Here is a 72,089-nt window from a genome sequence, read left to right on the forward strand (position 1 = left end):
AGGAAAGAGATTGCAATTCTAGGAACATATTTTGGTAGGATACAAGCTCCTCTCACCAGAACTGAGCCTGGATCAATCATTCCTTCCCCTCTCTCTCAGCCTTCATCGGGGATGTTGCACAAACCAAGTTCCAGGTAGGAGCAAGTCATTAATGTCAGCGAGACCTTGCAGTTTGTGTTGCTGAAGAAAGTTCCCAGAACGCCAGCACTGACCTGCAGAGACTTTGTTCATTCCTAAAGACTCTAAAAACAGCATGAAAACACCTGAGCCTGCACCTGTAATGCCCCTGCTTTCAACAGAGCTGGAATCACCAGTGAGGAACAATTTGGTTTCCAGCTGCTTTGTAGGGCTCTCCAGATCCACAGAGTATTTTAGATGCATCTCTAAAACACAGTTTAGCATGCCTGTTATCACAGGCACTGCTACTGCAAGAGGTTACACGATATAGGAGTTAAAATACCTGGCAAATTAGTGACAAATATGAGAACAGTCCCTGTGGCAGCTCAGCCACTTAGACTGGAACATGGCACACTTCAGTGCACAGGCAAGAAAAAAATTAGTATTTCTGAATTCTTTTTAGAGCCCCATAAAAATCCACTACTCTTTCAACAGCTACTCACCCCACCAGGGGTACAAAAAGTTCTGCCTGCCATTAGCCATTTAAGCCACCCAAATTAACAGTAATTGACTTAGAAAAGCCGATTTACATTTCCAATTGATCTAGGAAGCAAATTTACACCTTGGTCAGTACTTGAGTGATCCCATTTCCTCTGAAAATGTGCATTTCAGACACACTCCCCACTCCCTGCGCCCAGAGCAAAGGTGCTGTGAATGAAAGCACTCATTCCTAACCTTGTAGCCAGAGCTGTGCCTGAGCTCAGCGAGTTGAGGGACACTCCTTTAAAACCGCTTCTCTTGCCCTGAAACTTGAAAGATGTTCAGCAAACTATTGAATTAGAGGAGGATGAGACAGGCAATTATTCTGGGATAAAGCCCAGCCGCCCTAACTTTTGCTGACTTGCTGAGCTCCCGCTTGAGCCGAGGCTGATCTGATTGAACCCAGTGATGGATTCACACAGTCCCACCAGCCAGGGCAAGCTGCTCCTTCTGGAAAACCCAGCAAAGGGCACTGCACAAAATCTGCTTTCCCAGGTCACCCCCATGCCAACAAAAAAACAGCCAGCAAGTACAGGATTCAGGGGGTACAACAGTAAATGGCAATGCTGGGTGAATCCAGGGAGAAAAAACTCTCTGTGGAATGTGGGCAAGGCTCTGGGCTCCACCAGAGCTGCTGTATCTTTAATTATTCTCCCCCTATAAAAAGCAGCAAGATAAGTCATCAGTTAAACTGGCAGAGCTTATAAAAAGCAAAAGTACATTAAAATATAAATTATAAGGACAATGAAAATATACCGTGCATGGTACACGGAATCATTCAGCATCCTTAAAAAAATCATCTAAATAAGCATCAGGAACACTGAAGAGTTACAATTCAATGTAATCCATAAAGAGACATTAACTTAGTTGTGCTTACAGTCTGTGAAGAAAGCAGTTAAGATTCTCAGGCTCTCATCCAGCATAAACACTGCTGTCCCATAGACTTATTTTTGCCTGGGAAAAAAAATCCATACTTTCTTTCCTCACCAATAAAGGAAGCATAAAAGAAAATGGTCAAACAGTTAATCTATTAAAGAGGCATCTAAATACTTGAAAGAGGTAAATCTGACAAGTATGAGGGGTTTTTTAAATGGTTAGAGGGAAATAAGGCTCGGTTTGAGGAAAAAAGTCATTAGGAAGTGTTGATATTTTAAGACATTAGATTTATGCAAGCAAATTAAAAGAAAAACTGAAGGCTGCCTTAAAGCAACAAAGGAGGAAGTGTGCAGCAGGCTGTCACTGAGACTTTCTAGTCCCTTTTATCCCAGATGCAAGACTAACAGGGCCAAGCAGCTGCTGGCTGTGGGATAGGGGTGGAGGCATCACCCCCAGAAATGTGAAGGGCACAAACACAGAGCCATCAGCTGCAGGACAGCTACCCCACCCCATACTCTGCATTAATTATGTGGTTAATAAAGCTGATCTATCAATGATGCCAGGATACTGTGACCCAGTTCACACATACAGATACACATCTGTAAGATTCAGTGTGCAACTCCACATGCATTAGAGACAGAACAAAAACTTGTCGCAGCTCCTTGATGAAGGATATTGTGTCCACCACAGATGTGCTAATAGGGAATAGAGCTCTGTGCAAGCTGCCCATCAGTGCCCTGGCTTCAGGCTAAATTCCACTTGCAATGGCATTTGCAGTATTAAAGCACTAAATGATAGTTACATCTCCTGCTTTAATTTTTGCCTTGCCTTATTTCAGAAGGCACAGAGGAGAATAATCCAGCAGCACAGTGCAACCTGCATTAGTCAGGGTCTGGGCAATTAGCATCTTTAATAAAAACTGCCCAAGGATAAGGTATATTTGGAGGCAAAAAAAAAAAAAAATCTAATTTTGATATGCTTGGGATTCAAAGCAAAGCTTCCTGCTGTCTTCAAAGCATCACTGAATGTCAGTAAGAAAAGTATCACTCTGGCTCTTGCTAAAACATTCATTTATTACCAGCCATTCACTCATAAATGTCAATGTTGTTTCACTCTCCCATTCGTCCTCATCCCCTTTGCACCCCCACTCCAAAAAAATATTTATGGCCTCTCTTAATGAACCCGGTGTGATTTTTCTACTGCTGGAGACTTAAATAAGGCAGAGTCCTGTAGCATCCTGCAGTGCAAAGGAAAAACACACTCCAGTGTGCATGCATACATTATAGAAAACAGGCAATGTGTAACACAGAAATCTTTATTAGGGTTAGATTTATTCCAATTATGGCATAAAAACAAAAAATTGTATTGTGATTCTAACAGAGAGCACCACTTACACCTGGGAATGTAAATGCCACCACCATGGAATGAGAATTTCAGAGCTGCTCAGGCTTCCCCCAGCTGGCAGTGCCACAATGCCAGCACCAGAGTGTGGAATGCATTCTGAACTACAGGGCTTGGAAAATTTACTGAATCCATTCCACCTATTGAATTGTCCTGAAGAGCTCTGTCAGCCTGATGACACTCATCAGATCAGCCTGATTTGGCGAATTTATACTTTATCCTTTCCCTTGTCTTCTGCTAGCAGAGGAGCACAGGGAGGGATGGAGAGCAGACACACACAGGCACATTTACTCCTGAGCTCCTCTAATCCTACCCACAGCATCAAGAACAAGACAAACCCCAGTAAAAGGATTGTCAGAAATTTTATTTTGTTCCAGCAAAGCATCCCCAGATTCTGGTTGTGAACAATAATCCTGCTTTCTAGGAATGGGAGGAAGAAATAAGAATTATTATATATGGTGATGGGGCCAAGATCACACCTTGCTCATCCCTCCTGCTGTTTAGACAGGTTAATTTTGAAGGAATGGCCTGTTGATTAGCAGTGCTCTTTTGAAATTGTGACAAATGATGCTAAGATCATTTTTAATGGCCTAAGAAGTCAAATAATTTATCCACTGGCAAAGGGGAGCAACTGATGGCTTTTAAAGAGTACAAATCTACAAGTTTGGCTCGTGAGCACCATGAGTTCCACAGTAACACAGCCAAGCAGCACCATCCCTCATGCTGGGTACCAGTGAAACCCTAAATCCTCATCGCTGCTGAAGTCACAAGGGCCCCACTGAAGGATTAAAGGCCTCTCTGTGCCACTTCCTTCCCCAAAATGCTCAGCTCACTACAAGACAGAATAATTCCATGCAAAGCAAGCATGGGGGGAGGATCACAGGAGGCAAATGATGTTTTCCCAGCTCATCTTAAGTTTTCCTCATACATCAGAAAACTCTGCCAATGAAGTAGTAGCTGTATTTCAGCACCCAAGCTGTTCTTCAGCAGGAAAGAATGCCTTCAAAAACACTTGGCATATGCAAAACTCTGCATCAGGCATTTGCAAACAAGAAATATTTTGATTTTTAGACCAACTGCCTGGCTTTATAGATGCGCACTGACCATGGCTTGCCTGGACTGTGGGTGCCTGTAAACACCAAACCTTGCTCCATTTACAGCCAGTGTTTGAGATATGGAGACAGCAGACATCAGTGCTCAAACCTCTGGGACAAAACACCCATGTGCACACTCAGTTTGGCTGTAAGGATTTCACACAGAACAGAAAACCCAACCAAGGGAAGTTTTTCCAACAAACATTTCTGGTATTTGCGTACATGGCAGGAGAAGATAAGAAGGCAGCATGAAAGCTGCCTGCAGTTATCAGGGAGGATGGAACAGTTTGAAACGCTTCCAGTTATGGAAGTTCTCCTGTAACAACTTTGTCATTTCAATTTTTCTTGTACAGTTTATGGTGCTCTACATTTCTGTGAATTCTTATCTCTCCAGCCCAATGCCACAGGCTACAGGTCTGGCACACAGCCCAGCTCCCACTTCAGTCATCTCAGAAGGGAGGGAATGCATCTCGTGTCACAGCAGAGCTAAGCACTGCCACTGCCATCCCCAGAAGACTCTGCAGGATCTTCTGGCTCACCAAGCAAATGTGAATCTGAGGGGCATCTTCTTCCAGTGCTGCTGCCACTTCTTTCTCCATCATCGCTGCAGTTTAATTCGTCTGAGGAACAGGATAGTAGCACAGCAAGCTGCTGGCTGCCAACCAGAGAAAAACAGCCCTGCAGCTGACAAAGCCCAGGGTCTGTCTCTTGCTCCTCCAGAATAATCCACTCCTGGCTGGCTGACAACAATCTTCCACCACAAACCCACATCTCTCCATAGGATGCAGGTGGTAACTCCCACCAAGTTGGCTGCCCTCATGTTTGCTGCTTGGTCAGATGGACTCATTTTTAAAATAGCACCCTTGGTGGGGCTATGAGTTCAGCACTCGACAGGATCTCCTTGGCACCATTCCCTTTAAAGGCAGAATAACCCAGTGTCACACTGCTTTACAGGCTAAAAATTGTAACAGCTTCCTCTGGGGGCTTCAAGTCACTCCCCACACATTTGGTTTCCTGACTACAGGACCAGCTTGGATTCGCCACACACGGCCTCCCCAGGCAGCTGTTGTCTCTGTCACCAGTTTCTGTGCATGGAATAAGGATAATTTCTCCAATATTTGATAAAGCAGGACCAGCTTGGATTGGCCACACACTGCCTCCCCAGCAGCTGTCAGGCTGCTGTTGTCTCTGTCACCAGTTTCTGTGCATGGAATAAGGATAATTTCTCCAATATTTGATAAAGCTCTTCAGATCCAAGTGCTATTTTATTTGTGTAGACTTTCCATAAACCTAATGTGCACAAGCAAAGTTTTTCATCTCTTTGCAGAGTTTGCTGCTTGATGATTGCCATATTTAACTCGTACTACACACAATTCACCCTGGTCACCCTTTCAGGGGTGCAATCTGCAAGGAGCTAAAGCACCAACTTGAAATAAAAGTAGTGTGAAACAATATTGAGGAGAAAAAAAGCAAAGAACTGAACAAAGCAAGTGTCCTTGTAATGCCACAAAATTATAGTCTCACTCTTCAGTCTTTGTTTCCTTTTGTATCCCTGCTCCAGGGGAGAGTGGAGGGAAAGAAAATAATTGAATAAGTGTCCTTCCTAAGATGCTTGCAGCACAACAAAAAGCTGTGCTTTGATGGCTCTGCTCACCCACGTGCAGCCCAGCTCTTTCAGACCCTTCAATCTGTGCTGGCACTACACAGTCGTGACTCAGGCTCGCTCCTGGTGTAAAAGCCCCAGCTCGGGTTACAGATTCACGTGTACCTCGCTGCTCTGCAGCTCCTGGAAGGCACCACATGAACCCAAGGAGAGGATCCAGGCTCAGGCAGGTGAAGAACTCCCCTTTCAGTCAATGCAAAGCTAATAATTTCCCTAAGAAGCAAAGGCACTTGAAATGTTTCTTGACATTTTCATTTTCTAGTTATACACAGACAAAGCCACCTCTTAAGAGCTACACACAAAATGCATTCAGTACATCAGAGCCTATTTTATGCGTGGCATTTTGGCACTGCAGCAATCATTACACTTAAGGACATGCTGTAAAGCACCTTAATACCCCGTGTGTTATCCATCCCCCACTCCCCACAGCCTCCCAGTGCAGGACACAGCCAGTGTTTGCTGCCCTAATGGGTCCCTCTGGGATGCTTATGGATTTCTCCACAGCACAAAGTTTTTATTTCATCAGCGCAGTCCTCCCTTTCCCAGGGCTGGTGCTGTGCTGTGCCTGCCAGCTCCCTTTGCTGGGAGCCACCAAACCTCTGCCCTAATTGGAGGCCACTCTTTAATGCCTGCCCAGTTTTCTGCCACTTTGTCCAATTTGTTTCCTTGGGAGGGAAACTTCTGCCCTGTCCTCCGTGAGCAGCATTCCCTCAGTGGCCTGACACAAAGTCTATCACATGATGTATTGGCCTCCAGCTCTGCTCCTCTCTTTATATGCTTTAATAATTCTATATTAGGGAGAAGTGACAATATAATCCTCAGTCCAATTTTACCATGGCTATATTTGAAATTCAGTAAAGGTTTTTAAAGTGCTTGTCCAGCATTTTAAAGACCAAAACACAACACTTGCTCTTAATAGCAGCTGCACAATCTAATTTGTGGCTGATCGACACAGAACTAAATTACATAAAATCAGAATATGAAATGAGTTAGTTAGGTGTTAGTTAGCACGTCAGGAAGTTTCGTGGGGCTTTTGCTTTGTGATTTTTTAAAAAATTCTGACTTTCAGCTTACACAATACTTGCAAAAGGGAGACATTTCAGAAAACTGGTCCTACCTCCATGCAAAACATTGAGATTCTTGAATTATAACACTTTCCTGACCTTTTCTCAACCAGTTAAGCACACCATTATGGGCACCTCTGCAGCACAAGCAGCCAGACCTGCTGAGAATCTGGCTTCCAGCCTCCACAGCTTTCTAGTTCTTTAAACACAGCCACAGCAACATGCAATCCCACCTGCAGCCACAGACCCAGCAGCACCACATCCTTCAAGGTACCAAACAAGCATGCAGAGGAGCTAGAGCTTTTCTCCCAGTTCCTGGGATGTTCCACCCCACTCCCAGGACAAATACATTTATGCAATGTATATTCAGTCAACTTCAGAGACAATTCAAAAGCAGCACAGTTTTGAGTGCCAAAACTTAAGGTAGGCTTTTCCTTATGTGGATTATTCACCATCACTCCTTACACAGAGGCACAGCATTTCTCATCCCTAATGTATTAATCCAGGTAAATCATCAAGGTCTCTTCTATGATTTATGTCATTTCTGTCCTGGTCCCATTTGGGGTCAGTTTTCCATGAGGACATTTTCCACCAAAGAATAGATCCTTCTCCATTCTCCCCTCAAAGCAAGTATGCATCACAAACAGCCAGCAGTCCTTGGTGCTGCTTAGATCCCTTAAAAAAAGGTCATAAGCTTTTAAACCCAACCACCACCCCCAATTTAAACTCTGTTGTACACTAAATATGGATCAGCAAGAAAGAATTATCTATTGAATAAATTTAAGAAGGAAACACAAAACTAAAGAGCTACAAGAAAAAATAGAAGGCAGTATGGACAGAGCTGAGAAATAACTGGTCACACAAGTGCAAGGCTTAAATTGTCTCATTAGTGCTTTATAAAAAATAAATAAGGACAATCAGGACTCCCTTGGTGGCCTGAAGATGTGCACTTCAGAGTGCAGGGAACACAAGCATCTTAGCAGCAGCAGCTGCTGTAATCTGTGTTACACATCGAAACATGAACGCTGCTCCTGGGCTGCACTTCTCATCAACCTGCAATTTGGAGAGGTGGCCCAGATTTAATACAGGCCTGGGAGATTACTGAGCACATCCTGGCTCATCTGTAATGAAAGAAGCTGCTGCTATACTTGCTTCTCCCTGTAGTGATTATAAAACAGCACATAATCTCCAAGTGTTGGGGGGCAGGGATCTGCTCAGTTCTCAATTAGGGGATTTTGCTCAGATTTCTGTAGGGGAATGTGGCAACAACAGCAGGTTTGTACCATTCTTTCCTATTTAGGAGTGCTCAAGGGATGAGTTGAAAAAAAAACCAAAACACCAAAGCGTTTATATAAATTTAAGAAAAAAACTTTCCCCAAGGCAAAACATCCCATTTTGAGGTTCAGAATTCCTCCTACAGCTGAAATGATCTGCATGAAATGTTCATCCTGCAATACAAAAAGAGGGAAGCTGTACCAAGTGCATATTTTCCTGAAAAACAGATTAGACAACACTGTGTCTCCTCCTGTTCCTCCACACACCAACCGGTGCTCCTTAGTACAGAGAATCAGGGCTTGGATGTGCAGGACAGCAGCTCTGCATACAAACTTATGCAAGTGTTTTATAGTTCAGATCAGGGAAATTCCATCCAAATGTAATGCAACAATGAATGGCACAAAAAGGCCGGTCTTGGAGCAGGCTGTGGTGGGCAGCATTTAAAACCAATCCCTGGTATCAATAAGCACCATGGTATTCACTGCCAGAGCACAGGGGAGACTCTGCATCCGTGGGGAAATGCCACCTTAGAAACCTCCTCTCTAACTTCAGCTGACAAAAAACTCCACATTAATACACTGAGATTGCCCAAAAACTCAAGACAAAACAGCTGCCCTCACCAGCCAGAGGAGAACAGAATCACTGGGTTGGAAGAGACCTTCAAGATCATCAAGTCCAACCCAGCCCCAACACCTCAACTAAACCCTGGCACCCAGTGCCACATCCAGGCTTTGTTAAACACACCCAGGGATGGGGACTGCACCACCTCCCTGGGCAGCCATGCCACAACTTTAGCACTCTTTCCATGAAAGGCTTTTTCCCAATATCCAAGCTGTATTTCCCTTGGCACAGCTGGAGGCTGTGTGCTCTGGGTGTGTCAGTGCTGCTGCAGACAGAGCCCAGCCCCAGCTGAGCACAGGCACCTTTCAGGAGCTGTGCAGAGTGATGAGGGCAGCCCTGAGTCTCCTTTTCTCCAGGCTGAGCACCCCCAGCTCCCTCAGGGGTTCCTCACAGGGTTTGTGTTCCCAGCCCCTCAGAGGTGCTGGGGCCACAGCTCCTGTCACACCAGCTCACACCAACTGATTTATTTCCTGTCCCCCATGCCCACTTGTTTCCTTCCTCCCACTTCCACCTCATTTCACAACACAACATTGCAGCACCCTGCTCCCAGCCCCTGCTCTGAGGCCAGCTCCGTTCTCCCGCTGTCAGCACCAGGGCATATGTGCTCCTCAGCTTCCTCAAGTGCGCTATTCTGAGCCCTGCTAAGAAAAATCTATGGCTTTACACCCTGTCTGAACCTCAGCAGCAATCACTAACACTCTACATTTTCAAATTTAATCTCATTTCTGATTAAACTCTCCTCTCTACCATTTGTAATCTCACTTGGCGGTATGCTTTGTGCAGCTCAGTATAAATATGTGCTTTAGAATTAAACTGGTTCAGCAATTTTGACAATGATTTCTTGGAAATTAAGCTGGGACAATTTGTTTGGTTGAAGTGGAATCATTTGAAACATATGACAGAAAGGCTATAAAGTACTTTGTAGTGTAGCACACTCATAAATATCAGCAATTCACATCTCATTTATGCCTGGTTGTAGGGGTGTTAGGCAGAGGATTGTGACAATGTGGTAGCCTCTGACCAAATGCAGAAACAACATTTCTGCTTAAACTATAGACTGCAAAGCAAAAGACTACACAGAGGTGACAAATATCCCAAGGAATAACCTGATTAATAATAACAGCTTAAAACAGGGAAGGGCTCTAAAGGCAGGGTGAGTATCAAGGATGGTGACCCCAAGCTCAAGGTGTCCCATTACTCAACATGACCCATTGGACAACTACACTGGACCAGCTGAAAAATAACTTTTTACAGCAGGCTGAAAACTTCAGGAACTCTCCTCCAGCCACCTGGAGGTCCATGGCAGCAGGAGGAGACACAAACAGCCTCAGCCCCACAGCTCCTCCTGCCCCCAAGCAGCTCTGACACACATCAGGGCTCTGGGGAGCTCTGAGCCAGAGCTCTGCCTCATCCCTCACCAGGGACTACCATGCCAAAGTCCTCAAGGGACTCCTCAGCCCGGGAACATAAAGATTTCATCACTCCTGTGGGAAATATTACACACATGATTAAATTTAAGGAAAATTCTTGCCAAATAACATCTTCCCAAGTCCTCAAGCCCTCCATGGCTGTCTTTGTGTGATATTTGAGGCAACTACTTCCTCAGTTTCATGACTGCTTAGTTTTATAGCAGCTTCTTCAGTCACTCCACCTAATTTTAATTCTTAAGCAATTTAACAAATGTTATTTTTGCTCCAAAACACTTTCCTCCACTCTTCTTCCTCACACACTTTTCAACTCCCATTCTGTCTTCCCCCTTAAATTCTTCTGTTCCTTAGCCCTAAAGAACCTCCTTGTTCTGTTTCTTCTTCACAGCCTACTTTATTCCTACATGTTCTCAGTCACCCCCAGACATTTCTCCGGTGGCCTGACCCTATCACATCCTGACTCATCTCAGAATAAACAAACAATTCTCCCCACCTCAGCATTCACTCAGATACACCCTGCAAAGTTCATAGCACAACACCCTGGCAGACATCACTCCTCTGCAGCACTCCAGAGCCCAGCACAAAACATTTAATATCCACTTCCAATAACCATCACTCATTTGAGATTAATTTCCAATATGAATTAACACAGCAGGGGCAGAGCAATTATCTCAGGACCTGGGTGAATAGACACAGGGGTAGTGTGTGAGCATGGAAGTGGAAAAGGAGGAGAAGGATGATGGGCCAGAGGAGGTGCTCTCACTCTTCTGCAAGCTGCCAACAGCTTCACCTGGAAGGTTAAATGTCCAAAGCAATCTCAGCAAACACTCCCACTGCCTTTCCCAAGTGCTGACGTATGTGTGGCTCCCTGCTCTCCAAATGAATCAGCAGCACTCATGGGTAAAGGGAGGAAAAAATATAGGGCAAGAGCTGAGCATTCAGTGCAGCAGATGGAGGCAACAACGATCCATGCCCCGAAGCAGCTATCAGAAAACCAACATATTCCCTGGGTGCTGATCCCAAAGGTCCTCCTCCCCAGGCTCCTGGCAGCATCCCCAGTGAGCACACAGGGCAATATATGCAATATTCTCCCCAGGTCCCCCCAGGCATCCCCTCCCACTCATCTGCAGCACCGATGCCAAGCAAGGTGGTCTGCTCAGCAAAAACCAAGCGTGCACAGGAACCCTCAGCACTGTTTTCCAGGACTTCAAACAGGAGGAAATCCTCAGATCTACTGTAAATAGTTCCTTTAAAATGTTTCCAAAGTGCCACTGGCCTGTGGCACAGACTTTTAAACACACCAATCCATTAATGCCATTAGACCCAGGATCTTCTCCCTGTGTCATTGAGGCTGAGCTCTCATTCCTAAAGAGCCTCAGAAAACTAAAGAAAAGGTGCATCTCCAATGAATATTGAAACACTCCGAGTTGTACTCTCCACTTATCTCTGCTCTGGTGGTCTACTGATCCAGATATTTAATAATCTTTTCTAGCACAGCCAAATTGCAACTTTTCTTCCCATAATTAATCCATGGTGCTGCTGGACTAAGTAAAATAAAGGGACTAATTTAATCGTAGCTGAAATTCCTCCAAAATTAGTAATAGCATACTTAAAACAATATTGAACCATTATTATTATCACCTTTCCCCCCTTTTTTTTTTCAGAGCTACTGAAGGGCTTCTTCATTAGCTTTTAATGAGAAATATATACAGTAAACAAATCTTGGCTTTTTGCTGTGGTAACCATTTCCTTGGACAATGAGATAAAGTAAATTTAATTGAAATTATCTGCAGAAAACACCCATTCTGAGCTACCTGAGGTGGTATAAAGCCCAATTATAATCCCCACACACCTTCACACAGTTAAACCAGCCATCTTCCATAAAGACACCTCCAAATCCCCCCTGTTCAACCTCATACTCTGACTGCAGGCACGAGGAGATATTTTTCCAGCTCTGTGAAGCAGCAGGAGAGACCATGGCAGGGCCAACGTGCTAAGGAACGTGTGGGAGGCAGCAATAACAAACTGACACGAAGAAATAAGGCTGTAGCTGGAACAAATGGAGCTCTCTGGAGAAGTTTGGGGGGTTTCTCTCCGATCTAACGTGCCACCCCACCCACCACCAGACCCAGATATGTCTCCCATCTCTCTGGCATGACCAAGCCACCCTGTGCAAAGGGGGCTTGAATCTGGGTTAGCAGAGCTCTGCTGAAAAGTGCTTTTATTCTTCAGCAAGCATCAACAAGGCCTCATTTCCAGCTGGCAGAAATTATCCAGGATGAAGCTAGTTTCTGTATTGTTATTATCCAACAGTCTTTTCTCACCAGACATCCTGAATTTTCAAGTGGGGCAAAACATTTACTGGCGCCTGTGTGAATACACTAAATTATGGCTTACCTAACAGCACCACCTCCTTCTAGCTTTCCACCACCAGGCCAGATTTATGTAATTTAGCAACAACACCTCATCTGAGGCTTGAAAAGCCTTCAGCTGCCTGAGCAGAGGCAGCAAATAAAGAGCAGTAAGGCTGCAAACATAACCAAGCTGGGACTCCAGTCAGAAAGAAGGCTGGCTAGACTTTTGCTCTCCAAAACTCAGAGGTGCACACAGCAGACTTAAACAGGCTACGTTTTAATTTGCTTTTCTACATCCAATCTAGCAGCAGTGGGAATTCCCTTAACTCAGGCACTCATTAGTCCGTGTCTGCTTTAGTCACACAAAATATGTCACCCCTTTAGGAAATGGTCTGGCTGTCTTGTTCACTTGTTGTTATTGTAAGACAGATCAAATAATCTCAGTATCTCTCCGAGTCCCAAATCTACAGAGCACAATGAACAGAGCTGGGCTCTGAAAAGTGTGAGCTAGTTTAGTATCATCCAAACTTTGCCATGTTTCCCTTTCCCTGTGCAATGGGGTCTGAGGTTCATTTTCTTTTTGGGTTTTACTCAGTTTTTCACTGTATGCTGCTACATTGAAACACCAGCATCAGCTCAGGATTGGGAACACACTTAAGAATATGTCCCAGATTCTTATTTTGGTGCTCACATCCTGTACTTAGATGCAGTGTGGTACTGCCATGAGGACCAGCAGTGCTGCAGCTGTGCCACAGATCACACAGCAGCCAAAACTCCATTTCCAGCCTGACAACCAAACCCTGAGTGCATCTACATCCCACCCCAGAGACTGGAGCCCAAACACTTCCAGTTCCCCCATGTGAATCAAACCCCTCTCCCATTGTGTTTAATCAACGATGTTCTGACATGAAAGTGAGTTAAGTACCTTGGTTCCCCCACCTGACAAAAGCCCCTCTCTGTGTGCGTGCAGAACTCCTGTTTACCCATTGATTTTTAAATAACACTTCCCAACCTGGATGCACAGAATGGCTCCCAGTAAATCTCCCTGCTGATGCCTTCCTGAGGCAGCCAAGAGCCTGAACCAGCAGCACTACCAGGGGCTGTGACCTTCCCCATCCATCTTAATTAGGTATTAACTTCAAAAGGCTTTTTGCTACACAGCTCCTGCCAGCATCAAACAAAAAGACAAACACCAGCCTTGAGTCGTCAAAAATGTAATTACAGGGTCTCTTGGAGAGGTGGCTCTGCCTGCTTCTCTGGTTTTCACTCCAGAAATTTATAGCAGGGAAACAGCACTTTAGCAATACTTAGAAGAGCCCTACAATGAGAAAATGCACCAAGAGCTACTTGCACAAAGTACAGCTTTATCTATCTCAACAGCCCTACCAGAAGCACTCACATGGCTTATTTAGTGCTCCCCCACCTAGATTTTCTGATGTTTTCTACCTGTCCCATTTTTTCAGCACAGGTATGGACAGACCTACAGCCCAGTCTGTTGACACCCATCAATCCATTTAATTCCACAGCCTGGGGTGAAGCAAAGTATGCAGGAGGAAATGGGTTATCAGATAAAGTCAGAAGGCACTCCAGAGCACATGGCTGCATTTGCCACACGCATTTCTCATGCACTACCAACACAGATCCTCCAGCTCACACACCAGAAGGACAAAGTGGCAGCAGATGCCAAAATGTAGTGAGGAGCTCCTGCCAAACCTGTAGCTCCCAAGGTACCTTAATCCACATATGAAGTAACTCACCTACCTTGCATTCTGCCTTAGGGAAGCTGTGCTAATAAATAATCTTTTAAAATAACTAAGTTGAAAAAAATCCTAAGCATGCTCTGCAAATATGGTTTAGCTCACCCAAAAACTGCTGTGACAATATTAAAGTCCTACTTCTGCAGACTTAAAAAACCCAATAAAACAAACCATGTAAGGGTAACCTGAAAAATCAGGGAAGCTGCCTCCTAATACACCACACCTGATCCAGGAGCAGATCAAAGTGCAGCCACAGGGAGCCAGAGCAGAACCAACTACCCAGGAAAAATCTCAGCATTTATGGCTCTTCAGAGACAGCATTTTTACAAGGGAATGTTTGGAGATGGGAATAACCAGCTGAACATTGTTATTCCTGTGCTCCTTTTTGCCTTGATGGGGCATAAGAGGTGAACACACAACTCTTTTTCCAGCCCATCCAGCCCAACAGCTCACCAGGGGTTTCTCCCCAGCACTGATATTTTTCTGATGTATATTTCTGTCTGATGTAATAACTCCTGTTTCTCTTTGCACGAGCTCCTTGGATCTGAAGAGTGATTGAAGCACCAAGGACACTGGCATTAGCAATTTTCCTGTTGTTAGGACAAAGCTAAACAACCACATTTAGCATGAATTCTCTATTTGGATTGCATCTGCATCCCTCCACCTTTTACCCAGAGAAACTCAAGCATTCCTACAGCAGTGCTGAATAAAACAATTGTTTTCTGACAGAGCTGAGGCAGCTGCATGTGCTGAACACTGACATCCATGCTTAAAACTGAGAAACTGCTCTGCTCCACAGAGAAGCATTCAGGACTAAAACTTCCAAATTAAACATAGCCTTGCTTTAAATCTAATTCATTTTTTCTATGCTAATACATTGACCAAAGTTGTTTATACTGAGTGAAGAAGAGATTACAATGTGAGGCACAAGGAACCCTCATTTTTCTTTCACCTGATGACTTCAGGAAGCAAGCTGATGTCACATGAACAGCAATAAAAACATCAGAACCAGGCAATTCATCATTGCAGCAAAGTGTTAAGTAATAAGCTTCTCCCATACTTGTTTTCTGCTCTTTTAATTTAAAAAAAATTCTTGCTACTTTGAGTTATTTTGAAGTTGTGTCTGTTTATTCTTCTGCCAAGTTGTTGAAATACTTTTAGCAGACAACAAAAGGAAGCAAATTATTTCACAGAACACAGAATGAGAACATTTAACATTATAGTGAGAGCCAAATCAATGGTTCCTATAATAAATCTTTAATCCCCTGAAGATGTTCCCTTTCAATAGCAGCACATTGAAGCAACAGAGCTGGAGTCATTCACCTGACAGTGCAGCAGAAGAACCATTCATGTCTGACATAATGACTGCAACTCCTTGCTCCAAATGGGCAGGCATAAAATAAATGGGGTTGGAGTGGCAGGAACATCACCTGCAACCATCAGGTGCCACAAGGTTAAGAGCCCTCACTGTCCAAGGCTCCTGTGGAGCAGCACTGAGGGGATCACAGGCACTCCAAAGCCTTGGGGTGGGGAAGGGCAGGGTCCAAGGGCTGGGTGCTCTGCTCTGAGGAAGTGGCCCCAGCACAAAAGGCACAGCTGCCATCAACAAACAAAGTTATTGAAACCTTCCCCCCACCCCTCAGAGGCAAGAGTCCTCCAGTGTGAGCTCTTGCTCCTCTCAGTGCTTTGACCACCAGATGAAAATATTATTCTCCATTTTACCCTTGTCCTGCAGTGCCCTTCAGGAGCCAAGTGCTGCTTCAGCTCTCGCCTGGTGGTCTTGCAGACAAGACCCAGGTGCCTCCCCGTGCATCACCTGGAGCTGCCAGCCCTCCCTCCCTGGGTGCCACTGCCAGCTTCTCCTGGGGCTTACACACCCCAGAAGCTGGGTCCAAAAAGACTCTTGGTGTATCTCTGTCAGGAGGGTTTTATGTCCATGTTCCTGGGCAAGAAAATTTTGCCACACCTGTGTTTAAAATGCTTGTAGCCCTCAGAGGTGTCCAGAGACAGAATCACAGAACCATGGGATGGTTTGGGTGGAAGGAAACTTAAAGCCCATCCAGTGCCACCCCTGCCATGGCAGGGACACCTTCCACTGTCCCAGGCTGCTCCAGCCCTGTCCAGCCTGGCCTTGGGCACTGCCAGGGATCCAGGGGCAGCCACAGCTGCTCTGGGCACCTGTGCCAGGGCCTGCCCACCCTCACAGGGAGCAATTCACCTTCTGTATATCAAATCTAAATTTCAGCTCTTTCAGGCTAAACAGGGTTTCAGTTTCAGTTTGACTTCTTCAGGTTTTGAGGAATTTTTTCAAGTTGCCAAATTCAATTTAATAAACTGAAAGGCATTAATACAATTTTTCTGTCTGGTCAGCAATTCTTATTAAAATTCTGATTTCCAGTGATAACAGTAACCAACTTCACAGCTAAAATAAAAGTACAAGGGGTTGGTTGGGGACAAGTTATGTCTTTTTTGTGTCTTTCTTTGAGATTTTTTTTTTTTTTAAGGGGGAGGGTTTTTTGTTGTTGGTCTGAGGAGTTTTTTGGTAGAAGGAAAGAAAAATAAGTTCACAGCCATTAATATCTGGGACACTGAATTAAATTTGCCGGAAAAATGTCAATCACACCTGTAAGGGGTGGGATGAACAAAGAGTTAGATCACCTTATTTGTTGAACAGGAAGATTTCTGTTTGTTTTAAAGACCTTCAGAAACACAACTGCTATTTACTGAGGTCTTGCAACCAAACTGTTACAGCGGCTTTTAGTGCCAGCCTGAGCAGGATGTGCAAAGAAAAAAGCCCAGTGTGATCTAATCACCAAGAGCCTGGAAAAGATGGTTTTCAGACTGTACCAAACACTACTTGATTTTATTTGACCATTTTCCACAAACCAAATCAATACCTCAGAGCAGAGAAATCAATCAATGCACAAAACTTTTTCAGTCATTGTGCTAAGGGAATGCACAGGAAAAAATCCTTCTCCATATCAGACAAAGTGCTGGAGCACACAGCAAGGGCAAATCCATGTGTGGAGGGTTAGTGCCCTTCCCAAATATAACAAAATTCTCAGTACAACCCTCTTTCAAGGGATGGGGTGACAAAAAAACCTCAATGCCACCTCCTCCAAGTTATTTGTGGGAACTCTGTACCACATTAAAAATATTGAGACGTGCTAGGTTGGTTGTGTTCTTTGGTCAGGCACCTCCTCCTCTCAAACTTCCTCTCATTTATTTAATTTCACAGGCCATTTGATTCTTCCATTTTCATTTTTGTGTTAGTTTTCTTTTAATTAAAAAAGCTTTGTTTTTTCATGCATTTTAGGCTTTTTAAGAAATGAAGTTGTTGAAGCTGCTCTTTGTTATCTGCACAATTTCTGATAGAAGAATAAAAAGCTTTCCAGATGAGTATTACTGGCATATAAATTAAAACAAAAGAAAAAAGTGTTTATTGTGAGACCCAGGAGACACCCTGTTCCTCTGTGGGGGCTGACCTTGATGGATATGCAGAAAGTTGACTGTTTGCCAATATATTTTATTTTCTGGGAGAAAAAGGAGGCTGCTTCACCTGAGATCTTGGTTGGCATCATTTTGATGCCAACAAAGAACTGCCCCAACAGTTCCAGGGACCTTAAAAACTTCAGATTTCGGGCAAATCCTCTTTGCTCAACATGAGGCACCACCCATGCGGCAGTGGGTGATGAACCTGTTGAAAATGGAGCAGAAATCTGCAATAACAGCACAGCTGTGCCTGACAAACCTGCAGGACACTGGCACTCAGGGCAACACATCCACTACCCATCATTTTCTTACCAAACACATCCTTCCCCATCTCAAACATCTCACAGCTGTCTCCAGGAGGAAAAGAGGCAGCACAAACACACTTTGAAACACCTTTTCCAACACTGACAAGTGTTCAGGTTTATTTCCTTCAGTATGGAAAGCCTGCCAATCCTCACTACAAAAATGTGTCTTTCAACAAATTTTGCTCATCTCAGAAAAGTCCAGGCTTCCCCCAGGATAAGTCACCTTATTCATAGCATTTAACCTTGATTATCTCTGTCCTGCTGTTCACCTGACCATCAGATCCTTCCCCAGCCACACTCACTCACACTAATGCACAGCACAAACAGCAAGTCATGTCTGCACAGAGCAGAGGAACCACCTCAAATGAGAGGCAGCACAAACACACTTTGAAGCACCTTTCCCTACACTGACAAGTGTTCAGGTTTATTTCCTTCAGTATGGAAAGCCTGCCAATCCTCACTACAAAAATGTGTCTTTCAACAAATTTTGCTCATCTCAGAAAAGTCCAGGCTTCCCCCAGGATAAGTCACCTTATTCATAGCATTTAACCTTGATTATCTCTGTCCTGCTGTTCACCTGACCATCAGATCCTTCCCCCAGCCACACTCACACCAATGCACAGCACAAACAGCAAGTCATATCTGCACAGAGCAGAGGAACCACCTCAAATGAAGAATTCATTCATAGTTTTACCATCCCTGATAAAGACCTCGAGCCAGGTCTTATGAGCTGTCAGAGAACCTATCACACCTGAGATAGCCCAGCTACCCCAAATGGCACAAAGTTAGCAGGATTTCTTTTGAGGTACTGTTGCAAACAGAACAAGGTTTAATAAAAGGCAAAATAGCAAAGCTCTTACAGAGAAAAACAAGCCAGGGGCAAGAGGTTCTTGCTCCTGCTACAACACCCCACAAAAGCCATTATTTCCTTTGTTCTCTTATTTTTCTAATGAATTATTAAGGTGAGGCCTCTTGGCCTCTGCCAAGTCAGACAGCCCCAGGTCTGAGGTGAAGCCCGAAGGTCCTATGAGGTGTCTGCACCAAATTGAGGAGAGAAACTTCTGGGCTTTTTACCTTTTTAAGCAGACAAAATAATTTAATCCCTCCATCAACAGGGCACATTCCTACACATCCCTACATGCCAAGTCACATCTATCAATCATCCATCAGCAAATGATCCATCAATCATTCATTCAGCAAACTCTTCTGCTAAGACACTCAAGTGTCTGCTAAGACACTCAATTTGAGACATCCCGAACTCTCAGCATTCTCTGCAGATATGGAACAGTCCTCCTTTCTAGGATTTACCTTGAACCCCCCCCGTGTATCTTAGCCATTAAGTGGTGGCTAAATACAGCAAGTTTCCTTCATAAATGCCTGGCTGGAAGTGAAGGGTTCCTAAAGCCCTGGCATTTGGCTGCAACCTCTTTGTAAAGCTTTCCCCCAAAGTAGTTTTAGTTTCTTGTAACCAGACTTTGTCTTTGGCCCAGGACCATCAGACTCAGCAATTTGCTTCTTTTGTCATTGCTAAGTCCTCTCCACAGGGACCAGCTGTGGCTTATCCTCTGCTGGCACACACAGCCCTGCACTCACCAGGGTGTTGAGCTCTGCTCTGCAGCCCTGGAGAGTGCATTACCTCATTTCAACAAGGCAAGTCCCCGTATCAACACTTTATAACTCCCCCTTCACAGGAGTCCACCTTCTTCCAAGGCAAACCGCTTTGTTTTCTTTTCACTTCCAGCTTATTTACATTAATTTGAAAATGCAAAGTTTTGGCTTTTACAAGTGTCCAGTTTGGAGGTATTTATAGCACTGGGCCACTTGCAGCTTCACAGGTTGGTGGGAAATGATCACCAAAAATCTTATGACACTGTAAACTCCCCTTAGGAACTCAAGCACCTTTTAAGGGGCACTTTTAGCTTATTAAATTCTCTCTGTCTATTCATAAGCTTTTCTCAAGATTTTTTTTTTTTTGCTTCTGCTATGAATTTCAGCAGTTCTTGTGGCACAAAGTTGTTTTCTGCCAGCAATCACCTCTGAATTTTCATTATTAGTGCCACGGATGGGTCTATCCTGCAGCTCACCCCGTAATGAGATTTGTGCTGCTACTCTTTAAATAAACTCTTCTGCACACAGAGCCTCAGTCTCCCCTTGCCTGCTCACCTGAAACCAAACTTGAAACATCCCCCAGTGCAGCCTGCCAGTCAGGCACTGCTCTCAAGATCCTTCACAGGTTTGCACTTTCATCTCCTGATGTCTGGGGTTGCTGCACTTCTGAAGAGGGAACAGCTTTTATTGCCAGACATACTGAGGAAAAGTTCATTTCTGTTTGTCATTATTCCCTTCTCCAGCAACCTGAGACTAAAGCAGCAGGTGATTACCCACTCCTGGTAACCAACCCACACTAAGATCAGGATTTTCCCATGGCTGGGTTTTCCTCATTACCAGCAGCTTCATTGAGTTATTGATCAAACCACAAATGTAAAAAATATCATAATTCCCTTTCCTCTCCTCCCTACCCTTCCCAGACCATATGGCATCACTTCAGCATCCTTCTCACCCTGCCTATTCATCAGATCTCATCCATGCAGCCCTTCCACCACCACCCAAGCCATGGATTTGGGCTCAGAGCACTGCTTGGAGGTAGCTGCTCTGTTCCATCCATCAAGCTGGCAGCACTGCAGAGAGCACACACAAAGGCAGGGGCAGTGTGCCTCGTTAGCAGAGCACACACAGTTGCTGGGAGCATCTCAAAGATGAAAAGAACCATTTCAAGCATCACATCCCCTCAAAAATAAACAACAAAAAAGGCAGCAGTACAGCTTGTCAGATGAAGTTGATTACAAATCAAGCACATTCACAGACCCAGGTCACAACATTTGGGTTCATTAGTAAGAAAACATTAAACAAGCAGTGGCATTTGCTTTTTATGGCAGCAGAGTTGAAAAACAGCTTCTAAGGTTTTTTGCTTTGGTACAGATCCCTGATAAAAGGGGTTTATTCATGTTCTGTCTGCTTTCAAATGATACCAAAAAATATTTTGCCTTTTCTAAATCAGATTTCAAAATCTGATTATCTTAGTTTTAGCCACAGTATCAAAGCCAAGTAAATGTTCAAATAATGAACAAGAATTTACTTGGATAGCCAGCAGATTATTCTGTATTACACTCCAGCCCAGAATAGACTTCAAGCTCAAAATTACTAGCTTTTTTTTTTTTTTAAATCACCCTTGAATCACAGTACCAGCAAGCAGTTCATTTAAATGTAGTAATTCTGAGAATCACTTCAGCTTTGATTACCAGGAAGACAGAAATATGGAGAGAGGTGTCAGGATAGCAGCTCGAGGGCATGCAGGCTACAGAAACAAGAGAGAGTTCTCTAGGAAGACTTGCCATTATCCCTAAGAAAATACATTTCAACCTCCCTGGAGTCTTGTTCATCCTCCTCACATCTGTCTTAGAAGTCCAAGTTTAGAAGCAGTGCCACTGATAAATGAGATTTCCCCTATGCAGGTTCTGTTCCTCCCTGAGCAGTTATTTAAATCCAACAAAGGAGATGCTGCTCCCTGAGCCACCCCAAAGTTTTAGAGCTGGGGAAGGGGAGAACAAGAGATAGACAAAAGAGATGGAATTATTCAAGCTTACTGTGCTCACCCTAAACCATTGGGCTGTGTTACTTCTGGCAAAAATCTTCCCATTTAAGGGGCACTTTCCACTTTGTAACCATTTACAAAGCAATTCCTTGGCTCTCAAAAAAGTCTCAAAGGAAGGAGGAGACAATATGAAAAGCACAGAACACTATTTAATGAGGAAAAAACCTCAACTATTTTCCTCTTCCTCTTTTTTTTCCAAGTCTATTTCTAAGAAATTGAAAATTTGTTACATTTAAATTCCAGTTTGCTACTCACAATGCAGCATTTACCTTTCTACTGGAATACCTTTTTCTTCTATGCTTCCAAACCCAGGTAGGACCCCATGGCTGTATGTCTCCAGCCATTTCTGAAGGCCATTCTGGGGATCTGCTACCATTTTTTAATGGAAATGTTAGACCAACTCTAACAGCACCCAACTCCCTCTACAGCAAATAAAAGGGGGGATGAAGGAGAAGGGGGAAAAACCAGGAGTGGAACAGCACATCTTGCAGGATCAGCACAGGAGGTCCTGCCTGAGTTCAAAAACTTTTTTCAAGTTATAAATTAGTAACTCTTTACTTATTTATTTTTTGTATGTTGGAAATTCCTTCTCTATTGTATTTGCAGGGAATGCCTCAATGAAGGTAGGAATGATGAATCTGACTCCATGTTCTCAGAAGGCTAATTTATTACTTTATGATACTAGATTATATTAAAGAATACTACACTAAAGAATACATAAAGGATACTTACAGAATGCTAAAAAGATAATAATCAAAACTCATCACTCTCTCCCGAGTCCCAACACAGCTTGGCCCTGATTGGCCAAAGAGTGAAAACCACTCACAGCAGAACCCAATGAAACAATCACCTGTGGGTGAACAATCCCCAAACACATTCCACATGAGCACAACACAGGAGAAGCAAATGAGATAAGAATTGTTTTCCTTTTTCTCTGAGGCGTCTCAGCTTCCCAGGAGAAAAATCCTGGGCAAAAGGATTTTTTCAGAGAATGTGAATGCCACACTTCTCCAGCACCATTCAGGAGTAGTTTCCTTCCAAGGGGGATGTTCTCCATCATTTAGCTGTGTCCCCCACTCGAGAGAGAGAAGAAAAAAGGGCTCCCAGTGAAGGCACAAAGATAAAAACACATGCCCAGAACAAAAAACCTCTGTCTGCTGCAAACTGGACTGAGACACCAAACCTTTCACACAGGCCTTTGGGCAGCTGCCAAACTCAATCCTTCCACTGCTCTACCAGCCTTGGAGAAGCTCAGCTTGAGAACCCAGAGAGAGAAACTTTGACCAACAAATGAGACAAGACTGTCTCAAAAAACAAGAACTGCCAGTTGCTAATGAGCAGCTGTCCTGTTAAATTTTGAAAATCTACTCTATTCATAAAGAGCTTCCTTCCAGTACAACATTTGAGGATTTCTTTTAAAATTAAACACCAGAAAATTTTACATCACTTGTTAGCAAACACAAACAGGGATACATTTGATGATCCATGCCTTGGTAGGGAAGGAAAGGAGATTTCTTGCCCTCCATTCCCAGCCTTGAACTGCAATTGCCTACCTGGGAACTTTACACCTTTCCTGGAAGATGCCCTTTCAATAATCCTCAGTATAACAGAAGGGGCCCTCAGGTAATTAACTCAGACTTTTCACAGCCTGAAAGCTAGACAGGTTTGTCAAAATGATTTTTATTCTTATGGTTTATTATCTTGTTGTGAAGATTTTTATGAGAAAAAGATTAAATCACCACCCTGATGTGTGCATTTCATTAAGCCTCTAATCCTTAAAGAGTCACTAACGCAGCTCACCATTGAAAAGCACTAAATCATCATTCAGTCATATTGACCAAAATAATCTCCTAATTATTTCAGAGAGGAGCAGAGCACCAGAGATGTGCTGTAAATGACACCTCAAAATGTACAAAACCAAAGGGATAGAAAAGTAACTTTGATTACTTCTGGTCTGTATGAATAATGGAACATAAGAAATGTATCTCTGCTGAGCAACTTACTCAGGGTAGGTGGGATTTTAGGTGGTTCAGGATTTGGATGGGGTGTATAACAAGCTTCAGCTGCAGCAAATCACCCCCTGACACCACAGAATCAAGAAAATTACAATGAGCAATGAATTCCAGGTGAGGAACATTTAGCAAATTCAACCAGCTCCTGCAGAAAATGCCCCAAAAGCACAGCAGTTTGTAGTAACAATTTATTCTTACTACAAACTGCTGTGCATTAGTTGCAAGTGGGTTTAGTTTTTTCTCTGGTTTTGCTGCCATAACTGGGAGCACACGTGAAGGGCACCAATCAGAGGTTGGACTTTATGATCCTGGATGTCTTTTCCCAACCTTACTGATCTCTCAAGGTTGGAGCTCACTGCTGACTTCATCCTTTTCTTCTTCTCCCCCTTTGGATGGGCACAGAGGAGAGCTGCTGCCACCAGCAGAGCCCCAGACACACAAACATAATTTTTCTCTCTTCCTATATCAGGTGATGATTTCCATAGCATCCCAAAGGTTTTTCCTGCCAGGGTCATGCACTCACACATTTGCTGAGAACTCAAGAACAGGAGCAGCCATCACAACCAAAGCAAGGAGGAATCCAGTAAGGAAACTCACGACTGATACAGCTTTGTATTCCATGTTAAATTTATCACACCCTCTGTGACTGTAGCCATAAATCTTTCAAGAAGAGCTTGCTTCTAAAGCTTGATTTGGAGTATAATATTTGCAATTTAAACACCCAATGGACCAATGATAATTCACTGTCAACCTTTATAAACCCTTTTGAGTAACTTGCATTCTCATTACTAGAAAGATCATCAGAAATGAAGAAAAAAAACTGCAAGCAGGCTTAGAAGGAAGAAGAAATCCCTCAAGTCAAAACATGAGTTCAAAGGATAACTTCAATATTTTTGTAGGTTTTTTATGACTAACAAGGCTCAGAATCACCTTCCCAACAAAACAGACATGGTAGGATTTGTGGTGAGGCTCAGTTTTCAGGTAGATGCACCTAGATCCCCCTGAGAGGATTGAAGTTTAAAAGAAAAACAACACTTTTTCTTTGAGCAAACTCTACATAGACACAAATGTAAAAGAGAGGAAACAAAGACAGCAGAACTAAGAGGAGATTTTGAAAGAGGCCTCTTTCCTACCACTTTTTCACCCCTACACAAGGATTTGCATGTTTGCTTTTATCAGACAATCACGGAATAGTTTGGATGGGACCTTAAAGGTCAGCCAGTTCCAACCCCTTCCATTAAAAAAATCCAGGTTGAGAAGTTTCTGTGCTGCTGCCAACCCTACCCAGTCCCCACATTTGGAAAAGCCTTTTTGAGCCTCACCTCAGCACGTTTTGCTGCCAACCCTACCCAGTCCCCACATCTCCTGGAAAAGCCTTTTTGAGCCTCACCTCAGCACGTTCCCCAGCAGCCACTCTCCTCAGCCCACCCTGTGCAGAACATCACTCCCTTTGTCCAAGGGGCAGCCTCTGCCCTAAGAGCAACCCACAGGAAAAAACCCAAACCCCAGCCAAAAACCCAAACACCACCAAAACAGTCAGGGAAGCACCATCAGCCCCAGCAGCTTCAAAGCCTCCAAATCCCCCAAAAAGTGGTAGGATTTGTTTGGGGAGGTAGACAAAAAGATTTCACTTAAGAACAGGAACCTTATGATGATCAAGAGATGTTATTTTTAAATATGTTTCTTACCTTGTTCTCTGTGCTTCAGACCCCACTGGACTCTGCTGCAGGCTAGATTTTCTCTTTAATTAACCAAGCTGACCTGGAGCAAGTTAAATTATACTTAATTTCCTTCCAGCACTCATTCCTTTTGATAAAATTCAAAGTATAGAAGGGCAGATACCAGCAGGTACATGCCCACAAGCCTGCACCAAAGGTAGGGAGGGCTACACAGGATCAGGAATCCTCAGGGCTCTGAGCCAAACATCTCCCTTAGAGCAGGGCACCACAAAAAACTAAACCAGCCTTTGAGCTGAAAGAGTCAGGTTTCAGCAGCATGGAAGTCAGACTAATTAACTTTTCCACAGCAGCAAAGGCACAAAACATCAAACTAAACCCAGAATTTTAAAAACTTTCAGATATTTCCCAACCAGCTTCCCCTACCTAACCAGGTGAATCTTTCTCCCAGAACTCCTACAACACAACAAAATCCACACAGTCCCCACCCCTCCCTGGGAATTTATTATTTCCAAATCACAAACACCTGGCTCCCTGCTCGCACCTGAATTCAATTCCCTCTCTGCACCCTGCAAACTGCCTCCCCCAGCCCTGCCCAGCTGGTCCCTATAATCCCACCTGGGCACTCTTCAAAAACACAAGTAAGACAGCAAGAGGATTAGTGTCTTTTTTTTTTTTTCTTCTTCATAGCAATCAGAGAAACTTAGAAAAAACCTTACAAATTAGGAAAAAATATGAGCCTAATTTGTCTTTTATATAATCCAATATTTTTTCTAACCACAACTCAAAGCTTCTGAGTTTCTCTGCTCTGACTGGGAGCAATTAGAAGATTAACTGTAAACCACAAGAGAGATGTGCCATGACATTGCTGCAACCAGCCCTGCCTCAAACTGCTTTGTTTAACTGAGATTTCTAACAAAAAACATCCCAAATGCTGTGGGATAATGGACACCCTGTGAAAGGTCTGCATCCTGAAACATCATCTCACTCTAAAGGCCTCTGTGCTTAATTAACATCTCACCAGGCTTTTTTACACAACCACATTAATTGGGACATAAATGGATAATAGAGGCCTTTGCTTCTGTCTACAAAGCTTTGCCCTCGCTCACAGATTGTCCCTTTTTATTCACACAGACCTTTCAGAAGGCAACAAACCTGCAAGGTTTCCCCCTCCTTTCTCTGCTCTGGAGACTGACAAACCAGGTGTTTTCCAGTCCTCAGATGCCTCTTGGTTCATGGCACTGTGGGGATTTCCTGACTGTGCCTTTAATTGTATTTCAAACAGAGTGGAGAAACACATGATCATTTATAAATATTATATAATATTTCATTTAATAGTAACATTTTATAAATATAATATTTTATTTTATTGTCTATAATAATATTTTATAGTAATATATTTATATTATAATGTTTTATTTTATTCATACTTTATTTTTTAGTCATATTTTATTTTAGTAATATTTTATTTCATACTCATATTTTATTCTATCATATTTTTTGACCCTGCTCCCAGAATGCCCACACTTTGCCATCTAAATTTACTCCTTGAAGCCTTGCCCCCTGGGAGCAGGATACTGCAAATTCAGGGTCACTCCCCACTTCCAGGACCTGGGAGTTCCCATAGGACAGAGTGAGGTGGAGGTTCTGCAAGAGCTGGTGCAGATTTGCTCATTCTGCACTAAAACTCCCTCACTCCAACACCCACCTGCAGGCTGAGCAGGTTAAAAGCTTGGTCACCATTCATTTAGCTGGCTGGGAGCTCTTTTGGAAAATGTGAGTGATTAGAGGGTTGTGTGAGGTGTGATTTATTCTCCTCATGCCGGCCACAAAGAGAGCACAAAATGCCAGTGGACACAACTGTGGCACTGAAATAATTGAGTTTGCAGTGGGATACTTTCATGAAGCAGCTTTTCATATACCACAGATATATTAAAAAAGGTCAGTCAAAATACCCATTATTATTTCAAAGGCATTTCTCACCTGGTTTGGGGTGGGCTCTCAGAAATTCAGTTTTGCCTAAAAGATAGTAAGAATGTCACTTTTTCTTTGTCTCAATATCAAGCCTGGAGAAGAGAAGGAGTTGTGTGGAGGCCCCAGAGCAGCTTTCCAAGGAGGCTGGAGAGGGACCCTGAACCAGGAGCTGCTGGGACAGGACAGGGGAATGGGTTCAAACTGACAGAAGTGAAATTTAGGTTTGATTTACAGCAAGAGAAGGGTGGGCAGGCCCTGGCACAGGGTGCCCGGAGCAGCTGTGGCTGCCCCCAGATCCCTGGCAGTGCCCAAGGCCAGGCTGGACAGGTCTTGGAGCACCCTGGGACAGTGGAAGATCCTTGCCCATGGCAGAGGTGGAATGGGATGAGTTTTAATGCCCCTTCCAACCTACACAATCCTATGGTTCAATGTACCTCACAATACAGTGATTGGAGTCTCTCTCTCTGTTCCCACTGTCTGCTCAGTGCAAGAATGTGCCAGTGCAGTTATAAACCATCAGCTTTTTACTTCTTGAATATTTCCTTACACCCTTTATTTCTTCAGGCTTGCCCAATTATGATTTCTTTATTAAATTGTTTATTATTACAAGTTCTGCCCTTGAGCCTACTGGAAGTGATAAACCTCTCATTCACATCCACAAACCTTGAATCAAGGCTCTGTGTTGCAAGAATTTTCTTTTCCCCTCAGCCATTGTGGATACACCATTAGTAATTTTAACTCTGACCCACAGCACTTGCAACTGTCACATTTTTTCCAGAATTTTTTTTATTCAGCCACCCTGACACCAACACCCAGAGCAGCTGTGGCTGCCCCTAGATCCCTGGCAGTGCCCAAGACCAGGTTGGACAGGGCTTGGAGCAGCCTGGGATAGTGGAAGGTGTCCCTGCCCATGGCAGGGTTTGGACAAGGTCTTTTAAGGTTTTTTCCAGTGCAAATAATTCTGGGATTCTCTGGTTGCATCCACAAGTCAAGCAGCCAAGTACAGAGGTCTCCCCTCTCCTCTTTTTACACAGCACCAGCTCTGCAGTCTGGACTGGCCAAACGCTGCTTGTTGCCAGCCCAGGGTCTGGCAGGGCAAGTGTGGAGGCAGTGAATCACCTCCTCCCCATGCAAAGAGGAAAAAATGTTTTCTCATTTAGCCCAGATTCAATGTGCTTTTTGCCTCTTTGTAGCAGAAAATCCGGTTTCATAAAAGTTCAAGTTTAATATCAGCTGCAGGCCTTCAGGAGCTATTAGCTGATAATTCTCTGAGCTTTTGCCTCAGACTCCCTGACCAGCAGCACTGAAATTATCAAATCACAGCAATATGATGGAAAACCTTTGCTGCAGCAATGAATTTCTCTTCGAATGGAGCTCGACACAGTTACTTACCTTCAGTATTCACACATGTATTAGAGATCCTATCAGACAAATAAAGGGCCTGAGTCTCTGTTTTTATGCTCTTACAGAATAACCAACACCAGTAGAACAACAGTCCTTAAGACTCTTAAATTTTTTTACATTTCTTAAAAATAAAACCCTCATAGAAAACACCTAAAGTGCAAATATTTATGTTGTGCAGCCTGTACATTGATTTTCCAGCTGGGTGTTTGATGTGTAGGGAACCAGCTCTGGTTCATGCAAGGGGGTCTGCTGAACTAAAACACAAAGTAACATAATTCTCTTTTACCTTTCAGAACTGACATTACGTAACATTTTTTTTCAAGATGTTTACGTTAAAATAAATCCTAAGAAAGAGAAAACAAAAACCAAATGCCTCTAATGGGAAAATGAGGAAAATACTTAATTGAAATAATTCTTTATTGGCCCAAAATTTTACATACAGACAGGTTAAATTTGTGGAGTTTTACCAAAACAAAGGAAGAGCATGAGCATCAGTGAAAAGTGGGTTAATTGTGTAGGATGAAATCAACGCAAATACCTTTCAGTCTGAAAGCTTAAACTAAATGTTACCCCAGATTTTTCCAACTAGTCCACCTTCAGGAATTTTCCAGGCTGAAATAATGAAGTACCAAGCCTATGTTTAGAGAGAGAGGAGCAAAGGTGTAAGTTAAGCAGCAAAAGCAAGCACTCACTGCCTTCTATTCATCCTCCAAGATGTTAAAAATAAGTTTTCCCTTCTTAATTTTGAGACGCAATCCTTAGAAGGCTCTGAAAACTGTAAATCAAATTTCCAATATTATTTCTGCAGGCATTCAAACAGCCTCTCCTGGCTCTTGCAGGGTGTTTATTAGCACTGGACCAGCTCCCTGGTTGAGGAGCACGTGGAGAGCTGATGGATCATGTGCCAGCAGGATTGGAAAGGGGGGACTCTCAGGAGCCTTGAAAGCCAGGCAAATATTGGAGTTGGGCTTCAGGAAGGAGCCCTGAAACTGGAAGGGGTGACTGAGAGCTGTGTGGTTATAAAACACAAGAGGCTAATTGCAGAGTGGGTCTGTAAGACACATTCCAAGGCCATCTCCCAGCCTGGTCCCACCTGAAAATGGAACTGCTGGGATGGGCAGGGAGAAATATCCTGGGCCAAGGGACTTTCTGTAGCCATTTTATTCTCCCTGTGGCCACTCACAGAAAGCTCTCAGTGAGGTAAATGCTGCTTTGCCCTGATTGTTCAGCATATTTGGGGGTAAGATGTTACTATTTCTATTCATTTTCTTTTGCTTCCTGAATAGAGTTTGCCCTGAATAGAGTCCTGAGTAGATTTTTGCTGCAATGCCAAGGCTTTGCTGAAATCAAGTCTCTTACTAAGTGTTGTACTGAGCAAGAGATTCACTCACATAGGAAATCTTGTGTTTTCAGCATGGAGGAGACTCTGTGTTAAACATCCTCCTCAGAATGCAATTTTCAGAAATCTATTTTATTATAGAATGTCCTCCTTTGCAGTAGCATCAGGAAATAAATATGCCTATGATACATATGGGTTTGTTCTGTTTGGGATTTTTTATGGGGAGGAGGGAAGTTTCTGAGGTTGAAGGAAGGAGAAGCTGAGAACAGGAAAGCCAAGACTGAATGCTATTTTTCTTCTACCAATTCTCTTGTCTGGGTGCCTTTTTAGCCAGGATGGCACCAGGAGTGGAGCCTGAGCAGGGAGGGCTTGACAAATCAGAGACCCCTGCAGCATCATCTTTCTGGAATGGCTGGCTGTGGATTGGGGCAGTGAAGGCTGTTTCAACCCCATAATTTTAGAATCCAAGACTGGTTTAGGTGGAAAAGGATCTTAAAGTTCATCTCATTCCACTCCCTGCCACAAGCAGGGAACCTTCCACTAGACTGGGCTGCTCCAAGCCCTGTCCAACCTGGCCTGGAACAGAGGATGTCAAGATTTAGGTTTTATGATGGAGGCACCTCCTTTAGAAAAAAAAAATGACTTTACAAGGCCAGTTCATTTAAAAAGTGTAAAAACACCCAGTCCTGGAGGCAGATGTTGGGACTGAGGAGCTCTGCCTGTCTTTTCCAGAGCTGTTCATCAGCCCTTGATGTCGTGCCAGAGATGGCATCCCTTCTGCACGAGCACATCCCAACACCCAATGAGGTAAATCTTTAAATTAGTATGAGGAGGGCCAAAAAACCCCCCTTGGCAAGTGTGAAGTAGATCAGCGTGATGTGGGGAGGAGGAAGATATTTGCTGGGTCTCCCATCCTTTCCACACACTTACAGAGACACCATTCTCAAATTCAAACTGCTGTTTTGTTCTTCTTCCTGAAATTCACATTGTGCTGGGGGGGTTTTTGTTTGGTTGGGGTTTTTTCTGTTTTTTTGTTGTTTTTTTTTTTCCCTGAAATTCACACTGTATCTAGTCTGGATATCTGGATATATCTGGATTTATCATGGAACATAAGAGCTATGAGGAGCAGCTGAGGGAATTGGGGTTGTCCGTCATGGAGAAAAAGAGGCTCAGGAGGTCCTTATCACCCTCTACAATCACCTGAAGGGAGGTTGGAGCCAGAAGGAGGATCTGTCTTTTCTCTCAAGTGATAGGACTAGAGGAAACAGCCTCAAGTTGTATCAGGGGAGACTCAAGTTGGGTATTAGGAACAATTTCTTCAGTGAAAAAGTGGTGAAAATTTGGAACAAGCTGCCCAGGGAAGTGGTGGAGTCACAGTCCCTGGAACTGTTCAAAAAACAAGCAGAGGTGGCACTTCACAGTATGGTTCTGTGAACACTGTAGAACTTGGCCAAAGTTTGGGTGTGATGGTCTTGGATGGCCAAAGCTGGGATGTGATTGACCTTTTCCAATGTTAATTATTCCATGAACTATATAGCTCTCTACACAGGTAAACAGAAACCCCTTCCTGCAGCACAAACATGGGAGTTACATGCATTTATTTTGGAATGTATATAGTATGTAGACATAGATATGACTGATTACAACAACAAAACCAAAAAAAATCAAACTTAGTAATAAATTATAACAACAGTGCTGCCAGCCACTGGTATTTAAAAGTCACGAGTCAGCCCTCACAAAAACATGAGGTATTATCTTTCAGAAAAATAATATGTGTTCAGTTATTTATCTTCTGCTTTTCTGAGTTACTGAAATGAATTTAAATCATCTTTTCAAGGCTTTGTTCTTCACCATGAAGTAGAAACTTACTTTTGGGGGGGGGGGGAAAGCTGAATTTCTTGTGCTGGCAGAACTCCAGGAACCAGGACTTTAAGGGAAAAAGCCCAAACAAATATAACGTGTGAACCGTATTAAACTGCAAGAGTTGGCAACACTTTGACATAATAGAGTATTTTTATGCCAAAACAACTGTGTGTGACAGGGATAAACTTGGCCACCATCGAATTCCACTTCTCACTTCTCACATTTAACTCTTTGCTGCAGCCCCAGCTCTCAGCCCCAGCTTTAAGCAGCTCTTTGTAGATGTGTTTTCTAAAGCAGGAGCTGCTGGAGTACTCAGGGTCAAAGTCTGCCCTTGAGCAATGTCTGCAGAGTCGTATTTACAGATTGTACTAACGAGATATCAAAGCTCCAACACCAGAGATAGCTGAAAGTAATATGAAAAAAAAGTCTCTTGCTAAAAGAAAACTGATGTAGAAGGGCAGAGGGAAAATTCATTAGCTGGTAGTGAGAAGAATAATGGGCTTTAGATCCAGTTCTTTAGGTTCTTTCCAACACCAGCTGCTTTAGTAAATGGAACTTGCAATATTTAGGAAAGAGTAATTCCAATGGGAACTGTTTTCCAGTTTTCAAATCTGCACATCAGTAGCTGCACGTGGCTGCCCCCAGGTGCATTCCCTGCCTCCTTCCAGGAGATGGGATTTGATCTCACCAGAGTCCCTGGAGTTTAATTAAAATGCTGAATTCCTGCTCCTGCCTCAGCTGGCTAAATGCAGGTTGTGTGTGTGGGGTGAGGATCACCCTCCTTGAGAAGGGCTTGGAAATGATGGACAGGAACATGCCCACTCCACATTTTTTTATTTACTCACACCCACTTTGTCACTTGCTGAGGCATCCCTGACCATCAGATGGCAAAATAGGATCCCTCTTCTTCCCCATAACTGCTTTTTCTTTCTCTACTCTGTTCCTGACATCTCTCCCAAAGCTAGGACCATTACTGGTACCTGCTCAGGGGTTTATTTGGAGTCTCTGTTCTTGGAGGTGATAGCAAAGCTCTGTTTTCCCTCAGAAAGTTTCCATCCTGGTGGCATCCCAATGATAGAGCATTTTCAATGAGCTGAGGCTCAAAGCAGAGAGCAAATAAAAGCATGAAAATATGGTGTAAAAATTAACTGTTTAAAAAATCAGTCCTGGGTTGTCTGGGTTTTATAACTTCTAAAGGGTGTGAGGCTGATAATTCTGTATCATGGGTTTGTTGTGGGTTTTTTTTTTTGCAGAGACAGAAGAGTTGGCAAGTAAAAAACTTTTAGCAGCCTCCACAAAGCACCAGCTAAGCTTTTCTTTCCTCCTTTGAAATAAACTAATGCAGTGAAACAAAGACAAAAAAACCTATTTGGTCAAATAATTCCCTTGGCTGCAGCAATCTTTTTTTTTTTAGGAAAATCCACTGCTGTAAATAACTAGAATTTTATCAGGAGATTAAAGAAAACAAGCTCACTTTCTTCCCTGAAAGAAAATGAGCTAAAATATCATTGACAGATGGCAATCTGAGACTGGAATACTTTATTACAAGCTGATGACACCATTTTCTCTGTCATATTTACAAGTGTAAAAGGCAGACACCTTTTACACAGCTGAGTGGAAAGAACCTGTTTAGCCAAGTGCTGCTCTTTGGTTCATTCCCCCATCTCAGGCAAGAGAAAAAATACTCACTGTAATGTCACAATAAATCTGGTATTTATGAAAATGAGCCTGAGAGCCCCAGCCAGGCCAGGCACGGCTTCTCCCAAGGCAATTTAATCTTCCTGCACATCTCTCTCCATCAGAGCTCTGTCCCTGCTCCGAGTCACAGCAGCCAGCAGAGCCCTGCAGCCCCTTTCCCAGCACAGCCTGCATGGCTCTGCTGCCTCATTTGGTGCTAAAAGTACCTTCTGAGAGACAATTATACTGCTTTTTAATAGAGACCTGAGCAGCCTTTGAAGGTGGGAACCACAGTGACCTGTGGCACTTCAGTGGCTACAGAAATTTTCATTCAAACACACATTTCATTCCTTGTCTCATTTCAGCTCCTGGGTGGCTGCACAGCAGATAGAAGAGCAAGGAGAACGAAAGGGAGAAGAGGAGTTGTCAGGAGTTTTCAGTTGTCCTGTTTTCAGGAGAGGCGCTTAAGCAAACTGTCACCCTGATTTTTTAAGATTTTCTAAGCCTTCTGATGTTTACATTCTTGTAATGAACTTTCTCACACACTTTCTCTAAATAGCTTATTGGTTTGCATTCTTTTATGGAGGAAGAGAAATTTGATGGAGTGTTGGTTTGTCCAGTGTCATTGGAGAGGTGGTACTTTCACCTTCCAATCCACTGTCACTTTTGGAAATTTATAAATGTTGGAGTCAGAAATTAAAAGCCTTCTTTTTACCTTGAGAGAGCTGTATGTCCATGTCGTGTTATTTCATGTCCTATAGTGACAGCAGACAAGTTCATGTGATCCTTCTGTCCAGCACTGATCCCTCCCTACATTCAAACCTCAAGACCTTCAACCACCTCACCCAGTGTGACAAGCTCCCATTAGTTCCTAAATCATACATGAAAACAGGGAGCCAGGGTGAGGAAATGCATCCCCCAGCAGCTCAGCTGAGGCTGAAGCACCTTGAGTTCCGTTCCTGTCAGGCACCAGGGGATCTTCCCCAGGAGAGCCTCAGGCTGTCCCTCCTGAGCCACCAGGGCTGGTGGAGCTCAGGCCACCCTCACTGCGCTGTCACCAAACCACAGAGGGACTGAGAACAAGGGCGCAGGGACACTGAAACATTTGTGGTAGTGCTTAGGCAGCAAGGAAACTCCATTTTGCTTTCCAAAAGAAGGAAATGTTTTGAAGTATGGTGGCAAATTGATCTGGCTGTGAACAAGTGCATGGGTACATTAGTTTATGTCTTGTTGTGCGAATATCACAGAGTCATGGAAGTACAGAATGGTTTGGGGTGGAAGAGACTTTAAAAATCACCCAGTTCCAAGCCCTGTCCACTAGACCAGCTCCAACCTGGCCTTGGACACTTCCAGAGATCCAGGGGCAGCCACCCTGTGCCAGGGCCTCAGCACCCTCACATGGAATAATTTCTTCCTAATTTCTAATCTGAATCAGCACTCATGGAATTATTCAGCTCTAATTCCACAGGAGTTACTGCAGAAAATTTAAACTACTTTGCTGGTTGAACTAGCAAGCACAGCTTTACCAGTGAAATCTCTAAGTCTCAATAAATCAGTGAAAAAAACCTCCTGGCTCTGTGGGATATTTCCTCCCTGGGTTTTTTAGCATCCTCACGTACATCCATCCTTGGGGTGCCTCACACTGCCAGCTGTACCGAGCAACTTTATGCAGAAAATGTTCCCAGCAAGAGATAATGGCAAGCAATTGAGGGCAAAAATAGGGTGGGATATATGGGAAATAAGAGTTGCAGCTCTTAACTGACCAGACAGAGAAGGCTGGGAGGAAAGAGGGCAAGTCATTAAATCCAAATCTTGGCTGATAGAAGAAGATAGCTGTATCTTTTCTTGCAGGAAGGAAATAAGTCAGTAAAACACATTTTCAGCACTGCTGCTGTGCACCATTATTGCAATTATTTAGCAAAGAGATGGTTGAGTGTATAAATACCGCACTGACTTTGATAATGGTTCTTTTAATTTGTACAGGTTCGACAGCACATTAAGGGCTGTGGGCACAATTATTCTCAAGTGATAGATTCTCTTTCATGAAACTATATAGGGGATTTCTTCTGCTTTCTTTCTAAGGATAATAGAAAATAGCAGAAGCTTGACATCATAATAGAGTTCAAGTGCCTTAGCAGTATATCTGCTCTCAAAGAATTCTAAAAAAGCTGCACTAATGCACTTTGCTGTGTGCATGGCTCAGGCAGGCCCCTTTGGAGCCTTTGCAAACAAACAGACTGTTGCCTCTCTTGTCCATCAATTGAGGCAGCTCTCAGGATGATATAATGCCATGGATTCCAAGCCAATCAGCTGCTGTTGCCTAATTATACAAGCAAAACAAACCCAGACTGTTTAAGGTAGAAGGGGGAGGCGAGAGGGGGAGCTGCCATAAAACACTGAGGGAGAGCTGTCTCCTCTTTTCAAACATGTAAAACCAAAGAGTTGTTTTCCCCTTAAACAGGAATACTGCAGCCATGATTGCACAGACCTATTTACTTTTCTTTTCATAATGTGCCAGCCTGCATGCAATAAAGCTGTCAGGCACAGCTCGAGAGCAATAAATATGAGGAAAACTGTTATTTAACAGGCCAAGAATCATCTGTACAGTGTCACTGGGCATTCAGAGCAGTGCTCGTGTAAAAAGTAATTTTGCAAAATGACAATTTGTGTTGCATCTATTTCCATCTCTCCTCCCATTCCCTTTGCCTCAATTTTCTCAGCAGGAGCAGGGAGATTTCTGCATCCCTGCCCTGCTGCTGCTAAAGGAGCAGGAGCCAGGGCTGCCCAGTGCACCAAGACAGGGGAGGAAAGAAGGAAAGGGCAGAAACCTGCAGGCCTCCGAAGGAAACAGGATGGGAAAATTACTCTATTTTACCAGTCTCAGAACAGACATGCAAACCTAAAGGTCCCACATAGTCAGAGATAAAGGGAATAAAAGACAGAACCCTGATGCACAGGAACCTGGATATGTATCTACTTCAGCTACAACTCACAAAAAGTTTTGGCTATGGGGTTTCCAGACTGAAAGAGAGAGAAAAAGTCTAAGCCCTGATGCACAAGAACTTGAATATGTAGCTACTTAGCTACAACGCACAACAAGTTTTGGCTATGGGGTTTCCAGACTGAAAGAGAGAGAAAAAGTCTAAAATCTTGGACTTTTATATCCCAGAATAGCCTGCATGCTCAAGCACTTATCACTTCTTCAGGCCAATAAAAGCATAGATTTCTTTCTTTAAGAAATATGAGCTTTTGCAGACCCAGGTATAAAAATCTCATCAAGCCCATCTAAAGCATCACCTCAATATATGATTCTTATTTGAAACAGCTTCTCTGAAGACACAGTTCCCCTTTCCAAGGTACTCCTGTCACAGCTCAGAGACAAAATTGTTCCAAACAATTCTGATGTAATGATTTGCCTTCAGAGATCAGAGCCCCTGTAGATTTGTGGTGAAGACTCCCAGAGGTGCCAGTGACCCAACAAAGATCACTCTGAGCCAAAACACCCCGAGGAAGAGGAATGGTCACCAGAAAGACATGCAAAAGTAATGAATTAAGGACTTAACTCAGTGTCAAGTCACATGAATGTGGTTTGCTGAAAGGAATAGGAATAAAATAATTATAGAGCTTTGATCTTCTGTCACGCTCCCTTTATCACAGTGTGATTTGCTCTTTTGAGCATCCACAGAAATTTAAACCCCAGTGTAGCATCTGGCCAACCCCCTTTCATGAAAAGATGGATTCCTGAAAAATCCCAATGAATAATATTAAATTTATCAATGATATATGGGAGAAATAACCAGGCAGTGTATAGATCTGAAAGCAGCCACCAGCACTGCTTGGTTCAGGAATGATATTTATTTATGTACTGTGATTATCAAGTGATGGAATGGCTGGGTGGGTTGTGTTATATCTGCACTCTCAGACAGCCAACTGTGTAGATGGGCTGGAGATACATGACATTTGATTCAGGACTTTCATAGCCTCTTGGCAGGCCTGTTTTGTTCTGGGAGCATCAGCCGCCCTATAAATAAGTTATTGATTTTAATTTGTGAGCAGAATATTGTTTAATCTCTGCAAATTGCCTCCTGTTCCACTGTATAAAGTCAGCAGAAGGAAATAAAAGTATCGAATATCTGCTAAATTGCACTGAGTTAAAAAATCTGCCATCAGTGACATTTTACCCTTCAAAACTAGCATTCTCCTAAATTGAGTTTCTTTTAATGGTAGCAGACAGCCCCTCCACAGAATGGCCTTAGAAAGACTGTGAGATTTCAATGAGATCTAATAAACCAAATAGTTTGAGCTCAACTGTGGCTCATTGTGGGACATTCTGTGGGGTGTGGGGCAGCAGATGGGCTCACCATCACTGTGGGGGTCCCTGCAGTGGGAGGGGGTTTGTGGAAGAGGCAGAATGGTTCTGCCCAAAGGAAACTGTCACAACAAGAGTTCTCTCTCCCTGATGGGTTGTCTTCTCCTCCCCTGGTGCTGCACATTAAATCATTAAAACATTATGTCTCAAGTGACCAATTATTTGCCAGCCCCAGAGCATCACAGTCCAGAAAATGTCTCCATCTCACCTCAATTCAAACGCAGAGCTTGAACTCAGCCATGTTCATGCCTGAATTTGCCTCTCATTTGCCAAAAGCAGATGGTGTTTGGAAGTGATTGCCCTGGGGAAGCTGACGTGGTTTGTGAGGGAGCTGTGGGATTGAGGTGCCCAGAGGATGGCTGTCCCCATAGAGGTACACACACCTCTGCCCTCCTCCATGGCCTCCAAAAGCCCCTCATCATCATGACTACCCAGCCACCAGCCCTGCTGCCTTCAGGGGACAAGGGCCACCATGGTCTGTCACCTCGTAACCACCACAGAGCCACACTCTGGGCTGGGCTGGAAGTGACTCTAGAGATCATCCACATCCAAACCCTTGCCATGGGCACCTCCTGGATGCTCGGAGCCCCACCCAACTACTTCATGAGTTTAAAAAATCACATAAAGCAGGCACTGAGCCCCCCTAGAGATCATCCACATCCAAACCCCTGCCATGGCACCTCCTGGATGCTCAGAGCCCCACCCAACTACTTCATGAGTTTAAAAAATCACATAAAGCAGGCACTGAGCCCCCTGTGTGGGGTTAACACACTCAGCCAGTTCATTCCAGTCAACACTTACAAGTTTTAGTAGAAACCTGAAATTTGGTGCTGGCTTTGTGGTCTGTACATCAATATTGTATATAGGAAATAGAATCTATCACTTTTACTCTATTGCATTTACTTATTATTGCCTTTCCCTTTGAGTCAAGATGGAATTGAAAACTGATACCTGGAAATTCCCACTGGAAATTCCCCAGCCTGTTTTTTCCAGCCATAGCGCCAGCTATTATGATACCACATTTTCAAGTAACCTTGCAATTCAGAAAAGTCCTGTTGAGAAAAGCATTTTCAAATTAACCTTTGAAATTATGGCTGCTCATGGCCTTTCCCCAACCTGACTCATGAAGCAAAGCCTGTCTCCCTTGAAATTCTATTAAAAATGCCAGTCAAATAAACCCATTATAGCTATAACAGCTCAAATTAATGTCAACATGTCAGGACATATGTCTAATTTCAGTTTGGAGACTTGAAGATTGGAATCCTCATTATGGGCACCATCAGCTGTTTCCAAACAGCCTTCAGGTCTGGAGAGATTCATTTGAAATGAGGAACATCAAGGCAGACCTCACAGAGCTGTTCAGATGGTGCATTCATTCCAGTCACTTGGCTAAATCTACGATTACCATCACTGTGGATTCAATCATCCACTCCAGCTTGCTGCTGGTGCAGTTTCAGAGGCCTTTCCACACAACCTTCTTCTCCATGGGAGACAGCGAGGGACAGCACTGCTGTGACCTTGGGGTGGGATGGATGGGGACGAGGAGCTTGGCTAAATGAAGCAGAGCACCTACTCTGCCCAGCCAGGACCTGCACCAGCTGCTACAAATCTCTGCCCAGCTCCTGATCTGCCCTGTGTGACATTCACATTCTCTGAAAACATCCCTTCACCCAGGATTTTTCTCCTGGGAAACTGAGAAGCCTCAGAGAAAAGGAGAACAATTCTTATCTCATTTGCTTCTCCTGTGTTGTGCTCATGTGGAATGTGTTTGGAGATTGTTCACCCACAGGTGATTGTTTCATTGGATTCTGCTGGGAGTTGTTTTCACTCTTTGGCCAATCAGGGCCAAGCTGTGTCAGGACTCTGGAGAGAGCCACCAGTTTTCATTATTATCTTTTAGCATTTAGTAAGTATCCTTTCTGTATTCTTTAGTATAGTATAGTATTCTTTAATATAATATTATAAAGTAATAAATGAGCCTTCTAAGAACATGGAGTCAGATGCATCATTCCTTCCTCTGTCAGGACATTTCCCAACAAATACAATAGCCCTGCTTAGCACAAAGGAACCTCTGAGAAGCACTGAAATGAAACTGAAAATTGCAGTATCAACCCTCTCAGAGTGTGTGTGCTTTGGTGAAGAGCTGCAGTGCTCATCTCTTTGCATATTGACTCTGGGACAGGGGAAAGGAGGGCTTAGCTTCTATTACAGCATTATTCAGAAACTTGTCACTATTGAAACCCTTTGCTTTGCTTGCTATATGAATGCAAGGCAGACAGACCTTTTCACAGATTTCCTGCCATTTAGCTCTGGATGACACAAAGGAAGAGAACAAACAGGAAGGGAGATGGATGGGAGTGATGTGGGATCACAGATCTGTGCATACCCTAAGCATATGCACAACCTGATTCTTCAGACAGCATGCTTAAAATCACTGCTTAACCTTTCCTCTACTATCTGTTCTGAATTGTATAGGTATTTTTAGCCAATTTCTCCCTCCTGATATACAACCTGCAAAATAAAAAAGAAAGAAAAATCCCACTTGTCCCCTTATCCCATTGTATCTCACTACTTTCAGGTGAATCCTTGTTTCTTTCTAGGTCTATACACATTTGTTGCTTCTTTATATGGATTTCCAAATTTCTTACTGCTCAGCCTCTATGTGCTCAGTTTGTTTTGCCAGCTTCAAAAAACATTTCAAAAAATAATTTAAAATGACCTTTTGACACAACTGAGACATAAGCATGGATTCCACTGCGTGCAAAACTTCTGGGACTCTGTCAAAACCAATATTTGTTGTTCTCAGCAACATTTCGGTTATTCAAGACAAACCTGAGAAATGCTGATGAGTGCAAAAATCTCAGTTGAAACTTCACTTCAAACTTCTCACAGTGAAGAAAAGCTTCTGTACAAATTCCAGAATAAAAAACACCAAGACTCCTTCTGAACTCATACTAGAGAAAAGAATAATACACTGTATGTTAGGAAAAAAGGGAATATCTGAGGCCTTCATCTGGCCCATTAATCATATTGGAAAGCTGCTTACTTATGGACATGGAGTTTGCTTGGGAGTAGAACAAGAAATCATAGAATTACAGAATCATGAAATGGTTTGGGTTGGAAGGAACCTTAAATCTCATCTTATCCCACCCCCTGCCATGGGCAGGGACACCTTCCACTGTCCCAGGGTGCTCCAAGCCCTGCCCAACCTGGTCTTGGGCACTGCCAGGGATAGAGCACCCACATCTTTCTGGGCACCCCGCTCCCCACCAAAAGCAGGAACCCACCCGGAACAGCTCCAGTGTGCACACATCTGTACACATCTGCGTGCAAGAATAACAATGCAAATAAAAGACAAATCTCCAATCCACTTCAGTCTTCATTTTCTTTGTTGCATATTTTGGATTATTTGGCTCAAGCTCTGCATTCCTGACTGGTTGTGTTGGCCCACTGGCCAGTCCATGCCCAGGGGAACGTTCCCAGCACAAACAAGCAGATTGAGCTGCATTCCATACACTTACATTGGCAATGCTTGGAACTGTCTGAGGACATTTAATTGGGTTTTAAGGAGAAATTACCCAGAATATCTTCCTTGAAAAACATTTTCTGAAGCTGCTCCAAAGGTTTCTTAAGAGCAAGTCAAGCCATCAGAGACAAATTAATGGGTAAGTCTTATGTGAGATGGTCAAAGTACATGATAAATGCAATTAATAAGGCACTAGATTAGATTTTGGCATTCAATCTTGCACAGTAGATAGAGTGGGAAGGTGTTCTGTGCCAGGAGCAGACCAGAAAATAAAGGGGAGCCATGGTGCTTTCATTCTCTTTGCTCTGGAGTTATCTCCAGGATGAGGACAGCCTTTCCCTGGACACACTGTCTTCTCTTGCCTCTGCCTTGCCTCAGTCCAGCTCCTTTGGTAGTGGCCTGGGAGGAAACTGCAGCCCAGCCTCCTCCTGCTCTTCTCAAAGCCTTTTCCACTTTCCCAGCAACTTCTCCACAGCCAGAGGAAGAAAATAATATGGGGAAATGACTTGTTCTTCCCATCTACAGTCTGGACCAAGTAATCCCAAACCAGAACCTCTCAAAAGTTTGCCCCTTCTTCTTGAACTTTTTGCTCATAAACCTATTCCTTCACAGACGCTAATAAACCTAGTAGGAATAATTTCGACTGACCATGAACTATTATATTTACTATCACCAGCAAATATTCCTCAGGTGAAAAGTAGGTTGAAGAGGAAAAGTAGCTGGGGCAGTAAAACTTGGCTGGAGATGGAAAAATGGAGCAAGCGCCTGATTTAATGTTTTATGCAAGGCAGCCAGGAGTTTTGCATGTTGATCAGGGTAAAAAGGGTTGTGCTGGATATAAACCTGCCCTTAACACTTCAGTTGTGTTCAGCTGCAGAAGTGCAGCATTTCTCTTCAAAATATTGCCCAGCCTTGGCAAGGGACTGGAGGAAAGGCATCAGCAGGTTCCTCATGAGGGGAATTCACAGACTGAACTCCTCGAGCTGGCTGTGAGGGAATTGGTGCCTGATGGAGGAGGGTGCAGCTCCCAGCATGGACTAGAGGCCCCATGTCTGCCTTTATTTCATATCTGAAACATAAATACACTTTTCATGGTTCAGTCTGAAATCCAGCCCTGCAAACAGCTCTTCAAATCTGCATTCAAAAATGTGCCACCATTGCAAAGCTGCTGAGAGTCACTGTAGTGTTTTGACACATCCCTGTAAACACTGTGGCCATTTCACAGTTACCTCAGGCTATCTTTTCATCTCCAACATGCTTCAGCCCTTTAATGTAATATTTAGACCAATGTTGTTATTAGATTTTCCCTGGATGAAAGGATCTATAAACACAAATGCCAGTTGCTAATTCTTAGTAGTACAAAATAATAGTATAAGTACATCACACAATAAGACAAAAATTAAGCTGGTAATTTATACTGCTGAATTAGATACAGCAACAAAAGAGAGAGGCAATTATATACCACAGCAAAATCTTCAGTGCACAGACTTAAGCATTCCTTAGTCTTTAGTGTTCAATTAGGGTGAAATTTACTTTCAATACAAGACATAATGCCAAGGGCTTTCACACCCTCCATAAAAATATAGGATTTCATCTCATCTGCTCTGTGCAAAGTCTTTTTTATTCTGGCAAAGATGAAGGTTTAGCTCTAAAGAACAATTTGATTTGCATTACACATTGCACTAACAGGCTGCAGCAAGCAGATTTATCTGCCAAATGAATATATTCTAATAGGTCTGATGATCTGTCTTTATGGGATCATTTGATTAACAACAAATTTATTCACTTGGCAGCTGTATTCCTTAATCAGGTATTCATTAAGCAATAGCATATAAATGTGTATAAATGTCAGATTTATGGATCAGAGACTACAATAATTCCATTTAAGAAAGGTGGATTGTCTATACTTCTAATTAGTTTCCCTTTAAATAGGCTCATCAAATCTACACATTTATACACGTCCAGGCCTGATTTTCAGAGCCAAGGGTGCCTGTCCAATTGGACAGAATTCCCTTCCTTTGGAGTCTCATCCTCTGACAAGCCCTTCCAGCCTTACTTCTCAATTATATTTGACACTACACCACCATCTCCCTGTCTTAGATGATTTTATAGAGGGTTCCTTTCCAAATCTGAGTAATTCACATTTTTGCACACACACCTATTTTGCACCTGGCCAATCTCTGCTTGTCATTCCATAACCTGGACATGCAAAAACAGGTGCTGGCAATGCACATGCACTGGCAAATAGCATAGAAAGGAATTACTAAAGAGAATATCTTCTATTAAATGGATCCTGGTTGTGATAATAATGAAAAATGGCCATAATTGCGAGGGAGAAATATTCTGTCTGTGGAATTCAACCCAGCCTTTTAAGGTAGGTTATAGAGTAAGTCAATGAAAGTGCTTTTACCTCTCTCTCTCCTCAGTTTATCAGGGATAAGTACTGTTATTTTGATATCTGTACAGGAGTTAGCAGGACTGGAGCTGTCAGACCCCAGTTAAAGCAAAAAGTGAACTGCCTGTGAAGACACAGACAATTGAATGGTGCTAACAGCCACAACTTCAGCACGCTGTGGGTACCCAAGCTGACATTTAGAGCACCAAACTGCCTACCAAGAAATGTGGACACCTGCAGAGAACTGCTCCAAGTAGCTACTCTACAAACCTAATGAATGTCCTCAAAATTACCCATTTCCCTTTGCTTGCTCTAAAGGACTTTGATTTTTAAAGGCATTTGATTTAAAGTCTTCTGGAAGAAGCCTGGTGGCTGGGAAGGAACATCTACCTTGCGGAAGTGCAGCCACATTTCTCTTCACAGAGAAAACATGAACCTCAGAGAAAGAAAAAAACATTATTTTATTATTTGCTGTGCCTCTGTTGCGCCAAAGTAGAATGCAATATGGAGATTGTTTACCCAGAGCGATGGGGTTTTTTTCCCTTGGCCTAGCAGGGACAAGAATTGTGTGTGTGTCAGACTGTCGGGACAGTCACAAGTTTCTGTGCAGTTGTGTGCAGGGTTGGGTCCTTGGCAGATTCAGTTTAGATGTAATGTAATATAGTGTAATATAATATAGAATAATATAGTATAATAAAGTAATTAATTAGCCTTCTGATACCCATGGAGTCAGCTGCAGCATTGCTCCTGCCTTGGGGGTTGCCCTCAATACTGAATGGAAGTGTTTGCATGGAAGAGGAACCCCTGGCACGTGCAGGTGCTGAGCCCCAGCTCTGTCTCTGTGCTGGCTCTGCCATCCCCAGCAGCTGAATGACATTCCTGGGCTCCCCAGGAGCTCCCCAGGAGTGAGGGCACGTGGGAGCTGAGGACAGGAGGAGTGCAGGGACATGGATGTGGTGTTAAAAATGGAGACGAGAGCTTGGGCAAGACTTGACTCAGATTTTGGCAGCAGCTCTGCTTGAGGCAGACTGCACCCCAGATTGCTCTCATTCACAAGTTCTTAATAATGGCTGACTAGGTTATTGCAAAATGAATTATTTATTGATTAGGGAAATTTAACAGACATAAGACTTTGAACAGACTACTCACTACACAGGATAAAACAAAAATTTTATCTGCTCATGATAAAGTACAGTTGGGAAATTACAGAAAATAAAGATACCTGTTTTACAGCTAGTGAAGAAATAGCATAGACTAGGATTCAATGTAATTTACCACCAAACTGATGGAGTACACATAGAATCCTTTCACTCAATTCCCAGGAAAGTATCCATGGAATTTGTGCCCAAACTCTGCAGAAGTCTTACATGTTTCCTGGGTGTGTGTAGGAGGCTTTTGCCTTTGTAAAAGTTTGTGTAGCTTTTATAATTTGTAAAAGTAGTGTCTCTCAGTCAGGAATTCCAGCTTATCTCCTCACATCTTGTTCTTAGGGCCAGTTGTTTACTGGGAATTCCACCTCTGGCACCAGAGAGAGAAATAATTCACTCACCAGTGAGCTGGCCTGGGTTATCTCATCAGTTCATGTGAGGGCAGAATGTCCTGAGCAGCAGCAGCTGATGGACAGAGCAGGTGAGCTCTGCTGTGCCAGGGGGATCCTGCCACAGGTGGATCCCTTGGAGGCACCCTTTGTTCCCCTGATCAGCTGCTGCCTCCAGCCCTGCACAGCCATGGAGCTGACAGGCTGGCACGAAGCACAGCAGATTTATGCCAATTGTTTTATTTCCATGAAGCACCAGACACTGAACCAGGTGAGAACAAAGGTGCCTTCCCTACTGCTCCAGAGTCTTCCCCAGAGTGTGTTAAACTGGGATTGTGTGTTGTAAACTCTGAGTGTGCTGGAGCAGCACCTTGGTACCTTAACTGGGTCATTTTCCCAGGGTTTGTCCTTTAGGTACAGCATGTCACACACCCAGGGACTCCTTACACAGCACCTGTGCCACTGTTGAACTGACCTGGACCTGAAGGGACTCTCCACCAGCAAAAGGAGTTGGACTCCCAGCAACATTTTCACTGTGGTATTCACACACCCTCGGAACACAGAGAACTTGTGAGCAAAGCAGAGAGAATGATCAAAACAGTTCTGATCTCATTTGTTGCTCCTGTGTTTGTGTCCATGTGGAATGTGTTCTGGAGATTGTTTAGCCAAGGTGATTGCTTGATTGGATTCTGGTAGAATTGTTTATGTTAATTAGCCTATCAGGTCCAAGCTGTGTCCTGACTGTCGGGGGACAGTCACGAGTTTTCTTTAGCATCCTTTAGTATCCTTTAGTATTCTTTGTAGTGTAGTTCTAGTATAGGATAATGTGATATAATATAGTTTTAATAAGTAAGTGTTCAGCATTCCAAAGCCTTGGAGTCAGGTGAAAATAATTTCCTGCTTTTGGTGGTCGCCTGATTTTGCAATAGTTCACCAAGACTCTGGACAGAACTGGAACGTGGTTCTGGAGCAGAAGGGATTAAAGGTCTACTGTAGATTCCCTGACTGTGCTGTCCAAACATGTGAGAGGTGGAGACCACTTTCTAACCCTGCTTTCATTGCTAGCTGGAATAAGATTAATAAAAAATTGAAAATCACATTCAAGTCTGAGAGATCTGAGCTATGTCTGTGGTATATCCAGCTGTGGCTGTACTGCCCCCATGGAGGAGAAGCATATTTTGCTGCACAGAAGTAATGTGCAAATAAATTAATGGCCAGAAATTGTCCTTCATGCAGCTCCACTTGGATTGCTTTTTAAAAAAAAATTATTTAATTAAGTTACTGATCTATTGTCTTTGGAATATGTAAGAGGCAGAGGGAGGCTGATCCATTGCCATTTAATATACAGCACTGTTGTGTGTTGAGATGGATATGACAGTAATAGTTCCTTGCAATATTTAAGTCTACTGAGCCCTGAAGATCTCTTCTAATATCACTTGATTTATCAAATCTGATTTGGGACTTATAGCCTATATAGAGGGAGTTCTCAAATTCCTAATCCATTTGGCAATAAGTATCTCCTCTGCTTTACTACTTCATCTTCCTTACTCACTGCTCTGAAGGGTTGGAGTTTAAAACTCATTTATCAAGGACCGAAAAAAAGGGGTTTTATGATGAGTTTTGACAATTATATATGTCCCATTCCAGAGAGTAAATAAAATATGAGTGCTATTTGCTCTGCCACTTAATGCAGGCCACCAAACTGATACCCTGTGATGGAAGATGTACAAGACTTGCTGCTGAGAATACAGAATTGGAACCACTTTGGCACTCTTCATAAAAATCTGAGCTTCCATCCTAATTTTTCCTACCCCATGCTTTCCTGCAAAAGAGAGTTTTCTGCCAGAAGTGGTTTCCAGGCAAGGTAAGAGCCCCATTAGGTTCCAGTCCATGCCCCTGAGTGCACTCACTGCAACATTTTCCTGCTGCTCTGTCCTGCCTGGTTTAACCCTGCCGAGTCCTGATGCTCATTTTGCCTTCCTAGAGACACTCTCCCATCATCCAATTGCTATTTTAAAAGCAATATTCCAAGGCTGACTTCACTTTTTCACTTGAAACAGACTGGATTTGAGTGAGTCGAAGTCTGGTCCTCTGTCTTTCAATTAATGACTTAAAAAATCCAATAAACAGAGCAAGCCAAATTACAAAAATGGAATAAAGAGCACCAGGCCTTTATTTCTTGCTCAGAGGCAAGTTGTGCAACTTTAATTTAACAGAAAATGATCAGCTTTATGACTAGATGTGTTGCAAATAAACTGACAACCTTTATACAATACAATTACTTTATTTTATGTGATATTATTATTATCTGAGCCATCTGACACTCTTATGGCTCATATAAAAATTCCTATTTTAGTGCAACTCTGTGCTTAAATAGATCTCTTTGTGCTACATGAAATAACCCCTTCCTCTCACCTCAACATTTACAGCCTCCAAAATATACAGAGCTCTATCACATCCCTTGCTCCTCAAACAGCTGGATTTAAAATCTTGATCCAAGAAAGGGTTTCCATTGATTTGAATGGCTATTGGATCATCCCAAAACTGTGCTTATGGGAACAATTCAGCCCCATGTGACTGGAAAGAAGGTTTTCCTTAAGCTAACTGACATTTTTGAGGGGGAAAAAAGGATGTTTCTGGATGGAGAACCACAGCAATTCAGCTATTTTGCTTCTGTTCCCTAAATAAATTCATTCAAGTGGCTGGCACTGAGCAGCACAGGCAGATATACCCATTCATTATCATCTTTCCTCGCTACATGTCACATATTTAATTCTTCTGATCCTTCCTCTCCAATCTCTCCTCAACCCTGGGATCCTGTTAGCAGCTCTTCCCCTTGTTCAGTACAAATCCCTCAAGAAAACAGGCAGGTAACTGCCATTATGTTTGACAATTACTTAAAAGCAACCAAACGTCACCTGCTGTGTTAATTCACTCTTTGCCACTTTGGCAAAGGACAGCCTCGCCCTCCCTCTCTGCCCTCCAGCCCAGGGGCTGAGCACAGCCCAAGGGGCAAGGACAGCTTGGATTTGAGCTGGCACAAGGTGCAGAAGTGCCCCTAATTTCCAGCAGCATCTTCAAGGCTGGAGCGCGGAGCTCGGTCCCTGCACGGCTGCGCTCGGCGGAGAGCAGGGATGCAGATAAAGGTGCCTTTGTGCTCTGCTTCCTTTCATCCTCGCTCTGACAGTGAATCATTCAGAGCACGAGGGAAGGAGACAGGCAGAGGCAAACAAGTTGCATTCAGTCAGCCATCCAGAGGCGGTGGCACAATTCCTGGCACGAGGATCATGTGCAGCTGCTTTGAAGGACCCGCGGTGGCACTGTCACCACTGCTGGGGACACTGCCTGTCCTACCAAGAGCACACCTCCTGAGCTGATGGCCTTCCAAGTACGTAGGGAAGATGTAGGACATCTGCCATTGAATTCTTCCACCCCAGGACTGCAGAATCCCAGCATGGTTCAGCTTGGAAGGGGCCTCAGAGGGTCACTTGGGCCAAACTCCCTGCTCAGAGCACATGGCACAGGACTGGACCAGATGGGTCTGGAATATCTCCAGTGAGGCTGGTGCCTTGAGAGGCTGATCTGGAACAGAGACCAGACAGAGCTAAAGGGACAAAATAGGTGTTTATTGAAAGGCTTTGAGAGGACACACCGTGGGCAGCACAAGAGCCTGGCCAGGGCTGCACCCAGGCTGATTTAAGATGGATCCTGCTCAGGAGTTTTTACACTTTGATGAGTTTTGGTTCTTCTACACATTGGGTTCAGTTGTCCAATTGCAGTTCCAGGTGATGCAGTCTCAGCCCCCTGGTTTGCCCCCTTCTCTTTGCATTGTCTGTGCTCTTTGGGTAAAGGTTGTCCTTGATTCTCCAGCTGGGAAGGGATTGCTTTGTCTTAACTCCCCTGTGAAGAGAACCTGCTAACACCTAATAGGAAGTTTCAGAGTTACATACCAGGCAGGAGAGAATCTGGAAAATATCAAAGCTAAAACCCAAGGCATCAAGGGAGACTCCACATCCTCTCTGGAAAATCTCTTCCAGTGCTGAAAGCAAAGAAGTTTTTCCTCATACTTAGGTAGAACTTGCTGTGCATCAGTTCCTGCCCTTTCCACTTGTCCTATTAATTGGCACCAGCTCCGTGGTGCCCCATGGTCTGAGCTGATGCTGGGGTTTGATGTAGAGAAGTCAGGAATTACAGATCAGATGGAAACTGCCAGCTCTAAGAGATGTGTGGGGTCTGAGGAGCCACTGCATGGCTTAGCCCCCAACAGGGGCTCCTTCCAGGCTGGATGGAAGAAACCTGGCATGGTAGAAGGGGAAAAATGGCCTGAAAAACAATGTGAGCCATTAGAATTTGGGTATTTTGTCAAATAAAATGAATAAACAAATAAATAAACTAAAACAGAACATGGCCAACTATTGTGATATTGGATAGAAGAACATGAAGAAGAAGAACTGTGTTTACCATAACAAATCTTATAATTTCCTGGTTCCCTGATGCTCTTGCAACTCCATGTGATCCTCTAAAGCATCTTGGCTGATTGAGATAAATTATATCTCTGGCTCTAATACATGACTAAGCCCTGAAGCCACCCTCAGAAGAGAGCTCTGGTTCCTGCCATCACCACTTGCCATATGGCTCCTCTTTCTTCCTCCACCTTCTCAGCCTCATTTACTATGGAAACAAGGCTCATGTGATCCTGCTGTCTTTCTCATCCCTTCACCTCACACACAGCTCCTCAGCCTGCAGCTCTGTCTTGAGCAGAGCTGGCAGTGGAAAGCTCAAAGACAACTGGATCCTCACGAGTGTGCTGAGGATGGGCAGCTGGGACAGGGGCAAGGAGAAATACAAACACATTAATGCCCCTAGAAATGGTAGGCAGTAGCTGTAGATCACAGAATGGTTTGGGTTGGAAGGGACCTTAAATCTTATTTCCCTCCCATGGGCAGGGAAACTTCCCACTAGACCAGGTTGCTGAGAGCCCCAAGATAAGGGGAATAAGAATTTCCACTGTGATCTTCTCAGGCAGGAAATCCAGTCAGCCACTGGACACACATCTGTAGAAAACAAGGCTTCAGTAATTTGTACTCCTCACAGATGTACTTATGTTTTCTATTCTCCTCCTCTGTTTTCTTCTTCTATTAGAACAAAAAAGACAGGGTCAGCCAGGCAAGACTTCACTATCTCTTTGCAGCACGGCTGTGTTTTCTCCTGGAAATGAAGCTAAAAGCAAAGTTTCAGTACCCCCAGTCAGTGCTGGAGAAGCTGATCAGATCACAGGCTCTCTCTGCTTCTCTACAAGTATAACTGCCAGGGACAATCTGTCCCACAAAAGACAGAGGATGCATCTTTTCTTTGCTAATCTCTTCTTGTTCCTGGTGTGAGTGTCTCGGGTTTTTTCTTTTTTTTTTTTTTTTTTTCCCTCAGGCATTAGAATTAGATTTCAACAGGAACAATAGCAGCAGCAGTAACATCAGCTCCCTTATCTCTACTAACGGCTCTCTTCTCCTAATTTTTTTTTTTTTGCACCACCTGAAAGTATCCAAACCTAACTTGTCCTTAGAAATAGCTAAAGGAAAAAAGGATTAAGGAATATTGTTAAAATGAAAACCTTACTTCCTACCTAACATCTTCCATTCTTTAACTACTTTTTCTTTTTCCTATATCTGTAATGACAGGTTATAAGATCCTTAAGGCTGATTGTTGCCATGGGATTAAGGAGCCTGGGGTCTATTATAAATTCAAATCCCAAATGTTTGTGTAACTAGTTAGGGTGCAATACTGTGAGGGCCATGCTGACACCCTTATTTCAGCCCTCTTTTCAAGGAAAATAATTTGGCCACTCCCAATGGCTCCCAATTCAACTGGAGCTCACAGATGGAGTTTCTGACTGTTAGATTGTGTTAAGAAGGTTTGCATTCGGGATCCTAAAAAACTAAAACCAAAAGAAATGACAACACAGAATGTCTCATGATGAGGTCAGACTTCTTCTTGTTTGAGACTGATTCAAAATAATTTTTCAGCACTGAAGATTTGCATTATTCCCTTCCATGGGTAGTGGGGTAAGGGGGAGCAAAGCCTATCTTTGTGCCACCTCTGGAATTCCACCAGCCTTTCCTTCTTCCTTTCAATGCTTTCAAACCTTTTAAAACTATGACCAACTCTGAGCCTATTTATCTTCCTTTCCTTTTCTCAATTTCTCCTTCTGCTTTTCAAGGTGTGTCTTGATATGTTGGCTCGCCAATGATCTGCTGAGGAGAATTACAGACTAAATAAATTTGCTAAAAACTACCTACCTCTGTAGATTTACTCTGTGAAACAACAAGTGATGTAAAATGAAATTGCTTTTATGTAAAGGATGAAAATTTGAATATCTTATGAAGGGAGAATGGGCATACCAGGAATATAAAGACACCTGGAAGCACAAATACTGTCACAACAAATCTTTATTTGATTTGTAAGTGCTGGGCTGGAAGCTTATTCTAAATTAGAACTCCTGGGGAAAGGGGTTACTTGTTTGGTTTTAATGTTCTGCAATACTTCAGCCTTACAATTTCAGAAAAAAATCACAGATATCTGAAATATTTCACATGAATTGTACGTACCCTCTATGCAAACTGGGTAAAAAGCAATTGTAATTAACTCAGCCCTTGTAAATAACTCATAAAAATGAAATCAAACATGTAGCTGTCAACAAGTGCATAACCATGAACCCAGCAGTGCAAGCATTCATTTCCTAAAGTATATAAATGTCAGCCAGGAAAAGTAAGTCACTGCTGTTGACACAATAAAGGACATTAGAATCAAGCAATGTTGGACTTTCTAACATCGAAAAACTCAAATGGAAAGCCCCAGTGTGGAGGGGTGAGTGGAGTCAACAACCATGGGCTGAGCTCCCAGTGCTCCCAGAGCACTCCCTGCCCACAGGGACTTGTTCTACAAAGGTACCAAACCATTAACCCCCAGTTCAAACCAGAACACAGGTGGAATTTCAGCCACGATCCTCCACAACAAACCCCCCCCCTGTGATTAATGAAGCATGGGGGAAGATGAATGCACACAGGCTCTGAATAAGTGAGCACCACCTTGGAGAGAGCTTTTGATAAAGGAAATGCTCTGTTTTAAGAGCTCTCAAGTCAAGGCAGAGAGAAAAGTTATATTAATTTCTGCTCCCTGCCTTCACTGCTTTTAATGGAAGAAAAGAGTTGAACAGGAAAGCTTCATTCTCTCGAGACTCCATAATTTGCTTGATGAATGCTTTAAAAAGAGATGGGCTGGGAGAGAAGATCATTGAATTTAAGCAAAATGTAGTATTCACTTCACTTCTGGTATCAAGAGGCAAGGCAGATGATTCACAGGTGAGAAAGGAGCTCGGCTGTAAAGGTAGGAAGCTGGAATAAAAATGAGGAAAAGGTTTTGTGAAGAATGTGGTCCTCAGTGGAGGAAGAATGCTGCCTGTCTTGGGAGAACAAGAGAGAATTCCAGAACTGGTCGTTGTCTATCAATTGCATCAGATATTTGCAAGGCAAGGGGAAGAAATTAAGACAAATAATCTTACTCATGAAAAGGTCATGAAATCCACTACATTTGGTGCCCTTGGATCCAGAGACTGACACACAATTTGTGGTTCCTCCCTTTTGTTCTGGTATTAAGGTTTAGTTCCTCAGTCAGTTCCTTTCTTTTATCTGGAAATTTCTAAATTTTGTGCACTAGCTCCTAGTCTAATGAAATTTTTGCCACCCAGTGTTCAGCACTGTGTTGCTGTGAGGGTAATAGACTACAGCAGTCACCCATGGAAGAAATCTTTGCAACTCCTGTTTTGAAATTACTGCTGAACCTTTCTTTCCCCCTTTAGTTCTGTTTTTAATCAAGCCTGAAATTTTCTTCCTTTAAAGAAACCTTTAAAATCTTCTCATTTTCTCTGGATAATACCTTTCTGAACTACATTGTTATACTCTAAGAAAAGGACTATTTTCTGTCACTTGGAAACCCACGCCTCATTTTGAACTGAAATAAACCCACTAATAAAATTAATCAGAAGCACTATTCCTCTGGAGAGAGCCAGGGACAATATGATGGGTTATAAACTGAACCACAGGTTTCCAATAATGCAGCACAGTCAATACCAAGGAACAAGACCTCCACTAGCTGGGACACATCATACCTCAACAGAAGGTCGTGAAATTACTGCAGGAAAACAGCACAGCTGAAGGACAGGGAAAAAAAATAAAAGATATGAAGGCCAGATAATAAAGAAGTTGTAAGCACATTGAAATTCCTACAGAAGATCTGCAAGGCTCCTTAAGTCCTTGCCTATTGTTCAAGAAAGAAACTTGAGTTTTTAAAGGGGCTAAAATTTCTATTGTGTGCACATCCTTTTAGGGCATCCTGCTCACAATGCCTTGTTTCCAGGAGAATAAACTACACACATATCCTGTTAGAGTTGATTATTTAACAGCAGTGAAATTCAGGCTGAAGTGCTGAGAGCACAACTAACAAGACACCTAAATTACCGTCCCTGAACAAAAATTGTGGTATCACTTCTGTCTGAGGCTCCTTTCAAGCTTTTCTATAAAATAGAGATAGTTATGGCAATTTCCTAAGCGTGCTCATAGGGTCAGGTAGTGTCAGCAAGGTATTTTAGATTTGTGAAACACTATCTGTGCCAAAAGTTAATGTCAGATGCCTGCAATGAAAGTGCAGGGCATGGCTAATGGAAGGAATATTAGACAACAGACAGCAGACTTTGTTTTAAAAATTTTATGACTGAGAGATGAACTGACAGAGGCTGACAGTGATGAAAAAAAGGTACAGCTCTGGAAACTGGCCAGGTTTTCTGAAGCTGCTATCAACAGAAAGGTAAGACATGCAGTGTTTCAGTAACAGGCCATGAGAAAACACAGCCCCTGCTTGCACTGAGACACCAACACTTGGTTAACCTCTTCCAGAACACTGCAAATTACTGAATATTTCTTACCTACAGAAAGAGGCCTAATTTAGGATCATAATAAACCAAAGTTCATGAGGCAACTAATGTCAGTTTTTGCTATGGATTCCACACAACAGTGGTAGATTTTTATTTGTGTGTGAAGTTAACCAAGCCATAAACAAACCGTGATGCTGTAACCAGCCTGACAGTGTTTGTGCTGTTGGGAACCCTTTGTAAATTTATGACACATGCCATAATAAAAATATAAAAAAGCAGCAGAACTCCTGACTTTCTATTCCACAGGGTTGTTTCCTTCTGCTTTTTCTGACTGAGAAGTTGAATAAACCCCAGTCCTCTGGCAATCCAGCAGCTTGGAGTCCATCCAACAAGAGGGGCACGTTCATGGTGTCCAGGATAATGTGATTTACCTCACACCACAGAAGTCTTACGAGTTCTCTCACTCAATGTTTCCCCAGGTGAGAGGTGCTGCAGGAGTGCCAAGCACTGAGTGGTTCAGGGCTGAGTGCTGGAAGGCACTCTAAGAAATTTCCTTTTTTAAGCCAACACCTTCTTTGCTTGCCAGACATAAGAAAGAAAAGGACTCTGCTCTTTGTTTGGTGACTCTTGACACTGATGCTTTAGTGATGGCTGATTCTACTGCTTATTTTAACTTTCCATTGATGTCTCCTTTATCTGGGCACCCAGACTCTTTCTAGCACAGCCTAAACCACATGAGTAGCTGAATTTTCCTTCCTTCATCTTCTGCTGGTTGGTGGCCATTTGCTGCACATTGCTTTGGTCTTTTGCTCCATGCCCTAACCCTCATTTTTCCTTCAATCTCCAGAGGCAGCTCCCCAGATGCCGATGCCACCTGGTTATGCTCTCACAACCTAAACACTGGGCAAAATCTTGAGGGCTATACATGTTTTACTATTAATTTCTGTGTTAGCACAGATCTCAAGTAGCTGTTTTCAAAAGCTTGAAAAGTTGGACCAGACAATGAAAATAATCTTTTTTTTGTAGAGTCAAGGCTGGGAGGGAGAACAGACTCAAAAGTTCAGCTTTCCTGTGGAATGGAGAAGACAGAAAAGCAAGTTGTCCATTAAAAAGGACCTGATTTACGTCTAGGACAATCTTATGAGGATGACTATTCAAATAGCTGCATATTCAGAATGGAAATATTTGAGTAGACATTTTAACCTTGTTTGCAATCTATGACACAGACTTTAGTGATTAACAGAACAAAGCCATTTTTTTCAAGGCCACGTTGAACGGGACTTGGAGAAACCTGCTGTGGTGCAAACTCTCTGGCCATGACAGAGGTTTAGAAGGAGATGGTCTTTAAGGTCCCTTCAAATCCAAACTATTCTGGGACTTTTACTTTTCAGTAGATTCCTTTATCTGGACACTCACACAGTTTTCATAACAGCCTCAACCATAATAATTTTCCTTTCTTCCTCTTTCCTTCAGCTGGTTGGTGGCATCTGCTATGTGTTTCTTTGGAATTTTGTTCCCCACCCCAAATTTTTCCCCCAGCTGGGCAAAGAAACAGACTTGTGTCTACCTGATTCCAGACAGTTCATTTCAACAACCTCAGCATGTTTATCTGACTTCCCTGGTCCCCTTATGGGGGACCTGGGAGCACTAACATTCTGCTGGGATATTGGAATGCTGGGAATCTCCTGGACTCTTTTGGAATATTCCCTGCACATCTCCTTTATGGGCAGCACAAACTCTGTCGTGTTCCTCCAGGGCCACAGCCCCATCTCAGCTACCAGGAGGTGTTTGCCTCCCCACAGAGCCACTCACGTTGAACTCTCTGCCATAGCAACTCAGCCAACAAACAGACAATAAACTGCTTTTTTTCTAAGCAGGATCCTGGTATTCAAACACAATGACTAAAAACTGCAGAGATTTCAGTATTGCCACTTCTCTGAGTGCATTAAAACACTTCTGTCTGGTGTAGTTCTTTATAGCTGAGCTCTTGCAGGGAAAAGATTAAGATGAAAAATCCTTAAATCTTTCTCTTTTTTTTAGTCTTGGTATTTATGTGGAAAAATGCAAAAGAATATAAACTGCAGTTATACATAGCAGTATTTTTTTTTAATCTACAAATACTTAAGAAAGAGGAAGATAAGGAAAGAAAACGAAGGCCTTAGTGAAATACTGGATTGTATTTAATGTTAGCCGGAATTTGTGCACTTTGTAACTATTCTGGTTTTTATTATTTTATAAGGTCCCAGCACATTTGGGGGATTACTTCTAATTTATTAGCACGTAAAAATGTCTCCCTCAGAATAATGGCCAAAGCAGAGGAGGACAATGTAATGGTGGGGGCTTTGGGGGTTTTTTTTAAGCTTTTCACAGCAGAAGTGAGGAAGTCTGGGAGAGAATGGCAGATAAGGAGAAGCACATCCCTTCAACCAGAGCAAGCCTCTCAATTCCAGCATGGGAAGGTTTGACCAACACTGAACACTGAATCCATGGCTTGCCTGCCATATGATGGTTTCTTGATTTGCCTGTGCAGAGCTCTTTGTTGATGTGCCTAAATAAAATGATAATCAAGAAAACAGAAAACTGCTTTCCACGTGTTGCTGCCATCAGGGGGCTGGTGCCAGACTAACTTTCTGTCCTGTGTGTCATGCACTGGACCAAGTTAGAGGTGACATTGCTGATGGGCTCCCAAAAGCCCTCCTCAAGGGCAGCCAGGCTTTGACTCCGACTTCAGGCCATCATCTCCCCCTTCTTCATTGCCTGCTCGGTTTAGTGCTGTGGAAACTTTGCTACACTGGCCAGAGCCACAGGATCAATAAAGCAGAGGAGGAAAGAGCCTCATTCCCACCTGCCTCGTCCATCACTGGCAAACCTGGCAGCTCAGTTCTGCTGCCCAAATCCCATTTTTTCACTTGACAGAAAGCCTCTCTTGGAGACCGCTGGGGGAGAGACCTAAAACCTTCCATACATTAAGGCAAGTGAATTGATACCCTGTCAGATGATGAGAATCTCTCTTCATCTGCTGAGAGTTAATGATGATTTATTAGGCAGAACAGACAGGTCCCAGGACATATTTGCAAGGACTTGTCAATCAGAAAAAAATTCCCCCAGAGATTTGGACTAAGCTTATTTCATACTTTTTACTTAGAAGACATGAGAGGACAGTGAGATTCAGTTTGAAGTACTTCTCAGATAACATGAAGCTTTAGAAAGATAAAAGGCTAGATGAAAAAAGACCTCTTAAGACCTCGGTACAATCCCATGTCATCCCAGAAATGCCACTAAGGAAACATGTATAAGTGAATAGGATTTGGGGAGTGGTAAAATAAACATGACAGCTTGGAAGGAAGATTCTCAATGAAAAAGAATGTCTGAAATTAAATCAATTCCAGGCATACTGCCTTAGATCTCAATACAAAACACACCAAAACACCTTCAAATAACTGAACCTGGGATCTCTGTGTAAATTTCTGACACTTACACATCAGATTCAGGGACCTGTTGATCATCAGGGTAGGACTCTTTGCCCAAAAGTAAATGTCTCCACTTCTGTGAGCCACCCTGAAGTCAAGAGAAATAAATAATTATTTTTAGGGTGCTAACGCAGCAGAGAGGTGAATCAGCCTGGAAAAGCACCCACTCTCCCTAAGGAACCAGGGCTCACTCAGTCCAGGAAGATGCAAAAGGACTCTGAAGCCCAGTGGGGAATCCCCCCAAATGACCATCCCTCCACTTGTCAAAGACTGGGCCATGGCGATCTGAACAGGAGGTGGGACAAGCTTGCAAGCCTCCCTGAGTTTTAAAACTGTCTCATGTGTCCTTTCCTCTTTCTAGAGCCATAGCTGCTGTTCAGGGGATGTTGGAAGGCAGAGGAGCAGCACCAGAGTCATCCTCCTGTAAGACAGGGTTTGCAGGAAGCAGGGGCTGTCTGTGCTTCAGGATGTGCACCAGACTCAGCAACACAAAACCATCCCCATGCAGCAAGGACATTCTCCTTTGATTGTGTCCAGACTGAGAGTTAAGAAGCCCAAGAGACAAAAGTGAACGGGAAATGCTTCCCACACCCTTCCCACCTCTCCGAAAGCCCAATTCTCACATTTATTGTGACCCATGGAGGTGGCAGAAGGGTGGACAGAGCAGTGTGCCTGCAGCAGCAGTGTTTAAAGCTCTCAGCTAAGAGTCTCATTTCTTAGGAGATGAAAGCAGCAGATGTTTATCCTGGATAAACGGGTTCTGCACACCTCCAGCTCTCTGACCACGGGAAGGTGCTTGAGAACCTCCTCCAGCTCTCACCTATCCCCTCCTTTGGAACAAGCCTTGCAGACAGTGAGTGGTGGCTCCTCAGGGTGTGGGAGTGCAGCATTAATCACCTTTGAAAAATCCTCATATTTTCTAGTGACAACAACCTGTGCAAAAGCAGAGCTCTGGCTGCAGCATCCCTGTTGGCTGAGATTTATAGCAGAGCAGCAGGAACCTGCTCCAGGCTGCTGCAAGGCCTCTCTCACATCTTGCTTTCAGCTTAGAAACACAGAGCAGAATCTGCCTTCCCTGCTTGATTTATAAATATAAGGTTTCTCTTTCTACTCCTCTAAAAGGAAAATAAAGAATTTCCCAGAAGTGGGCCGACATATGCAAGCCTTTTTCACTCTGGAAGATAAAAGAGGTGAGTCCTACAATGGCAAGAGACACATACTATGGGATTTGAAGGGAAAAAAGCAGGGTGTCCTACCAAAGGGCCTGTGTGTGTTCTGCACTCTGCAGCCACCCAGGGTCTCTCTCAGCAGTGAGACAAGATCCAGCTCCCACAACAGCCCAGGGCATGAGAGAAAACTGCCTGGCATCAGTTTTGTTTTCCTCGCAGGACTGCATGTTCCCCCCAGAGAGCCCTGCAGTGACAGAAGTTGTGACCTGCCCTGCACCCATGGGGAGCTCAACCCTCCCTCTGCAAGCCAGGGCTCAGCACTCCCCATCATGGGAAGTTATGTCAGCCCCAGCACTGGGTTTTGGGGCCGGGTGCCAACCACCAGCTCCTCTAAAACTGAAAAGAATTCATTCATACTCAAACCCCAGTCTTGGTATGTCCACACTATACTACAAGGTAATTAAAAAACCTGGAAAATCAGTAAAAGATGAAAAAAGATCTGCCCTTTCCTCTATGGTCTGATGGACAGATGGGTTCTGCTGTATATCTCTCTCCTCTAACTGGATTTACTTGTGCAACTTTAAAATTTTTGTGTCTGCGATAGAGATTTTCTTCTGTCCTTGCTCCCTGCAGTTCCCCAGCCCATTTCTCATTGTCATTTGAGCAGAACTATACTTCCATGGAAAGTTTATCATCACAGAAAGTAAAAGGCAGGGAGGAGAAACACCCACTGTAAAGACTAATGGCTCAGCTGATTGATGCCAGAATGCAGCATCAGCTTGGTTTGGTTGCTTCAGCATTTGCTGTCACTTGGCAGAAAGTTCCCCCACTCCAAAAAGTTATTTTATAAATACCCACTCCTTCCAGCCTCCCATCAGTGGGCATTAAAGGGGATCTTGTGGGAGCACTTGTCTTATAATGTTAAAATATGAAAGCAATCTGTTCACATCTGTCTAATCTGTAAGCAGCAAAGGTGAGACTGAGCTCCAGGAAAACAAACCTGCTCACAGCTGGGCTGCAGCTCTTTGCCCACTTTTCCTGCAGGTGATGTTGATTATCACCTTGCTCCTCACCACACTGTGAGTAACAGCACACTGTGGGGAGATCCCCACTGAGCTCCAGCATTTTTATGACCCCCAAGGACCTGTTTAAAGTGAAATCTATAGGGAGAAATCCCACTCCAGCCAGTCTCTGATGTGGGGGTGAACCCAGGATGTGCAGGAGAGGGAAATGCAAGGGAGCAGCACAAGAGCTGAACCAGAAAGAGTGACATGACCATGTACAGGTAACATCTCATGAGCCATAGAATCTGTTCCCATATGTTTAATCACTTCTAGAGAAGATAAATCAGTCCCTCTGATTTACAGAATTACACAGAATAATCATTCCAAAGGAGGAGATCCACACCACTGTGCTTTAAAACTTTACAGGACTTTCCATAAAGAAGATACTGCCTTTGACCCAGGTGTAATAAACAGCTTCCTTCTGGCCTGGATGGATCTTTGTAATCTACACTACTTTCTGCTTCATGCTTTTCTTGTTTTTATTTTAGATTTCGTGCACATTACAAACACCTTACCAAGAAGGGGAGTGTGAGCACTGGGATTTAACACCTTGGTGCTCCTGCAGCTCTGCCGTAGGGACAGAGTCAGGTATTGTACAGCACATTTGCTTTTCTCTCCCTTTTTTTGTTTAAATTAAACTCTTTGTATAAATAGTCATTCTGTCTGATTATATAATCTCCCACATTTAGATCGTCTGTGTTGCAACCATGGCAACTCCCAGAGCTGAGCACATTCGGTTCAAATTTCTTTCTAAATTTGCTGATGAGGGTGAAGAAACAGCTTTGGAAACCCTTCTCAGACAACCTACATTTGTTCTTTGCTTGTGAAGCTCAGTCCAGCTTGGACTGACAGGAACCAGCACCTTAAAAAAAGTTAAAAACAAATGTCCATCCCCTTCCATCTTAAATGATTGCCTCTCTGGTACTAGCTATGGATAAGAGCAACATCATCAAAGAAAATAAATATCTAAAGTTTGTTTAATTAAAATTAAGCAGGAGGATTGAGCTGTGGTGGAGCAGGAGAATGAAATTTCCCATGCACAGAGCAGGCAGCACCCACAGTAGCTGGGCAGATTTCCTTGCCTTGTCTCTCCTGTGAACTTCAGCTGTCATTTGAAAACCAATACTGAAGATAAAAGGTTCCAAAATTATCTTCTAGTGTGGCTAATAAGCCATCTGAGAGTGATATTACCTGTCTGGAATCATGATATTTGCTCCTAATTTTCTCACTGCAGAACGTGGCTCAGTGGTTGGGTGAAGTGGAGCAGCTCAGCCATGGAGTTCTGGAGCCTTTGGTCACACTGAAATAATTCCAGATTATAATCTGATACTGAAAACCCACCTAAGACTGCCCACCCCCACCTCTTCCCATCCTCTGCATGGAGTTTACAAAGGGAAAGTAAAGCAAGGCCCCACACTGTGTGCAAAGCAAGAAAAGCAGAAGCAGATTTTAAATAACAAATTAGGGGTGGGAAAAAGTGTAATTAAGTAATTTTTCTAATCAACCATTGTGATCACCTACTGTATTTTGCTATTTATATCAGAATTCTTGGTATTGCCTTCAAAGGGGTGAATCAGCACAATAAGGTCTTTGTTTTCCTTATGGCATAAATACCCCAGATGAGACACGGAGTCAGATTTTCAAGTAACGTGACTGAAAATGCTCAATACTGATCACAGCTGCCAAAACGTGCCATAAGCAACAATGAAATGCAGTGATTTTGCACTTGAAGCATTTCCAAATTTACTGGGACTGAAATCCTACTGTATTAGGTATTGGATAAATCCCATGGTCAAATTGGAGAATTTATGCAAGAAGTTAAATTTTGCATATGCCATTGCCCATCTGTTTTGCAGAATTGGCTTCTTCTGTAGCAGCCCAGGCTGGTGGACAGTGCCAGATTTGGCCTGAGAGACTGCAGACTGGTTTGGGTCTGGTTATAAAGCTACCCCACAGCCTGGAGATTGTTATCCTTACACAAATGTGACAAGACCTGTAATCCAATTGAGGGAACCGAAAAATATTCCTTCATACTCTATTGAAATCTTCACGGCAAAGAATGAAAGCAAAGGTTTCACACTTAGTGCAGGTGCTTTAGAGCTTGTACAGAATTTAATCTCTTGCTTTGCCTGGATATTTACAACAGTGAAAGGCCCAGCCATGCACAGACAATTCATGCTACAATTACACTTACAAAAGCAAGTGGCAATCAATAGCTCATGTAGACACTGATTTTGATTATACTTAATCGATGGTGATTATAATAACTTACTTATATCAATTAATTCCTTTCCATTTACATCTTAATTGCTATTCCAAAGAGTCCTAGAAGCTGTACAGCAAGGTCCCACATATTTTTTTTTTCAGGCTGACATGAGCTTTGACACCATCAAGCGCTGGTTTGATGTTGCAGACTGGAGGGAGAACAGAGATTAAATGCAATAATTAATTACGTACATTTGAAACTGAATAGGGGAAACAAGACAAACAGGCTGCCGAGTTTATGCATTAACAGTAACTTGTTGCATTAATTTGGTTTTTCAATGATGATTTCTAATTCCTGCTCCATTATGTGAGGAAAAGGAATACATTTAGCCAAATACTTTTGTCGAGATGCTGGACTCATTTTAAATGTGTCTCTTCTCCTACCTGTAGACAATGGATCTCTTTGTTTTCTCCTTCCTTGCCTGATAATCCCATGGAGAACTGAATAAACTCAGACACTCCAGGGAATAACAGTAGCAGAATCAGCCTGGAATATTCACAACCCTCTGGGACTTGGCACAAGGTGGGGAAGGTGTTTAAATAAGCAAATAAAAAGCCACCTGAGCCTCCTTTGCAGGATAATGTGGCAGGAACCTCTCTGGGAGTCGGGCAAACAAATGAATTAATAGGAGTCGCAGCCTCTTGTTTTGGGTATTATTCATTCTTCTTTATTAGGTTGCTCCCTGGAAACCTGGGTAAACTTTGGCTATGACTTTCTTTTTGATCTTCTGTGCCCAAATCGCTCACTTTAATGTAATCCTGGAACCTTTTCAAGAAGTCTGCATTCACAGGCCACTCTGTACTTATTTCCATTTGAAAGGGCAGCTGGTGCAAATCCTGGCTGGAGCAGCTCCGTGGGGTGGCCATGGCTGGTTTGAGTTTCGGTCATGAAAAGGAAAAAAGGGAAGAGGCAGGAAGGCTGGTTCAAACTAAAAATGCATTCCAGGTATCCAAGCTCATGGGTGAGGGGAAGGAGGGAAAAGAAAACCTCCTCCATCCCCAGCTGTGCCTGCTGGCACTGCCCAGCCCTGCCCAGTTTGCCACAGCTCACAGGGAGACACCTTTACCCCTGCCCTGGAGCTCTGCTCTGCTGCTTCAAAATTGGGAAGGAAATCCTGCAGAGTTTGGGGACATTTTCTGCTAATGTGTCTAGCAGAAATTAAACAACATAAAGTCACTTTGCCCTCTTCCTGATGGTGTTTTCTGGCCATTTTTTCAAGCCTGTGTCCTTCTCCTTGTACCCTGCATGTAAAGTACTTGCCAACCACAAGCTGATGGAAGGGGGTTTAAAAGAAATAATAGTAATGTCTGCTTGCAAGTGCTCTGAATGTAGGTCCAAAGCATTTATTTAAGCAAGATATAGCCCTATTTAAACTTTTTTCATAAATACAATCTCTCTGAGTTAATTTATATCATTTACATTGCCCCACTAATCTGACACATTCACTTTCATGGAGAAATTCAGTTATAAGGTAGCATTAAAATGGTAGTTCTGATATTTGTTCTTCCACTTTTTGCATTGGACACATTCCCTTTCATGGAGAAAGTCAATATAAGGTAGCATTAAAATGGTAGTTCTGATATTTGTTTTTCCACTTTTTGTTACTACACACACCCTTGCTATTGCACCAGGAGTGCATTTATAGAGCAGGGCTCTGTGAATGAGATGCCTTGTCCAGCACATTATCACCTCGTGTGTGAGGTAAATAGAGAGGCAAGTAACTGTGAGTGTCCAGACCTAATGCAGTCTTTTGGCAAAATCTATATTTTTCTGTACACGTGTCTTAGGTCTCAATGTAAGATGTAACCAAAAGTATGTATTCTGTCACCATCTTCACCAGCTGTTAAGAACAGCTGGGGCAGTGTTCTTTATCTCCTCCATGACCCATTCCTGATAACTCCCCCTGGGGATATCTTCTATTCATGGCCAGGTAGTGTCCCTGCAGGGCTGATCCATCTTCACCAGCTGTTAAGAACAGCAGGGGCAGTGTTCCTTATCTTCTCTATAACCCTCCAGGAGATCTCTGCTGCTCATGGCCAGGGAGTGTCCCTGCAGGGCTGATCAAATTCCAGCATCCCATGGGGAGATGCTGCGCCCAGGGCAGGAGCCAAGCATTCCTACCTGGATACAATCTGAGCCTGGAACAGCACAGCAGCCTTTGCCCACTGCATTCCCAGAGGGCAAAAGCTCCATAGCCACCACTGGACTTTCAGAGGAAGACCCAAACCTTCTCCAGGATCCCTGTTCCAACAGAAACACATCCATCACTCCAACAGGGCTGCAGCCACCACTTAATGGGACTGCTGCCACCACCCTAACCAACAGGGTGCCAGGTTGTATCCTGACTGTCACTTTAAGCCAGTATCTTTCTGCCTTTATTTTAATTTTCCTATTAAATTGTAGTTCTGACTTGGACATCTTTCTGCCTTTATTTTTATTGTCCTATATAAATTGTAGTTCTGACTTGGAATCTCTCACTGGTTTGCCTTCAACTAGTCTAACGTGTCAGAGCTATCTCATGATTAGCTGCAGAAGAACATACTCGTGACAGTCCCTCAGGAAGCTGCCCTGCACTTCACTAGGAGCCAGCTCACTTCTCTCAAAACCTTCACCAGGAAGGAATATTTCCCTGGTGCTGCTTTAAAATGCCTCAGCCAAAATCCTGGAGTGAACGCTGCTCAGCTGGAGCCTGAGAGCAAGCTGCACCTGAGGAGGCAGAGGGGAGAATGCTGCAGGGCTTGGGTGCTGAATTAGCTCAGTACCCTCACAAAGTCACCACAGCACCAAAATCCAGCTGTAAACAAATTATAAAATACAATTAAAAAAATAGCAGTGGCTGTTGCCATCAGGAACTGAACATTTTCTGTTGTAATCAGTGTGGTAGAGAAAATACTGGACTATTCCCAGAGTTTCTCACTCTGAAAGCAGGAACAGAAAGAACAAGTACAATTACTATGGTAATTTGCTATTTTCTAACTACACAGAGGCCATTTGGCTATCCTGGTATCATAATAGTTGGTAATTTTTGAGTTTTTAATAGCTACTATAAGGTTGGCCCAATAGTGCTGCCAAAATCAGCAGGCAAGGACTGGAGCTGTTTGGACATTCACTGCTATTATGAGAGGATCTTACAAAAGGAATTAGTTTATGTAACTCATATTTCATGAAAGCAAATGAAATCTCAAATGTCCTATAATTATAATAATTATTTCTACTTGATGTTTAATTACTCTCTCTAATGATCCAGCAGTACTGTAACAGACAGGTAAAGCTCGGATGAAATTCTTTCTCATGTAATTTGGTTTCTAAAAGAGGACAGAGGTTTTGGTGTTTGTGGCAGCAGCTAATTAAGTAATGTCACAGTTTCCATCAATTGCAAAATGTGATTTGTTGTGGCTATCCTGCTTCTGCAAATCACTGCTCATGTCACAGGAACGTGACTTGGGCTGTGCACCAAACTCTTGCTCGTTGAAGTATTCCTGTCAATGTTGAGTAGAGCACAAGTAAATGATCACTGCTGTGATAGGTGATTATAATGAGAGATCTGGGGGAAAAGGAACAGTCCATTAAGATCACCCGGAGACAGCATTTAAAGCAATTTGTATGAATATGAGAAACTGATTTAAATGAAGCAAAATGCAATGTTTTGATTTTGGGTACTTTAAAAGGTGAAGGAAAGAAAATAGGAGAGTGGTGGAGCTAGCAAAGGACCTTGCCACCATTTACAAAGCAGGAGGGAAAGTAGAATGCAACTCTCCCAGTCTTACACACCAAATGTTAAAAGCCTCATCCAAAATTACAGAATTTCAGGCTCAAATCCTCCCTTGCAATGATTTAAGGCAGCAATTTTTACCCAAATAATCCTGCTTTTTGTGAGAGTATCCCAATCATAAAACTGACAAACCCTCTGCCACAGTTCTGTGCCTCCCACCATCCATGGCTCCAGCCTGAGGGCTGGGCACTCATGTACAGAAAGTGCTTTTTGGTTCAAATCAATGTTCAAATAAAGAACAGCTAACTCAGCTGTTATCCTCCAGGCCAAACAGCCCAGTCATGGGCACAGCCTCACCCTACCACCCAGGCCAGGATAGATAATGAATTCCCCTGATGCTTCCATGAAAATAAAGCTTAGATGGTGTCACCACACCCACCTGTTTTGGTGTGGGAGCCAGGGATGTTTTTAACTGTGTAAAATCCTCATCCCAGGCAGCTCAGAATGTGCACAAGCAAGATTCCTAAACCAAAAACTGACTTTGCAGAACCAGAGACACTGATTCATTGTGATCCTGATTTAAAATGAATCGCAGAAACACAGAATGCCCAAATAATTTGGATTGAAAAGGACTTTAAAAACCACTTTGTTCCACCCCCCTGCCAGGGGCAGGGATGCCTTTCACTAGCCCAGGTTGCTCCAAGCCCTGTCCAACCTGGCCTGAAACATTTCCAGGGACGAGAGAGAAACAAAGCACAGGAATTCTTGAGTCAGAGATTAGGAAGGTTAAGTGTCAGAGGAAGCAACAGGAGTAGAGAATTCCTTAAATTTTCTGTTCTGGCACTGGGGGCAGCACTGAGGTTCAGGCTCATTAGCACGCTGTGATGAGTCTGGTGATAATGGCAGGATGTCACACCCTTCAGCTTAAGGAAAAGATGAAATATGGTCTGGATGTCTTTCAAAAACCTGTCCTGAAGCCCACAGAGCTGGGAAAGGACCACACAGCCAACATGAGCAGGAAGGACACCTTCCCTGGGCTCCAGTACCTGACAAACTGTTGCTTAAGAAAAATAAATAGACTCTGTTGAAGACCTGCTGCTCTGTTCCCCAGGCCTGGGAGGAAACAACCTGTTTGTTCAGAATTCATCCCTGCAGCTGGCTGGTATTTGAGCAGTACAAGACTCTAATTTTAATACCATCAGAATTCTCCCAGGCTGCAGGTGAATCTAAGTTGCAGAAGGGGAGCCAGGTTTCATTTTACTTTGAAGTATCAAAACTGCTGACAATTAAACTTAATTGTATGAATAAGCTCCTTAACAGAATGCACTGCTGGGCTTTCATCCAGCTGAGTGCTGGCAGGAAAAGGGAAATCTATATGCAAGGAGCCTGCCAACGTCCCACAACCTGGGAGAGCAGGGCTTTATCACTCTTTAATAGAAACATATAAGGACCCTGATCTCCCTGCCTTTCCAAGAAAACTTCATTTTTCCCTTCCGTGAAGTGTTGTATTAATAGTGTTCATCCTCAACAACCTGCTTCTCCCTTGCCACATTTTCTTGATGTTAAATTTCTAGCAAAAGTATTAAATCTTTACATAAGGTGTAATTATTGGCTTTGGCTCTACCTGCACTAACAACAAGCGTGAAAACTCTGAAGAAAAAAAAGGCCCAATATAATTTCTTTTCTGGAGATATCCTTTCTGAAATATTAATGTTTGTTCCCTCTAGGGTGGCACCTTTATTTGCTGTTTCTAATGCAACCAGTTTGTTACTGTACCTGCCTCTGCAACGAGGCCTGCAGTGAGCAAATATGTTCCTGGGGCCCAGGGGTCAGTTCTTTCCTATTTCATTTCTCTTTGGTTTAATTTTAATTTATTTTCCCTTACTCTAACACTTATGGAGATCAGAAAGCAACTATTCTGGTTGAATAAATCTAAATACCATTACCAGTAGTTGGATATAGCCCCAGCAGGGACTTCTGTAACACTGTAAACCCACCTATTTTCATTTTCACATAAAGCAGGTTTAAGGAGGGAGCAGCTGACCAACACTGCATTGTGAAACTCTGAATTTTTGATCCATGAATCAACAGATTTTGTCTCCGTGTCTTCTCATATGCTGTGATTTTATCACATTCTTATAATTACTAATGGGACAAGTCCAAACCCCAGACCAAATGTCACGAGGCTGTGCAAGATTCTCGTGTTAATCAGTGATTTGTTTCTGGCTCTCACAGTGAGGAATGTCCAAAACATCTATTTCACATCTGTGTACTGTGGCAGAACTGAATCCATTTCCACCCAACAAAGAATCCCAGAGCCCTCACCCATCAAGACAAAGGTTTTGATTGAAATAAGGAATAAAATATGGTCCATGGGGAAGTTTGAGGAGTCAGGAGAGTGCTTGGACACTGTGAGTGCTAGAGAAAGCATTAAATATTCCAGAAAGAAAAGCTCAATTCCAAAGCAAAACAAACCCCACAAAGCTGAGAACTGAAACCTTTAACCCAGGGTTAGTCAGGACAGAGCATAAAAAATTCCAAGTCCAATCCCACCACTGTGCAGCCTTCCTGTAGTGGTGGGTTTATCTTTCCTTTGCTTTGCACTTGTGTATGTGCTACCCAGAATTTTAGTGAGCTTTCAGCTTGATTTTAATGTGTTTTAGAACAAATCAAACCCACTAAATTGATTAATGGGGATTTATGGCGTTTTAATTATGGAGTGTGGTTTTGAATGATTTAAAGTCTGATATGAGCTCAGAGCAGCCCAAGATTCGGCGAGGAAATGAGAAACATGACATTTTGAAAAGGAAACCAATTTCCCTTAACTTAAACTGTTGCTCATATAAACCAAATTATAAATATACTCTGTGACTGTAATGCTACAGAGGACGGCTTTACGAAAATATGATTAGTGGTGCAATTTCCTTAGTTTCAGATCCTTTCTGCTTTTCTTTGCCAGCTTGAATGCAGGAGAAATCAACATCCTCCCTCTTCACCCACCCATTTTTCTTGATGAAAATAAAGCAACAAATCAAATCTGCAGGAGAGCTTGGGGATATCCTGATAAAACTCCACTGTACAAAGAGAAATCAAGACAAGGGGGTATAAACAAAAACACAGGTGTGGAAAGGGTGAAGAAATAGCTGTGATCCCCAGGTTCTGCCTCACCTAGTGCCACAGTTCAGCTTGGATTGGCATCCACAGTTTCTAAGAAGCAAAACAGAGATGTGACAAAATTTTTTTGTGTTCCTAAGAAAACCCCCCTACAATTTGGCAGTCAAAGGGGCATCAAATAGGGTAAACTCATTAAAGACACCAAGAGCTTCCTTTGAAATACCTTCTGGTGGGTCAGGCACAACATCAACAAAAGCAGAACCTAAAGAACCACCAATAAAACCTATCTTGAGCTGCAGGATGCTTTAGTACCTCAATATGTGGGGTAGTAGTGGGACTGTGGGAGGCTGCAGGGCACCTGAGGAATGACAGCACTCCCTTAGGTCACTGGTTTATCCCAAAAGCTTTGTTGCTTGGTGTTAGAAAACTCAGCTCTGCTAAATTTCAAGTAAAAAATTAAAAAACAAACAAATTCTGTTTTGCCTCGTCTAGGAACTGGAAATCTGATGCTGCCTCTATTGAGAAATTGAGCTTTACTCTCATGAAAGTAAAGGAGAAAAGAATGAGTTCATTGGCATTCTCCTTGCACAAATAGCATGTGCAGCACTTCACAAAGGCAGCAGATAAAAGTAACATTATTTTATTTATCAGCAATGATGGGAAGGAAAATGCGAGTGAAGTACTTGCTTGAAAGCGTGTACGAAGATGACTTTGTGTGTGAAGTATTGGTTTCTTGGAGTTTGGCAGGAATTTATTTGTTACAGAACTCCCTTCTGAATGCTGTTTCCAACAAAACATGACCATCAGTGATATGGATAAGGATTTTGGAAAGCTGAGGCTTTGAAAATTCATTTGGGAGCATCTCCATTAAGGATCATTAGAACCAGTCCCTGCATGTGTGAGGAAGACTGTGGACCCAGCTCCTACTGGCATAAGTATTTTGGTTTTTATACAAAAATCCCTAGTGCTGAGAGCAGCAGGGAGACACAAAATATAGGGCAGCAATATCCTTTTAAGCATTTTTGGGTTTTTTTTTTACATTTCTCCTTGCTGCTGCTTCTCTCTCATGGTGCAGTCCTGGAGAAAACATTATAAATTCCCCAGTGCTCAGTTTCTAGTGTGTATTTAATCTGTCTGCATTCAAATGGTAATAGATTGTTACAGGGATACCTTCACACAGGTGCCTGGTGTGTATAATACCTCTTCATTACAGCACTGAGTGAGCTGGATCTTTTTTTTTTTTTTTTTTTTAATATTAATCTCTTTAGGTTTTCACAAGCGGTGCCACACATCATAATTTCAAGCTCCCAGCTGATGACTCATTCCATTACTCCCAAGCCCATGCAGAGCAAGGCAAGAGACTGTCTGGCTCTCCAGCTCTGCTGGATAAAACCCTGTGTGCAACCAGAGCTTTGTGAGGATTCAGGGGAGGAAGACATTTCCAAGGATGAGGCTTTGTCAGAGCACAAAGAAGGCAACTGAAATGCAACGAATGGTTTGTCTCCATCCCTGGAAGTGTTCAAGGCCAGGTTGGATGGGGCTTGGAGCACCCTGGGATAGTGGAAGGTGTCCCTGCCCATGGCAGGAGGAGGGACTGGATCAGCTTTAAGGCCCCTTTCAACCCAACCGTTCAGTGTTTCTGTGATTCTCTCAGCTCCCTCATAGCCTGGATTCACCTCCAGAAGTCATGGAGTAAATAATGTGGGTTCCATCAGGGGATCCCAGATCTGCTCCCTGGGCACAGCAGTGCCCTGTGCTGGTTCTTGCTCCATGGAGAGCTTACAGGGAGCACAGCCCCTCCCTGGGAGCTGCACTGGGGAGGGAGCACAGGAATCTGTGCCCCAGAGCAGCCAGTGGTGACCAGCACCTCCCACCTCTTGTCACTATCCCAGCCTCTGGAATGACCACAGCAATCCCAGCAGAGCCCTGGGAAGCTGCTGGGGCTGTTCCTGCAGCAAGGCAGCCCAGAGGGAATGGATGCAGGGCAGCTTTGCCACCCCATGGCCAGCTCCCAGCTCCTCCTGGCAGTGTCACAGAGCTTTGTAGGACATTCAGCTGATCTCAGGAGGATCTCAGGCTGAGCTATTCCCATTACCTCAGTGAATTTCTGCGGATGGAGCAATAAGGCACCAGTCTGGTGCCTACAAAATTTGTACCTGATCTGAAATGACCCTGAGACTAAAGAATTTTATGGCCTTTTTGTTCCCCCCAGGAGAGCCTTAAAAAGAACTCCCCAACATAAAAATGGAGAAAGACAATTATTAAAGGCAGTAACTACAGCACTGGGGACTGTAAGTAAGAAAGGTTCTCAGAAACAGGGATTTGGAGCATGACATGCTGAGGAAATTCATGCTCCTTTAAACAGAAGCAGTTGCACATGTGACAGTGCATACAGACAATATGTTTCAAGTGTTTGGGACCCTGAGAGATTATTGAATAGTGCACATTACCAGGTGTGAAGAGAAATGAAGGAAAATATCCCAAATGGAAGATGGGAGCAGCAGAAAAGTTCCATCAGAGCTGAAATTAGCTGAAAATAAGGAAGAGAACTCAGAGGGATTTATGCAGCTCTTCATCAGCATGAGGAATGCTATCAGTGGAAGGAAAGGAAGAGTAGAGAGATTTCTGACTGGAACAGGTCCTTACAAACTGCAGGTGTAAGAGTTTCCTCTTCTCTCCTGCCACCTGTGCTCAGCTCTAAGTGAAAACTGAAAGCAGAACAAGAGAAGTTGTACAGGAGCTCAAGATTTGTCCAATACTCCATGGGCATGGGCCATGTCAGCCTCTGTTGGAATCACAGGATGGATTGCTTCCATTCATTTTCCTTAAGTAACTCAGGCCTTTTTTCCCCCCTCAATTAAAATAATATCTATGTCTCTAGGAAACATTTGCTTGGACAGTACAATCTAGAGTTGTTGGTGACCAAAATTCAGGGTATTAAGAAAAAACAGAGAACTTAAT

At 43.2% G+C, this 72,089-nt stretch overlaps 1 long non-coding RNA gene across 1 annotated transcript; it reads right to left on the reverse strand.

Annotated features, from left to right (window-relative positions):
- Nucleotides 1-2,951: 2,951 nt before the first annotated feature.
- On the reverse strand, nt 2,952-25,784 carry LOC120511326. The gene is made up of 3 exons (XR_005629695.1): nt 25,753-25,784; nt 25,339-25,411; nt 2,952-4,942 (listed from the first exon to the last, which is right to left on the reverse strand). It is a non-coding gene; the product is annotated as an uncharacterized LOC120511326 (long non-coding RNA).
- Between the last annotated feature and the right edge of the window lie 46,305 nt (nt 25,785-72,089).

Source organism: Passer montanus, unplaced genomic scaffold, assembly GCF_014805655.1.
Source record: "Passer montanus isolate IOZ18808 unplaced genomic scaffold, ASM1480565v1 scaffold64, whole genome shotgun sequence".
NCBI lineage: Eukaryota > Metazoa > Chordata > Aves > Passeriformes > Passeridae > Passer > Passer montanus.